This window comes from Acipenser ruthenus, chromosome 6 (genome assembly GCF_902713425.1).
Source record: "Acipenser ruthenus chromosome 6, fAciRut3.2 maternal haplotype, whole genome shotgun sequence".
Lineage (NCBI taxonomy): Eukaryota > Metazoa > Chordata > Actinopteri > Acipenseriformes > Acipenseridae > Acipenser > Acipenser ruthenus.
The window spans coordinates 37403189-37475277 of record NC_081194.1 but is presented as its reverse complement, the minus strand read 5'-3'; the positions used below and the strand labels follow the sequence as shown (position 1 = coordinate 37475277).

General features: G+C 42.1%; 1 protein-coding gene across 1 annotated transcript; it reads right to left on the bottom strand.

Moving 5' to 3' along the window:
* Positions 1-30745: 30745 nt before the first annotated feature.
* Positions 30746-63312, bottom strand: LOC117410792 (stathmin-4). Its single transcript, XM_034017615.1, has 6 exons — positions 63192-63312; positions 61314-61386; positions 38301-38396; positions 37698-37903; positions 32279-32470; positions 30746-31062 (listed from the first exon to the last, which is right to left on the bottom strand). Exons 2-6 carry the CDS (start codon positions 61324-61326, stop codon positions 31003-31005), a joined length of 567 nt encoding a protein of 188 aa, XP_033873506.1. The 5' UTR covers positions 61327-61386; positions 63192-63312; the 3' UTR covers positions 30746-31002.
* Positions 63313-72089: the final 8777 nt, after the last annotated feature.

The window sequence follows — 72089 nt, the reverse complement described above, 5'->3', positions numbered from 1 at the left end:
ATAGCATCAATAGAAGCCAAACGTTCCAATTGTTTAAGTCTTAAAGCCAAGAGCCTACTAGGCCTTTCAGCATGTTCGTAGTAAAGCTGTCTAGTTTCAAGAAGCAGAATTTCTGCTTTAGATCTGGTCAGATTTCTAAAATCTGCTTTCAGGGAAGCGAGCTGTCTTGCTCTGGTTTCTAGAAAGTTAACCTTTTGTAATGTTTCCAATTGTAAAATTTGAGCCACTAATTGAGAAATATGCTTATTACGAGTTTTGTTTAGGTTAGATGCAAATGAAGTGCAACTGCCTCTGATGAAACACTTTGTGACTTCCCATAACGAATGGGGGTTAAGATCAGGGTCGTAGTTTATTTCTAAAAAGGTTTTCAATCCATTGGATATATACTTTAAAAAATCCTCGTTCTGAAGGAGAAAGGAGTTAAAGCGGCATCTTTTGGCAAGGGCTGCTCCAGCAGTAAAATTAAATGAATACAAAACTGGGGCGTGATCTGAAATAAGGATTGGTAATATGTCGGTGGTAATAATATAATGCAAAATACTAGGGGAGATAAATATATAATCAATGCGAGAGTAAGTCTTGTGGGGATGGGAAAAGAAAGAAAAATCTTTTACATTCGCATTTCTAATGCGCCATGCGTCCCATACATTTAAATCCTGTGCAAAGTTCTGGAAAGATTTTGAAACTGCTACACGAGGCTCTGCAGCGCTGTGCGAGGTATCGAGCGTCGGGTTAAAAACCAGATTGAAATCCCCACCTAAGAGAAGTGCAGCATCAGGAAATTCAGATAATTTGAGTCTAACATTTTCTAAAAACTGAGGATCAAATGCATTGGGTGCATGTCACAAAGACGGCCGGAGTGGGTGGCGTCAGACCAGAGCCAGGAAATAAATAAACAGAGAGATGCGGTTTGGTGAAGCTGGGCGCGTGATCGCGCTCAGCATTTAATAAACAGAACAGAAAATAAAAGGTTTGAACAGACAAAACAGGACACGGCACTTGCGCCAAAATAAATAGACAAACAAAAACGGACTAAACACTTAACAAACGGTGCACGGAGAGACAAACAAACACGGTGAGTACAAACACTTCTAGATATTATTTTTACTTTACTACTTTACGTTCTCCTTCTCTCTCACCCGTTCTCCACTCTCGAACACCCAACCCTGACTGAATGAAATGTGCGTCTATATATACTATTGTGCTGGGATTCAATTACTAATTAATTATTCACTTGAATCCCAGCACGTGAATTAATTCTGTGCAACCCCGTGCTCACATATTACATTTAACCAGCACGTGAAGTGATTTGTGCCCTCCTCGTGCCTAAATACAAATCTACACTTTTAAATACACGTGAAACACAGACCCGTTTATATCCCGTGTACCAATGACTATACACCAACATTAACACACAGGGGCGGGGCGCATTGCCACATATACCCCCCCTTGTGCGCAGCACACATGGCCTCAACGGCCACCTCCCCCCTTAAAAATCCAGCAGTCCAGGACAAAGTCTCGGGCTGGGAAGGGAGGCTTCAGTGGGCCCATGGCTGGCCATGCTGTCAGCACCCCTGCCGGTAGTGGCACGGCTGACAGCCTGTTGGTCCACTCCTGCAGCGAAACTGCTGCTGGGGAAAGTGGTCTCCTGACCTCTCCCCCTGTCTTTGTAGCCGGTAGCTCCCTTTGATGGGGCTCCAACCACAGTACTGCCGGCAGCGAAGAAGCTGCAGTGGGAGCAGGTCTCCGGACCTCCCCCACGATCTCCGGCAGCGAAACTGCTGCAGTGGGAGCAGGTCTCCGGACCTCCCCCACGATCTCCGGCAGCGAAACTGCTGCAGTGGGAGCAGGTCTCCGGACCTCCCCCACGATCTCCGGCAGCGAAACTGCTGCAGTGGGAGCAGGTCTCCTGACCTCCCCCACGATCTCCGGCAGCGAAACTGCTGCAGTGGGAGCAGGTCTCCTGACCTCCCCCACGATCTCCGGCAGCGAAACTGCTGCTGGGGTTGGTGGTCTCCAGACCTCCTCCCCCTTCTTCGTGGCCGACAGCTCCCCTTTCTGGGGCTCCGGCCACCGTACTCCCCGTGGTGGAGGTACGGGAAGCAGAGACAGCTCCTGCTGTTCTGCTTCTGGCAGTGGCGGAGGCAGCTCCTGCTCCTCTGCTCCTGGAAGTGGCAGAGGCAGCTCCTGCTCCTCTGCTCCTGGCGGTGGTGGTGGCGAAGGCAGAGGCAGCTCCTGCTGCTCTGCTCCTTTCGGTGTAGGTGGCGGAGGCAGAGACAGCTCCAGCTGCTCTGCTCCTGCCGATGAAGGTGGGAGCAGCGTGTAGTCTCCTGGCGACTGAGGTGGGAGCAGCGTGTAGTCTCCTGGCGACTGAGGTGGGAGCAGAGTGTAGTCTCCCCCTTTTTCAGGGGACTGGTGCTGCTCTGCCTCTCTTGCAGCGGACTGGTGCGGCTCTGCCTCTGAAGGGGAAACCAGCAGGCATTCTTCCTCTGCTGGTTGTGCTGGGGAAACCAGCAGGCATTCTTCCTCTGCTGGTTGTGCTGGGGAAACCAACAGGCATTCTTCCTCTGCTGGTTGTGCTGGGGAAACCAGCAGGCATTCTTCCTCTGCTGGTTGTGCTGGGGAAACCAACAGGCATTCTTCCTCTGCTGGTTGTGCTGGGGAAACCAGCAGGCAGTCTTCCTCTGCTGGTTGTGATGGGGAAACCAGCAGGCATTCTTGCTCTGCTGGTGAAGGTGGGAACAGCTGCCTCTCAGGCTTCGGATTCCCGCGGTCCCCCCGTCTGGGCGCTGGACGCTCGCGGTCCCCCCGTCTGGGCGCTAGTTCCTCCTCTTCATACTGGGTGGGGCATATGGCTAACGTGTGCCCATAAGCCCCACAGCCAGGGCATAACTCTGCTGCGAGGTTCTTTAAAAAAACCTCCCAGCCATCATCCCCGACCTCCTCCCTTTTGGGCTGTGGACGCCCCGACTCCTCCCTTTTGGGCTGTGGACACTCGGGTTCCCCCCACTCAGGCGTAGGACGTTCGGGTTCCTCCCACTCAGGCGTAGGACGCTCAGGCTCCTCCCACTCGGGCTGTGGACGCTCAGGCTCCTCCCACTCGGGCTGTGGACGCTCAGGCTCCTCCCACTCGGGCTGTGGACGCTCAGGCTCCTCCCACTCGGGCTGTGGACGCTCAGGCTCCTCCCACTCGGGCTGTGGACGCTCAGGCTCCTCCCACTCGGGCTGTGGACGCTCAGGCTCCTCCCACTCAGGTACTGGAGAGGGCAGCGACTGCTCCTCTCCCTCTTGCTCACTGGAAGGCATCCCTCCCATGTCTGCAGCTAGGTAACCCAGCACCACCATGGTGAGGTCACGAACGGATGCCGGGTTGTGCTGTTGCTCCCAGTCCTCCCATCGTTTCCCATCTCGCATCTGCAGTGCGTGAATAACCCAGGGGAGGTCACTGGCGAAGTTCCCCTCGGGGTGCACCAGCCAGTCCCATATTTCCCGGGACGGTGGGGAACCCGGTGGCAGTGGGGGTAGAGGGGTGGCTACTGCCCCGTTGTGGCTGTCCTCCTCCCAGCCCGGCATGCAGGATGAGGGCTGCAGCTGTTGTTGCTGCTGCTGCTGCTGCTGCTTCTGCTGCTTCCTGCAGCTCTTTCTTCCCATCCTCGCTTTACTATTTTTTTTTTTTTTTTTTTTTCACAAAACCCCCTCTCCTGGTCTGACGCTTGGAGGCGCTAGTATCCCACGATGACACCACGTGTCACAAAGACGGCCGGAGTGGGTGGCGTCAGACCAGAGCCAGGAAATAAATAAACAGAGAGATGCGGTTTGGTGAAGCTGGGCGCGTGATCGCGCTCAGCATTTAATAAACAGAACAGAAAATAAAAGGCTTGGACAGACAAAACAGGACACGGCACTTGCGCCAAAATAAATAGACAAACAAAAACGGACTAAACGCTTAACAAACGGTGCACGGAGAGACAAACAAACACGGTGAGTACAAACACTTCTAGATATTATTTTTACTTTACTACTTTACGTTCTCCTTCTCTCTCACCCGTTCTCCACTCTCGAACACCCAACCCTGACTGAATGAAATGTGCGTCTATATATACTATTGTGCTGGGATTCAATTACTAATTAATTATTCACTTGAATCCCAGCACGTGAATTAATTCTGTGCAACCCCGTGCTCACATATTACATTTAACCAGCACGTGAAGTGATTTGTGCCCTCCTCGTGCCTAAATACAAATCTACACTTTTAAATACACGTGAAACACAGACCCGTTTATATCCCGTGTACCAATGACTATACACCAACATTAACACACGCAACATACAACACATAACACACAAATGCACACAGGGGCGGGGCACATTGCCACAGTGCATATAAAGACTCAAGACACAATTTAGTCCAATTGAAAATAACAATCACAAAACAAAATCTACCTTCTGCATCACCCCCAGAGACACCCACAGTAATGTTGAGTTTCCTATCTACCAGGATCAAAACTCCCTTTGACTTATTCAGGGCACATGAATGGGCAATCATTTTATAATGTTTGTTTTGGAATCTGTGTACGTCAGCAGCTTTAGCATGGGTCTCCTGAATAAAAGCAATAGCAACACGCTTGCGATGGAGAAAATCAAGGCATTTACATCTCTTAATGGGCGTGTTCAAGCCACGCACATTCCAAGATAAAATATTACAGTTATTCATTGAGGAGGTCTAATATTTGCAATAAAGAACTTTAAGTCCCAAAGAAAAGTCTTTGAAAAAGTATAAACAAAGTACACCATCACAGCCTGTATGAGCGTACCTATAGTTGTTTGTTTGCTCCCCCCTCTGGTGACTGATAGACATTGCAAATTCGAACTCTTACCTAAAACAAGCAAATGTCCAATAATACAGCTCATAGAAGTCCAAACGTACAGTTGTCCAGGGCAGAATTAGCCTATAGTGGCGGCACTATTCCTCAGGCCAGGCATCCATTAAGTACAAATAAGCGACAGACCAGTCATCAAGTAAAGAACCGACTGATTGTAGAACAAGCTTGCAATAAGTCTGCAGTCCCGTCCCATAGGTTAGGCATTCCGCTTCAGCTCCAGAACAAACTGCTGGGCATCCTGGGGGGTGCTGTACACATTAGATTGGCCGTTGTGCACTATTTTAAGCTTCGATGGGTATAAAAGAAAGCTCTGGATGCTCATCTGTTTAAGAGACGATTGGATCGGTGCAAAGGCTTTTCTGTGCTCAGCTGTGAAATTAGAATAATCCGGAAACAGCAACAACTTTGACTGACCTTGCGATATCTGTGTACCAGGCTGCCTATATGCTTTCAAAATAGCTTGCCTGTCATTATACCTAAGGAGTTTAAAAATCAGTGTGCGTGGTTTGTTTCCTTGGGTATTGGCTCCACTATAAATCCGATGAGCCCTCTCGATCTCAATGACACCTTTGGAGGGCAGGGAGGGAAACCAAAGTGGCAAATTGTGTTGAAGAAAAGAGATTGGATCATCGCCCTCCTCTCCTTCAGGAAGACCGACAAGACGTAGATTAGAGCGACGATTGCGATCCTCCATTTCCGCCACATGCGGCTGTAGCAGAGTAATATCAGCCTTTGCATCCTTAATGCTATCTCTATTTTGCCTCTGAGCGGCCTGAAGAATATCTGTACGCTTGCCATGCGTCTGTATCGAAGAGGTCAGCATTGACACTTCCTTTTAAACCTGTTGTAGTCTGGACCGAATTAAATCCATGTCATTGCGTACAGCTTTAACATCAACAGAGAGTTCGGACAGTGCACCTTTTATATCCTTGACGGAATCGGCGAAGTATCCGACGACATGGTGAGCTGTTTTCTCGCTTTTTACCCTTGTTTTTCATCGAAGGGGAGGTTCCATTTCCAAAGACGTTCTTTTATCTGCAGTATTCATGAGCAAAAATACCGGTAGAAAAATGCCCACAGTTAGAAAAATAGTAAAATATTCAATAAATTGGGCTGTTAAGTGTGCGAGTTGAAAACTACGCGGCCATCTTAGATTGAGTCCAACCGGAAGTCCCTCTGATTATAACACTCTTCACTCTGTTTAGGGACTCTCTGTCAATAACCCTTGTTATTGTTATGGAGGGTCTTGAACGTGGTCAAAAAAGAAATACGTGTGTACCACCCAACTTTCACTTTTTTTTCTTTGTCTTTCTTTTCTATATAATAGCCTATAAAGTAGGGTACAACAGATGCCATTTTTAGGGGAGGGCTGTTTTTGGCGGATATCCAGCTAATATAAAAAAAGGGGAGGGTCATAAATCACTATATTATTATTATTATTATTATTTATTTCTTAGCAGACACCCTTATCCAGGGCGACTTACAATCGCAAGCAAATACAAATACATTCAAGTGTTACAATATAAGTCATACAATAAGAGCAAAATACAATAATTCTCAAGTGTGACAAACCACAATTCAATAATACAGCAGATAATAGTGAAAGTTACATCAGGATATGATTAAATAGTGATAGTTACATCAGGATATGATTAAGTACAAAATACTACAGATTAAACACTTGGCAGATTACAATATTCTGAGGTACAGGATTAAATGCAGTAAAATAGGGGGCAGATAAGAGCAAAATAAAGCATATTTAAATGAAGGGTGATAGTGTCCCAGGATACAACAGAGGAGTTCTACAGGTGCTGTTTGAAGAGGTGAGTCTTAAGGAGGAGCCGGAATGTGGTCAGGGACTGGGCAGTCCTGACATCTGTAGGAAGGTCGTTCCACCACTGCGGAGCAAGGGTGGAGAAGGAGCGGGCTCGGGAGGCAGGGGAGCGTAGCGGAGGTAGAGCCAGTCTTCTAGTGCAGGCGGAGCGGAGAGGTCGAGTGGGGGTGTAGGGAGAGATGAGGGTCTGGAGGCAGTCTGATCAAGGCATCTGTAGGCTAGTACAAGAGTCTTGAACTGGATGCGAGCGGTGATCGGGAGCCAGTGGAGCGAGTGGAGTAGTGGAGTAGCGTGGGTGAAGCGAGGTAGAGAGAACACCAGGCGAGCAGCAGAGTTCTGGATGAGCTGGAGCGGACGTGTGGCGGACGCAGGGAGGCCAGCCAGGAGGGAGTTGCAGTAGTCTAGGCGGGAGAGTACCAGGGCCTGGACCAGGAGCTGGGTAGCATAGTTGGTGAGGAAGGGTCGGATTCTTCGGATGTTGCTCAGGAAGAATCTGCAAGTGCGTGCCAGAGTGGAGATGTGCTGGGAATAAGAGAGGCAGGGGTCCAGGGTGACTCCAAGGTTCTTAGCTGAGGAAGAGGGAGAGAGTGTGGTAGATTCCAGAGGAACAGAGATAGAGAGATCAGAGGAGGGGGAGGAGGAGGGAAAGAAAAGGAGGTCAGATTTAGAGAGGTTGAGTTTGAGGTGATGCGAGTGCATCCAGGAGGAAATAGCAGACAGACAGGTAGAGATACGGGAGGAGATGGTGGAGTCAGAGGTGGGGAAGGAGAGGAAAATCTGAGCATCATCAGCATAGAAATGGTATGAGAAACCATAGGATGCGATGAGGGGGCCCAGGGAGCGGGTGTAGAGAGAGAACAGGAGAGGACCCAAGACTGACCCTTGGGGGACTCCAGTTAAGAGAGGGTGAGGTGTGGGGGTTGCTCCACGCCAGGTTACCTGGTATGTGCGGTTGGAGAGGTAGGAGGAGAACCAGGCCAGAGCAGTGCCAGAGATCCCCAGGTCAGCAAGAGATGATAGTAGAATAGAGTGATCAACAGTGTCAAAGGCAGCAGAGAGGTCGAGGAGAATTAGGACAGAGGAGAGAGAGGCAGCTCGGGCACACTTAAGTGAGTTGGTGACAGACAGGAGGGCGGTTTCAGTGGAGTGAGCAGAGCGGAAGCCAGATTGGAGAGGGTCAAGCAGAGAGTGGTTGGACAGGAAAGCAGAGAGCTGGCGGTGTACAGTCCGCTCGAGGGTTTTGGAGAGGAAGGGTAGGAGGGAGACAGGGCGGTAGCTCTGGAGGGAGGTGGGGTCGAGGGTAGGTTTTTTGAGGAGGGGAGTGATAGAGGCTTTTTTGAAGGCAGAGGGGAAGATACCAGAAAGTAGAGAGGTGTTGAGGAGGGAGGAGATGAAGGGGAGTAGAGCAGGAGCAGCAGCTTGAAAGAGGTGAGTGGGGAGGGGGTCCAAGGCACACGTGGTGGGTTTGTGACCCTGGAGCAGGGAGAAGAGGTCAGAGTCTGAGAGGGGCAAGAAGGTGGAGAGGGAGGGCGAGTTAGTAGGGGATGTAGTGGGTGTAGGGGTTGGAGCAGGAGGGGGTGTGGGGGAGGGAGAGGTGTTAAAGAGTTTGCGGATATCTGAGATTTTAGAAGAGAAGAAGGAGGCAAAGTCGTCAGGGGAGATAGAGGAGGAGGGAGGAGGAGGGGGGAGGGTTTAGGAGGGAGGAGAAGGTAGAGAATAGTTTACGTGGGTTGTTAGTGGAGGCTTGGATTACAGATTGGAAATAAGCACATTTAGCAGAGGAGAGAGTAGAGGAGAAGGAGGAGAGGAGAGTGCGGTAAAGGTCTAGGGCAGCAGGGAGTTTGGTTCTCTTCCATTTCTTTTCAGCAGATCGCAGTGTGATTCTTGCCGAGCGGAGCACAGAGGAGAGCCAGGGATGGGGAGGGGAGGGGCGAGCAGGTCGGGAGGTGAGGGGACAGAGGGAGTCGAGGGAGGAGGTGAGTGAGGAGAAGAGGGTGGAGGTAGCAGAGTCTACGGAGAGTTGTGAAAAGGAGTCGATAGGAGGGAGGTGAGAGAGAGCAGTGGAGGCAAGGACAAAGGGGGAGAGAGAGCGGAGGTTACGGCGAGAGGTGACAGTGGGGGTAGGAGGAGCAGGGAGAGGGGGGAGAGACAGAGAAAAAGAGATGAAGTAGTGATGAGAGAGGTCCAGGGGGGTGACAGAGAGGTTGGAGGGGCAGCAGGCCCTGGAGAAGGTGAGGTCCAGTTGACGGCCAGCTTTGTGGGTAGGAGGGGACGGAGAGAGACAGAAGTCGAAGGAGTGAAGGAGAGGGAGGAATCCAGCAGAGTGGCTGGGGTTGGAGAGATGGATGTTGAAGTCACCCAACAGGACAGTCGGGGTAGATAGAGAGGGGACGGAGGAGAGTAGATAGTCGAGTTCATCCAGAAAGTGAGTGAGAGGCCCAGGGGGGCGGTACAGAACAATGAGCAGGAGTTGACAGGGAGAGGTTAGTTGGACTGCATGAAATTCAAAGGTAGTGACAGAGAGGGAGGTGAGATCGGAGGGGACAGAAAAGAGTAAGGAGGGAGAGAGGAGAAGACCCGTCCCACCTCCCCGTCCGGTGAGACGCGGGGTATGGGACAGGACGTAGAGAGAGGACAGGGCAGCAGGAGTAACAGTGTTATCAGGGGACAGCCAGGTTTCAGTGAGAGCAAGGAAATCGAGCGAAAGGTGGGAGGCAAAGGCAGATATGAAATCAGCTTTGTTAGCAGAAGAGTGACAGTTCCAGAGTGCACCAGAGAGTGTGCGGGAGGGGGGGAGAGGCAGAGAAATGAGGTTAGAGGGGTTGGAGGAGCAACAGCGGAGGGAGGGCAGAGGACGAGGACGGGAGGACAGAACAGGGATGTGAGAGACAGTCATAGCAGGACAAGCAAGACAAAAGGCACAGTAGGAGCAGTGGGGTGGAGGATACAGACCTGACTAGTAGATGGCTTCTTCCAGAGCGCTGTTAGGTGTGGATCTATTTGACCAGTGTCTTAGCGCAGGCCTCCCCTTGCTGGACTCCCACAGCTAGACTCCCGGCTCTTTTGTTGAGGCTCTTCGGTTTGCTGGCGCTTCTTGCTGGCGCTAAAATAAGCTGTAGACTCCCACAGCTAGACTCCCGGCTCTTTTGTTGAGGCTCTTCGGTTTGCTGGCGCTTCTTGCTGGCGCTAAAATAAGCTGCTTGAATAAATGTTGTTACACCTGCTTGGCAAAAGAACCAACTAAACTGTGTGGAAACCAATCGAATAGCAAAATCAACTGCTAATCAATTTAGCCACTCACCTGGTACTAATCACACACAAACTCAGCCAATTCAAACACCACCTTACAATGTCACCAAATGTAGTAGTTACAATTACAAAAAGGAACTTATCTATCTGCCTCTCTCCCTGGTTACCTGTAGACTCTAAAACCGAGGGGAAAAGTGGAGGAGCTTAAGGGTTATAAATCACTAGGAGGTGGGGCTTAGGTGTCACACATCAACCAACAGAGGAGGGGCTTGGGGTCATAAATCAATCAAAAGGCGTGGAACGGGCGGGGTTACGGTTGTAAATCAACCAAAGAGGGCAGGGCTTAGAAAAAGTGACATTGGCTATCCTCCCTTTACTACTGAGGACTGGGGATTGTGAATGGGGTTTCCAGTTTTCAAGGGATACACCATTGTCATGTATTTCATGTATATTACCGCATTACAGAGCTGAAATAAAACCCACAGTAGGACAACTCCAAGAGTAATCAGCGCAGCCCATGCACTTTTGCGGTTTCGAAGTTAGGGGCATTAGATTTTGAATGGGGTTTCTAGTTTACACCATTGTCATGTATTTCAGTAGGAACGCGTTACAGAGCTGAAATAAAATACACAGTTGCACAACTCTTATACGGTTTCGAAGTTAGGGAAGGACTCTAGTGATTTGAGGGCATTTAGCATTTGAATGGGGTTTCTAGTTTTCGGGGGAAACACCATTGTAATGTATTTCAGTAGAACCGCATTACAGAGCTGAAATAAAACACAGAGTAAACTCCAAAAGTAATTCAGTGCAGCATAAGGTCTTTTGCAGTTTCGAAGTTAGGAGAGGACTAGTGTTTTGAGGGTATTAGCTTTTGAATGGGGTTTCTAGTTTACACAATTGTCATGTATTTCAGTAAGAACTTGTTAAAGAGCTGAAATAAAATAAACAGTTGGACAACTCCAAAAGGAATCGGTGCAGCCCAAACTCTTTTGCCGTTTCGAAGTTAGTGGAGTACTCTAGTACTCATTTAGCTTGTGAATGGGGTTTTCAGGGAAAACATCATTATCATATATCTCAGTAAGACAACATTACAGAGCTGAAATAAATCACACAATGGGACAAGTCCAAAAGTAATCAGTACAGCCTAAGCTCTTTTGCAGTTTAGGAGTTTCGGGAGGACTCTAGTAATTTCAGAGCATTGAGCTTGTGAATGGGGTTTCCTATTTTCAGGGGATACACCATTGTCATGTATTTCAGTAGAACAGCGTTACAGAGCTGAAATAAAACACACAGTGGGACAACTCCAAAACTAATCAGTGCAGCCTAAGCTCTTTTGCCGTTTCGAAGTTCGTGGAGGACTCTAGTAATTTCAGGGCATTTAGCTTGTGAATGGGGTTTCCAGTTTTTGGGGAAAACATCATTGTCATATATCTCAGTAGAAAAACTTTACAGAGCTGAAATAAAACACACAGTGGGACAACTCCAAAGATAATCAGTGCAGCCTAAGCCCTTTTGCGGTTTCGAAGTTAGGAGAGGACTCTAGTGATTTCAGGGCATTTAGCTTTTCAATGGGGTTTTCAGGGGATACACCATTGTCATGTATCTCAGTAGAAACACGTTACAAAGCTGAAATAAAACACAGTGGGACAACTCCAAAAGTAATCAGTGCAGCACAAGCTTTTTGGTGATTTCAAACTAGGGGAGGAGTCTAGTGATTTCAGGGCTTTAACTCTCAAATGGGTTTTCTAGTTTGGGGGTAAACACCATTGTTATACATTTCTGTAGAGACGCATTACTGAGCTGAAATAAAACACACAGTGGCACAACTCCAAAGATAATCAGTGCAGCACAAGCTTTTTTGCGATTTTCAAAGTTAGGGGAGGACTCTAGTGATTTCAGGGCCTTTAGCTCACAAATGGGATTTCTAGTTTTTGGGGGAAACTAGAAAAGTCTTGAAGCCCAGGTGTTAAATCTGGACAAAGAAAACGCCGAATCAATATAGGTCAGAATAATGGATAAAAATTCAAAGCGCATAATAATAGGAGCATACTATACACCGACAAATTCAGACGCCGAGCAAAATAATCTGTTATACAATGACATTAGAAATGCATGTAGAAAAGGAGAAGCCATAATAATGGGGATTTCAACTTCCCCCATATAAAATAGGACAACCCGGTGGGGAGCACGACGGACATAAGTGAAATGGTGGAAATGACAAATAGTTTACTAGATCAATAAAAAAAAATATTCAGCGACAAAAAGCACTTAACAGCGCGTTTAAAAGGGACCAAAAACAAAGTTACAGAGAACGAGTACTCAGAACTGCAAAGACGTCAAAAAGGAAGTTAGAAAGGCCAAGAGAGAGATAGAAATCAATATTGCTAAGTGGGCTAAAACCAATTCCATAATGTTTTTCCAACATTATAACAGCAAGAGAACATTCAAAGGGAGGTTAAATGTCTAAGAGACACAAATGGCAAAATCATAGATGAAGAAAAAAAAATAGCAAATATATTAAATGATTACTTTTCACAGGTTTTTACAAAGGAGGACACGGACAACATGCCCCACATGTTGTCCTGTTCCTAGCCAGCTTTAAATAACATTAGCATAACAGAGGCAAAAGTGTTCAAGGGACTAGGAGCTCTTAAAATAAAAAAAAATTCCCTGGGCGGGATGAGATCCTCCCAATAGTACTCAAAGAAATGAAAGAAGTTATTTACAAACCGCTAACCAAGATCATGCAACAGTCACTTGACGCAGGGGATCACCGATCCACAAAAAGGGAGACAAAACCGAACCAGGTAACTACAGACATATAAGCCTGACTTCTATTATATGTAAACTATAAAAGAAGATCTAAAATGGAAAATTACCTATATGGTAACAATATCCTGGGAGACAGTCAGCATGGTTTTAGAAAAGGGAGATCGTGTCTAACTAACCTGCTTGAATTTTTTTGAGGATGCAAAATTGACAATGGATAATTGCAAAGCATACGACATGGTTTATTTAGATTTCCAGAAAGCTTTTGACAAAGTCCCGCACAAAAGATTAATTCTCAAACTGAACACAGTAGGGATTCAAGGAAATGCATGCACACGGATTAGAGAGTAGTTAACATGTAGAAAACAGAAAGTACTGATTAGAGGAGAAACCTCAGAATGGAGCGAAGTAACCAATGGTGTACCACAGGGATCAGTATTAGGGGTCCTCTGCTATTCCTAATCTACATTAATGATTTAGATTCTGGTATAGTAAGCAAACTTGTTAAATTTGCAGACGACACAAAAATAGGAGGAGTGGCAAACACTGTTGCAGCAGCAAAGGTCATTCAAAATGATCTAGACAGCATTCAGAACTGGGCAGACACATGGGAAATGAAATTTAATAGAGAAAAGTGTAAAGTATTGCACGCAGGCAATAAAAATGTGCATTATAAATATCATATGGGAGATACTGAAATTGAAGAAGGGATCTATGAAAAAGACCTTGGAGTTTATGTTGACTCAGAAATGTCTTCATCTTGACAATGTGGGGAAGCTATAAAAAAGGCCAAGAAGATGCTCGGATATATTGTGAGAAGTGTTGAATTTAAATCAAGGGAAGTAATGTTAAAACTTTACAATGCATTAGTAAGACCTCACCTAGAATATTGTGTTCAGTTCTGGTCACCTCATTACAAAAAGGATATTGTTGCTCTAGAAAGAGTGCAAAGAAGAGCAACCAGAATTATCCCGGGTTTGAAAGGCATGTCATATGCAGACAGGCTAAAATAATTGAATCTATTCAGTCTTGAACAAAGAAGACTACGCGGCGATCTGATTCAAATATTCAAAATCCTAAAAGGTATAGACCTGAAAAAAGAAACAAGGACCAGGGGTCACAAATGGAGATTAGATAAAGGGGCATTCAGAACAGAAAATAGGAGGCACATTTTTACACAGAGAATTGTGAGGGTCTGGAACCAACTCCCCAGTAGTGTTGTTGAAGCTGACACCCTGGGAGCCTTCAAGAAGCTGCTTGATGAGATTCTGGGATCAATAAGCTACTAACAACCAAACGAGCAAGATGGGCTGAATGGCCTCCTCTCATTTGTAAACTTTCTTTTGTTCTTATGTTCTTATGTTAAATAGGTGGCAGTGGTTGAGACGAGAGGCCGACCCGGACAGCCGGGGGAGTGAGACTCCCTTCCCCAAAAAGAGGACCCCCTGCTCCCCGCAAGAACCACACCGTGGGATAGAAAAGAGATTGCAGAGCCGTACACATAGACAAAAGCTATAAGAAAAGAGAAAAGACAAGAGATGTTAGTAGACAACCTATGCCTATAAGCCGGCGGAGAGGGCGCCCCCCACTCCGGGCAAGCTAAAGAGTGCTTGTGAGCTGTGGCAATGTCTGCAGAGGATGATCTAATATAAATTTCAACAGCTGAAGAGATCCAGCGCCCCATAAACTTAATCAAGTGTTGATTGATTCCTGCAAGGTGTAGTATTCTGTAGTAAAATTACTACATGGTTGAAATGGCTTAATGCTCCGAGTCTATCTATTGTATTCCCCTTGATGTCCTGTAATGCTTTTTTTTTTTTTTTTAAACCGGTAAGTTAGACATAGACTTCTAAGGTCAGGTCATTGTATAGGGGCAGCAGTGTGGAGTAGTGGTTAGGGCTCTGGACTCTTGACCGGAGGGTTGTGGGTTCAATCCCCAGTGGGGGACACTGCTGTTGTACCCTTGAGCAAGGTACTTTACCTAGATTGCTCCAGTAAAAACCCAACTGTATAAATGGGTAATTGTATGTAAAAATAATGTGATATCTGTATAATGTGAAATAATGTATAATGTGATATCTTGTAACAATTGTAAGTTGCCCTGGATAAGGGCGTCTGCTAAGAAATAAATAAATAAATAAAAAAAAGAGTGAAGGATGTCTATTGATATAGGGAGCCAGGAGAGGAGGGGGGGGGGCTCTTGAGGATCTCTGAGTGTCAAGCAAACTGATGGGATGGATAGGAGTGTTGGAGAAGGGACGGAGATGAGGCGGCAGAAATACTGAATTCCGGGGAGATGTAGGCTTTAACGGTAGTGGGGGCTAAGTGAAGAGAATCCCTTGCATGGGCAATGGAAGCTAGAATCCGTTGCTCTAAATCAGAATGGGATGTATTTTGTTTTGAGTGCAGAAAGCTGTAAATGTTTTCCATCCATTGGTAAATGATTTGGTCGCTGGGGCTAAGAGTGTGGCCATGTAGTGATGAGCAGATTGCAGAAGGTTGGAGAGTGTTGTATTTAGTTGAACGGCAGATGTTGGTGTTGCAGAGTTTGATGAGGGCTGAGGTGGCAGCTGGACCTGAACAAATAAATGAAATCGACTGCCGAGTTGTTTCTAAAAACGAAGGAAGAGAGATGAGATGCCAACCATCCTGTGTTAGTTAATACGGGATTGATCAGCGGTTTGCTACCATCATGTCTGTTTGGAATGGAAAAGGTGAACTCATAAATCAGGGATTTGGGTTTCACAACTCCAGTCATTCTCCAAATAGTGGAACTCCTTAATTCATAAACCAAACAGATCATACCATATATTAAAGCTTGTAGTATGTGAGAGGATGAGCGGACATATGACTAAATTGCTGAGGAAGTCAAGCTCTCCGTGTATATATATATATATATATATATATATATATATATATATATTAGATCCAGGTATTGGAGGAAAGCTGGAGCGTTGGAAGCTCTGGAGGAGAGCAGTTGCAGATTTAAACAGTAAACTAAAGCCACTTTTGTATGTTGCAATAGTGAGCAGATCTGAAGAGGGAGCCAAGATTTGCTGTAATGAGGAGATGTTAACAGTAGAGGCAAGATCTGCTGAACGGGCAGAGATCTGAGGGAGTAGACGATGGAATGCTGTCACTAGTGTGCAGTGGCTTGCTGTAGAGAGCAGAGCTGCTGGATGCGGTGGAAATTGGTATTTGAGAGTTAAGGTGTTTTTAGATGATGTCGGCGATGGGGCTGTGTGGCAAAGTGTGTATTTTGTGTGTTATGTGTTGTATGTATGGTGCGTATGTTAATGTTGGTGTATAGATTGGTACACGGGATATAAACGGGTCTGTGTTTCACGTGTATTTAAAAAGTGTAGATTTGTATTTAGGCACGAGAAGGGCACAAATCACTTCACGTGCTGGTTAAATGTAATATGTGAGCACGGGGTTGCACAGAATTAATTCACGTGCTGGGATTCAAGTGAATAATTAATTAGTAATTGAATCCCAGCACAACAGTATAAATAGGCACATTTTTAGTCACTCGTGGTTAGGTGTTCAGAGAGTGGAGAACGGGAGAGAGAGAGGAGAGTTAAAATCAGCGTAATTATAAATATAATAAGTGTATTCTCACCGTGTTTGTTCGTCTCCGTTTCACCTGTGTGTTAGTGTCTAGTCGTTTTGTCTGTCTGTTTATTTTGGCGTCAAGTGCCGTGTCCTGTTTTTGTGCTGTTTTCAACCCTTTTATTTGTTAATAAACGCTGAGTGCAGCCATTGCACTCAGCTCATCATCACCACCGTCTCTGTCTGTGTATTCCTTTCTGGTCTGACGCCACCCACTCTGGCCGTCTTTGTGACAGGCTGCCTTTGGGCAGAGATGAAGAATGCATTGAGGCTGCTGCAAAACCTATTGATTTGATCAGGAGCAGTATAAGAGTGCATTGTCTATTGCGGGGTAGGAGGACGCTTGACTGAAATGTTGATAATCGTAGCACATAGTTTCCGTATGTGACTGATAGCTCAAATTGAATAAAATGGACTTTGAAAGTTATATTAAGTGCCTTGATAAAGTTGGGAGCAAATGAGGAAGTGCAAATCCGGGAACAAGAAGGTTGCAGGAATGGCCTGATGCAGGGAAGCTGGAAATTAATGTGACGGTGGATTCTTAACATCTCAGAAAGCTGATAAGCATTGCTTCATGACAAGGTCCTCAAGGGGAGGGGTTTGGATTTAAAAAAATCAAGTTAATATATTGTAGCAAAACAGGTTGAGGCAGGAGGGAACTGAGAATACCTTGGAATGACAACGAACTGCAGGAATTGATAGAAAGTTTGGCGAGTGCGAGATTCGCAGCAATAGCAAATCAGCTTAAATTAGGTAGCGCTTGTGGTGTTATGCTGCCATCTAGAGGTTGCGATTGGAATTGAAACTATTGGCTTCAGTGAAGCAGGGTAACATATATTTAGTTAATGCGATTAAAATCCTCCTCTATGTATAAAACATTTGCTTTAGAACAGTTCGTGATGATATAAGTAAGTTAACGTAGGTATAGAAGAGAAGCCTGCAGTATTTAGATGTCACAATTCGGTGAGTTGACGCTCTCATGTTGCAAAAGCGCAGCAGCAGGAGCCAGAAGATTGCAGTAGTAAGACACAGGCTCGCCTTGCCTGTTACAGCTGCCTGGTCGCCGTGGTAACTTACCACTCCCAGTAGTCACTTGATGAGGAGTTGCCGTGGTAACCATGGTCTGTGAGGCGCCGGAGGGAAAGAGTGGCAGTACAGAGGTGACGTTGGAACAGTCTTTCTGATGAAAACGCAGAGCAAGTTGAGAATGACGCTGCGCTTTGAACGGTGCAGACTGAGCAGGTAGGAAAATAGCAGATACAATCTTGCCAGCGCTGAGCAAAGAAATGACCTGCAGTGAAAGGAGCGAACAACAAAAAACAAACACAGACAAGGAAGCGGAAATAGTGCTGGGTTAAAATAGAAAAAAAGGGCGAGATAGACAGGAGGGGCAGCCAATAACACATACGTGGAGCAGTGCTGGCCATGCCCTAATAATTGACGAGGCGAGCGCTGCATTGTGTGATTGGCTGGAAATACTAAATGAGGCTGAACTGGGATCAGCTTCCACCAGGAAGAGATCGCGGACGCTGCCGGGCAGGATGCCACGGAGGGAAGGTAAGACTGGCTAAAGAAAAGGATATAGGATAAGAAAAAAGCAGCGCAAAGCGGGAGAGAGCCCTCTACGTCATCCCCCGAATTACGCCTAAAGGCTAACATTTATGTAGGTACAAAACTACAATGTTATAAATAGTTTAAAAGGTACATATGAATGTCCGTGCTAAAGTTTAGTATACTAACACAGTTTAATACTGAAAAAAACATTATTCTCCTTGATATAGTGGTGTTATGAACTTAGGCTAAGGCATTTGTAAAGCATTAGATCTCTTCTTAAAAGGCCTATACATTTAGTTTGCATTTCTTGACCATGGTTTGACTTCAATAAGTGCATCATTTGCAAGCACCCATTTTCCAGTAGCACCCACACCAAGAGCAGACACATAGTGTCCTGAAGTAATACCCTCCTTGGTGTATGATAATGGAAGCTGATTGGTAATTCCGTTGTCCACAGTAATTGTGCTCTTCTGCACAGTAGTAAACTTAGCATTGTATAACTTTGTAACGGTCCTGTCTGGTTTGGTTTCTCAAAGCATAAGTTGGACTGCAATCAGTCTCCCTGCTGATTGAATAAGTTCACGTTTCATGATTGGAGAAGTTTTGCATTGCCTACATTTGCTACCAGGAATCATTGCCCATTTGTCATTTCTATAAATGAGTTCTTCCAAACACATGGAATCTGTACCAGCAGGTACATGTAGAGGATAAACATGCAGCACCTCTCGGTTTGATGAGCAGTAGTTACATGTAGTACATAGAATGTCATGACTTATTGTGACTGAAACCATGCAAGATACTTCAGGACAAATTTCAGACAATTTGGTGAGAAACTCTGCAACATGTTGCTGCTCACCTCTATTGAAAGTTTCTCCAACGAAGTGACAAATATCCACAGTAGTTAGAGACGCAGTGGATGGCAAGTGATCCTATTTGTGAACAAAGCTCCTGATAGCCTCTTGTTGACAGTGTTTTAATGAATCCTTCAGAGGTTGCAAATGAAGAAGGCACTGCAATGTTGCATTTGCATAGCATGAGGTGAAATTGGGTTTGCACAAGCCTCTGAATGGATGTGTAAGTGCAATGTTCGCTTAGAAGACTGAGGCTTTTGCTGCTCCTGAACATTAATGATGGCTCAGTGAATGAAATGCACATGATCTTTTACCTTGTGTCCCTTGTGCGTGTTAGTCTCCTTCAAGCTTTTCAACTTCGGACAATAAAGCCCTCTGAGCCGATGGTAGTCTTCAAGTGCAGTTTGACATGCATAGATGCAGGTGGGGTCAAAATTGATAAGGTGGATACCGCTTAAGGAAGTAACTGTGGAAAGTGCAACGAAACTTTGCCCATAGGAGAAAATGTCATCCCCTGACTTTTGTGAATGGTGATTGCATGAGCACCAATGACTGGGAACTGCTCTCAGACAATGTAAACTCTATTCATGATTTCAAACTTTGAACATAAATGTTGAAAGGTATCACCATTGTTAAATTTGATGGTTATGGTTTTCAGCATACTTGTGTTTTCCAGATAGTAGGAAATTGATGAGACCAGTGGCGATGTCAATTTTCTTGTGAATTTGCTTAATACAAATGCAAATTTAATACATTTACTACCAAGCTAAATACAAATGCAAATATGTGACAAATGCTAAATGGACTTCAAATACTTTCCCATACAACAAATGTTAATTTATTAACATGAATTTGGCAGATGCCTTTTTCCAAGGCGACATACAAGGAAAACAGTTTATATAATAACAACATAAACACAATAATCACGTAGTTCATAATAATTAACAGGTATGTACCAATATAGGAAGCAAGTTACATAAAACAGTGTTTCCCAATCTTGGTCCTGAGGACCCAGTGTTTGCTGATTTGTGTTCCTACTGAGCTTTAAATTACAAATTGAGCCCTCAATTGAATTAATAAAATGTCTAATCAGAGCATTTGAATTATTTGTAGAAATGGCTGGCTGCACAGGCCTCAATTAGCACTAATCTAGGACTACCTTATGTTAACAGCGTTAACATTAGGTAGTGGAAGCGACATCGTGTGAGAAGTACGAGTGGACAAGTACAATGCAGTTAGAAGCAGAAAGGAGGAATTACATTTAAATTTGGAGTTGCTTTAATCAGAAAACATTACAGCTTAAAGTCTTGCAGCTGCGTGTATTTTTCTGATAAGCTGAAACTCGGAGCAGCTGATTCAAATCCCGCGGCGTTCTGGGACACGGGGGAGGAGCGGAGCACGCAGTACAAACATAAACAAAGGCAGACAGGCTTCCCAGCGACAGCGTGTGGAAGCGACATCGTGGGAGAAGTACGAGTGGACAAGTACAACGCAGTTAGAAGCAGAAAGGAGGAATTACATCTTTAAATTTGGAGTTGCTTTAATCAGAAAACATTGCAGCTTAAAGCCTTGCAGCTGCGTGTATTTTTCTGATTAGCTGAAACTCGGAGCAGCTGATTCAAATCCCGCGGCGTTCTGGGACACGGGGGAGGAGCGGACCACGCAGCACAAAAACAAACAAAGGCAGACAGGCTTCCCAGTGACAGCGTGTGGAAGCGACATCGTGGAAGAAGTACGAGTGGACAAGTACAACACAGTTAGAAGCAGTTGAAAGCAGGTTGACAGTTGCAGAAGCTACACTAAACTAAAAAAAAAACAAACAAAAAAAAAACATGGTCTTCAAGCCAGTAATCTGTGACAACTGCATGATGTGGGAAATCCGAGAAAACCCAACAGAGCTCAACCAAGTTTGTGTAAAGTGCCGCACGATCCAGGACTTGCTTCAGCGATTAAGCCTGCTAGAAAAGGAGCTGGAGGAAATGAGACAGCAACAGGAGCTTGAGGAGCTGACACACCCACAATTCATGGAAGTCTGCACCCCTAGCAGACTGAAAGCCACCAGGGAGATGGAAGAGAGTCGAAACAGCTGGGTTCAGATAGGCAGAAGGAGGGGAAAAAAGAAACTTCGTCAAACACAACCACCAGAAATCCAGACAGCCAACAAATTTGAGCCACTTCAACATTTAGATGACCAAAACCAACATCAAGAGAATGAAAGAAACAACACCTAGCACCCTATAAACAGTGCTGGCCAGGCAGCAAAAAGAAGGGAGGTCATTATTGTTGAGGACTCCATACTGAGAAACACAGCAAGTTCAGTTCGCAGTTTGGACCCCCTTACTACAACAGTGTGCTGCCTTCCAGGAGCCTCAGTCAAGCACATCACAGAGAATGTGGACAGGCTCCTAGAACGAACAGGAGACGACCCGATAGTAGTCGTCCACATTGGTACAAACAACATTGGTAGAGACAGGCCAAGATTCCTGCAAAACAAATTCAGAGAGCTAGGAAGGAAATTAAAAGACAAGACCAAAACTGTGGTATTTTCTGGGATACTGCCGGCGCCTTGCAAAGGACCATATGGACAGCTGGAAATACAAAATCAAAATGCATGGCTGAAATCGTGATGCACACAGGAAGGCTTCACCTTTCTTGAACATTGGAGCACTTTCTAAAACAAGGACTATCTATACAGGTGGGACGGACTGCACTTAAACAGAAAGGGAACCAATCTACTCGGAGAAAGGATCCTTCAGGCGGTCCAGAAGCATTTAAACTAGAAAGGAAGGGGGGAGAAAACAAAAAAACAGAAGGGAGACCACATCAAAACAAGGGCAACAACTCAGGTAAGACCACTATTAAATGTATTTATCTTAATGCTAGAAGTCTCAGAAACAAAATGTTAGAACTTGAAGCTACTGCACTAACAAGTAACTATGATGTGATAGGTGTTACAGAAACTTGGTTGTCTGAGAGTGATGGAGACGAATATAATATTAGTGGGTACACGCTATATAGGAAAGACAGGCAGGACAGAAGAGGCGGAGGGGTAGCGCTATACATAAGAAATAGTCTTGAAGCCCAGGTGTTAAATCAGGACAAAGAAAACAATGCAGAATCAATATGGGTCAGAATAATGGACACAAATTCAAAGGGCATAATAATAGGAGCATGCTATAGACCGCCAAATTCAGATGCTGAACAAAATAATCTGTTGTACAATGACATTCGAAATGCGTGTAGAAAAGGAGAAGACATACTAATGGAGGATTTCAACTTCCCCCGTATAAAATGGGAAAACCCGATGGGGGGCACGACGGACGAAATTGAAATGGTGGAAATGACAAATGACTGCTTCCTAACGCAATTTGTCAAGGCACCGACTAGAGGGGAGGCATGCCTTGACTTAGTCTTTTCAAATAATGAAGACAGAATAGCTAAAACGGAGGTCAGAGAGCCATTGGCAAACCACAACATGGTCTCATTTGAAATATTTTTTAAAACCCCAAAAGTAATGACTAAAGCTAAGGTTTACAATTTTAGAAAAGCAAACTACGAAGGTATGAAACAGAGACTAACAGAAGTAGATTGGAGTAAAATAGAGAAAACATCCACAGAAAAAGGATGGCTGTTTTTTAAAAATGTAGTACTATACACAAAACAATTACATCCCAAAAGTAGACAAATCTAAATCTAAAACAAAATGGCCAAAATGGTTTAATAGATCAATTAAAAAAAATATTCAGCGAAAAAAGTCACTTTACGGAGCGTTTAAAAGGGACCAAAAACAAAGCACACAGAAAGAGTACTTGGAACTGCAAACACAAGTAAAAAAGGAAGTTAGAAAGGCCAAGAGAGAGATAGAAATCAATATTGCTAAGGGGGCTAAAACCAATTCCAAAATGTTTTTCCAATATTATAACAGCAAGAGAACATTCAAAGAGGAGGTTAAATGTCTAAGACACAAATGGCAAAATCATAGATGAAGAAAAAAAATAGCAAATATATTAAGTGATTACTTTTCACAGGTTTTTACAAAGGAGGACACGGACAACATGCCCCACATGTCGACCTGTTCCTATCCAATTTTAAATAACTTTAGCATAACAGAGGCAGAAGTGTTAAAGGGACTAGTAGCTCTTAAAATAAACAAATCCCCTGGGCCAGATGAGATCCTCCCAATAGTACTCAAAGAAATTAAAGAAGTTATTTACAAACCGCTAACCAAGATCATGCATCAGTCTCTTGACACAGGGGTTGTACCGACAGACTGGAAAATAGCAAACATAATACCGATCCACAAAAAGGGAGGCAAAACCGAACTAGGTAACTACAGACAAATGGGCCTGACTTCTATTATATGTTAACTTATGGAAACTATAATAAGATCCAAAATGGAAAATTACCAATATTGTAACAATATCCTGGGAGACAGTCAGCATGGTTTTAGGAAAGGGAGATCATGTCTAACTAACCTGCTTGACTTTTTTGAGGATGCAACATTGAAAATGGATAACTGCAAAGCATACGACATGGTTTATTTAGATTTCCAGAAAGCTTTTGACAAAGTCCCGCATAAAAGATTAATTCTCAAACTGAACGCAGTAGGGATTCAAGGAAATGCATGCAAATGGATTAGGGAGTGGTTAACAGGTAGAAAACAGAAAGTACTGATGAGAGGAGAAACCTCAAAATGGAGTGAGGTAATCAGTGGTGTACCACAGGGATCAGTATTAGGTCCTCTGCTATTCCTAATCTACATTAATGATTTAGATTCTGGTATAGTAAGCAAACTCGTTAAATTTGCAGACGACACAAAAATAGGAGGAGTGGCAAACGCTGTTGAAGCAGCAAAGGACATTCAAAATGATCTAGACAGCATTCAGAACTGGGCAGACACATGGCAAATTAAATTTAATAGAGAAAAGTGTAAAGTATTGCATGCAGGCAATAAAAATGTGCATTATAAATATCATATGGGAGATACTGAAATTGAAGAAGGGATCTATGAAAAAGACCTAGGAGTTTATGTTGACTCAGAAATGTCTTCATCTAGACAATGTGGGGAAGCTATAAAAAAGGCAAACAAGATGCTCGGATATATTGTGAGAAGTGTTGAATTTAAATCAAGGGAAGTAATGTTAAAACTCTACAATGCATTAGTAAGACCTCACCTAGAATATTGTGTTCAGTTCTGGTCACCTCGTTACAAAAAGGATATTGCTGCTCTAGAAAGAGTGCAAAGAAGATCAACCAGAATTATCCCAGGTTTAAAAGGCATGTCGTATGCAGACAGGCTAAAAGAATTGAATCTATTCAGTCTTGAACAAAGAAGACTACGCGACGATCTGATTCAAGCATTCAAAATCCTAAAAGGTATAGACAATGTCAACCCGGGGGACTTCTTTGACTTGAAAAAAGAAAAAAAGGACCAGGGGTCATAAATGGAGATTAGATAAAGGGGCATTCAGAACAGAAAATAGGAGGCACTTTTTTACACAGAGAATTGTGAGGGTCTGGAACCAACTCCCCAGTAATGTTGTTGAAGCTGACATCCTGGGATCCTTCAAGAAGCTGCTTGATGAGATTCTGGGATCAATAAGCTACTAACAACCAAACGAGCAAGATGGGCCGAATGACCTCCTCTCGTTTGTAAACGTTCTTATGTTCTTATTCTTATGTTCTAGTGCTGCGGAGACAGAGAGAGTGCAGCGGAAACAGAGTGCTGCTGAGACATGCATATTATTATTATTATATATTTTTTTAGCACACACTTATCCAGGCCAACTTACAATTGTGACATACAATTACCCATTTATACAGTCGGTATGCAAGTGACGGATCACTAGTGTCTCGTTGTATAAGGCCACGGAAAATTCACAATTTCACGAGTTTCAAATAAATTGTGTTTTTGACTGCCTACCATGAAAAACATATATTTTAGGCAACTGTGCGCTATGCAAATTAGTTGCATAATGCACAGGATCATGGGTAACTGTTAACTGGAATAAAAGGGGTAATTAATCATTGAGATGGGGAGCTGTTATAAATGTGGGGAAGGACTGGGGTGGTTTATGCTTGTGCAAACATAGGGGATACGGTGGTGGTGGTTTGGGGGGGGTGGGGTGTGGTGGGAGGGCCTGAGGTCACCGTGAGAGGGGAGGCTTCTCTGTAGTGACCCCCTCTGCTTATACAGTGTTTAGGAGATACCCTTTGGGCTCTGTGTTAATAAAGTGCTTGAGCTTGCAATGAGTGTGTCTGTTTGTTCTTCTTTCTATTGCCAAATCATCGTAGTGTGATTGCTTTCAGGGAGTCCTTTTAAGAGCTGTCCATTAACCCTGTTTCGTTACAATATAAATGTCAATCAGCCAAATCAATTAATATGACATGTAGTTTTCTAGCTTGCTATTTATTAATTTATAATATAAACATTAATTCATTTCTACATTTATTTCTTTCAAAATATTTATTTCTAAATGTATTTATTCCTCTATGCATTTGTTTAAATCATTCATTTATTTCTACCAAATAAATTATTCCTTTATTTATTTTTAATTAAACGAGGAACTACAATTTATCAGAGATCAGAGATTTAGACAAGGAAGCTACATGCCACTCTTGTGTACAATTCCATTCTATGGTATCTACCAAACAAACAGGAAACTCGAAATTTTCAAACAGGAAATCGAATATTTCTAGAACCGAGCAGAACCTTCAGTTTTTCAGCGAAAGCTGGTCAGGCTTGTCTGTTTGTTTATTTAGCAGCTTAAAAAATGAACGCATTTCAACAACTGTGCAGTGGTGCAGCGGGCTAAGGTTGTGTGCTCTCAAGAACGTCATGTTGCAAGTTCAAACCATGGTATTTTTTTCTTGCAATATGTGCTGTTTTAAACATAAATAAGTTGTTTAATATAAATGGTGTGGATATCAAACTGCTTGCATACCCTGGTTTGTTTTGACATTGACCAACATGTGTAATCACATGATTGGTAGATGTCCAGTTATTTAGCTTTTCTGTTTGAAAAGTCACTACACACCCTTAAAAAGTAGTCGGAAGAAGAACAACAACAATTTTACCTTAGTTTGACGACTTATATCTCATTGTGTATAAGAGGTATGTACATTTTTTTTTCACATTACATGTAAGAAAGTTTCAGACTTTTGATACTGGTACAGATGGCAATTCTAAGTGATTTAGTTGTGCCGCTGCAACATGGTGAAAACAGCTAAACTCTTTGAGCTGTATAGAGACTCGGTAGTTTCAAACAAGTTTTTCTAACTTGTACAAGGAACTACCGTGCCTCTCAATGTAATTTCTCCTTACTGCTTCTAACTGCTCTGTACTTGTCCACTTGTACTTCTCCCACACTTTCTCTTTTTCTTTTCTGTGTAATAGCCTATAATATTACATACGACTTATATGAACTAGGGTACATGTTGAAACAAACGCCATTTTTAGGGTTGGTCTGTTTTTTGACAGATATACAGTTAATGTCAGCAAAAACACATGTGGTACTTTTTGACAGCTGTTAAAAAAAGAGGCGGGACAAAGGGGTCATAAATCAATCAAAGGTGTGGGGAAAGGGGCGGGGCTTGATAGTCATAAATCAATAAAAGGGACGGGGCCTAAAAAGTGACAGACACTGTAGTGCTGACATGTGAGTTCACCTTTTCCATTCCAAGCAGACTGATAGCAGCTGATCGATCCTGTATTAACACATAGGATGGTCGGCATCTCATCTCTCTAGACATCAGAATGTGGTACACTTTGCTGCACCACTAGAACAATCAAATAATGAAGTTCCAGCAGCTCATCTTTATTTGTTTGGATATCAGTTTCCCATAATTTCATCATCAAAGCTTGCATCTACAATAATGCAGTCAGACTTCATATAATTGCTAAATCCAACCCTCTCCAACCTTCTCCTATCAGCAAGAACCTATATGTTAGCAGCCCTCTTTCCATCCACCCGGTCCTCTTATGCAACAGGTTGGGCAACCTTCTCTACTTTCTGTGCTCAGAACAGGATATCCCCCACACCCTTTAACGAAAACTGGATCATAGCTTTCATTGTTCACGCTCAGGACACACTGCATTTATCTCCAACCTCTATAAAAACGTACATTTCAGGAACTCAATTCCACTTCTGCAGCATGTTCATCCCCTCGCCGACCATTCTCTCCATCCCAGCAGTGTGCCTGACACTCCGAGGAATCACGACTTCCTATAACCACCGATATCCTCAATCCCCTGATATCAATTCTCAGGATATTTCAATCTGTTCGACATCGTGATGGAAGCCTAACTGCCGCCTTTGGATTTTTGAGAAGTTCAAAATTCACAGTCCCCTCATCATCTAGTTTTCCAGCCATAGGCATCTGCTCCTGCGACCTCTCTCTAGTTCCAGATCTCCAATACATCCTGTTCCTGAGAGCATCCAAAACACTCCAACTCCGCCAAGGTCAATTCATCCAATGTTGTTGAAGCTGACACCCTGGGATCCTTCAAGAAGCTGGTTGATGAGATTCTGGGATCAATAAGCTACTAACAACCAAACGAGGAAGATGGGCCAAATGGCATCCTCTCGTTTGTAAACGTTCTTATGTTCTTATGTTCTTAAATGTCGAAGATAGATTCCCCTCTCTGCCCTTTCTCCTCTCTAACAAAGTTCATATCTATTAAAAGACCTTTTAGTTCCTTAGACCCCCTCTTCAGTAATTGCTCCAAAAGCATCATTACCAGACACTGGTTCTCTTCCCACCGCTCCGCCCTCATCACCAGAGTTGGTCTTTCTCCCCTATTCTACACCACACACTCCTTCAGGATTGGCGCAGCCTCTTCAGCAGCCAGAGCCTGCATCAGCCATCACCTGATCAAGCCCATGGGGCATTGGTTCTCTTCAGCAATCAATTCCTACAATCACTGCCATTCGATATTACTGCAGCTCACCAGTCTATAGCTAGTATGCCTGGAGTAGGGGCACCCTCTCCACCAGGACTACCAGAGGTTTTCCCCTAATAGAAGGTTTTTTTTCCTCTCCGTCGAGTGGATGGCCGACACATGCTCGCTCCACTAACCATCTATATTTAGTTATTTTGTTTGTCATTGTTTGTCTTTGTTGTCATTGTTTGTCTCTTCTTGCTTTTATGTTATACATTTGCACGCGGTCTTTGTTTGTCTTCACAGGTTCGGGTTCAGCGGAGAGCCAGTGGTCCATCTTTTGGGGGGATAGTGAGTCTCACTTCCCTGACCTGGAGATCCAGTGACTATGTAGGTTCTTTGTGTGGTCAGAGGGGACCACTGGCCACACTATTCTTTCGCAGCTCATGCGCTATATATCTTGCCTCAAGAAAGAAGGCTCTGTCTTACTTCCTCCTTTATCCTCCCTGGACGTGACCCTCTTAATCTTAGTGCTTGAGTCCCATAACTAACAATTATTTGTGTTCTTTCAGATTATTTTCTTTTTTACGTCAATGCTTCGTATGAGCCGTTCCGTCCTCTGAGGGTCGACCCCAGTCGCAAGGCCGAGCCTATAATGACTCTTCGAGAAGTCAGAGGACTCTGTGTTTTCAGGGGCCCGGAGGCCATTAGGGCTAGCCTTGACTCCATAGGGAAGGCTCTCTCTGTTGGAGTCCGGCCCGTCCTTTTCTCTCTCTCTTTCCCCTGCTCTAGAGGCCGAGCCTCGAATCCCAAGTTGCAAAACACTCCCTTCCTCTCGTAGCCCTGGTTCCCACCCCGTAAATTTAAAGTAATTATTTCCCAGAATTAATGCATTATGCTTTAAAGTTACACAGTATGTTTGGCTTTGGGAATAGTATATGCTGCATTTCAACTGAAACTAGTTTCCATTGTTTTAGTTTGCAATTATTATATTCAACATTGCAACATATATAAAAGAGTGACATTTTTCAGTTTTATTGAAATTTGGTGAATCTGATTTTATAATTTTTTTCTCCTGCTTCACTACATTTCCATAACTACACTATGTGCTCTAAGAGCACAGACGTCATGTATCCCTTATTAATCCATGCTGAGCACAGAGAAAATTAGATTTGTGTTTGAAGAGAGTGAAAGAAAGTGACCAGTCTGTCAAGAACACAAGTGCAACTATATGTGTATTAGTCGATGTGCTGCTGACATACTAAAAGCTTTCTGTATGGAGGACTTTTTGGCTCAAAAAGACCCATGGAGAAAATTGAAATCAATGATCCTAGATACATGGTTTGCAAACATATGAATTGATTATCTTAGAATTGCTTTTTACATGTTCCTTAAAAAAATTTAAGGATTTTAATCATATAAGAACATAAGAAATTTTACAAACGAGAGGAGGCCATTCAGACCATCTTGCTTGTTTGGTTGTTAGTAGCTTATTGATCCCAGAATCTCATCAAGCAGCTCTTGAAGGATCCCAGGGTGTCAGCTTCAACAACATTACTGGGGAGTTGGTTCCAGACCCTCACAATTCTCTGTGTAAAAAAGTGCCTCCTATTTTCGGTTCTGAATGCCCCTTTATCTAGTCTCCATTTGTGACCCCTGGTCCTTGTTTCCTCTTTCAGGTCAAAAAAGACCCTTTAGGATCCTAAAATACCTTTTAGGATTTTGAATGCTTGAATCAGATCACTGCGTTGTCTTCTTTGTTCAAGACTGAATAGATTCAGTTCTTTTAGCCTGTCTGCATACGACATGCCTTTTAACCCTTTGCAGTCCATTTATTAATTGCGCATCAGGCACGTCAGGTCTAATTAATTTTCACACGCGCAGTTAATTTTAGATGCACTGTTTAAAATGTATTTTTTTCCACAGTCAAATGGGTTTAAATGGCCCTGCATATCAACAAAGCAGTCACTAGGCATCTCCAACCCTGCCCCACCCTTTCGTTCGCTATCGCTTTCACCTATGTAAGAAATAAATAATAATAAAAATAATAGTCGTACATACCGATCAATCATCTCCTGATCACTCGTTTTATCACCAAACTCCTCAATAATGAGATCCAAGTCATTATTTTATTACTATAACATCTGAAAAAAGCTCTGCAAATGTCCATGATAGTCTCTGTGTGCTGACGCACTCAGCCAGCTTGTTTACTATGACCGCCCCGTTATCTGATACCAGGGCCATGTATGACTAATCATGAGATATGCCTTTTTTTTTCCGACTTGTCTCGGCTCCTGTCGCTCCCACTCGGCAATTGAATTGTTTTCTTGGCTTTTTCCGGAGAAAAAACGACTAGAAACCTGTTTTTTGCATTGCTATAATGATGTCGGACCCAGTCCAACAAAGGACCTGAGAGGAATAATTGCAATGTCAGACCCGGTCCGACAATGGACCGCAAAGGGTTAAACCCGTTACTCTTCTTTGCACTCTTTCTAGAGCAGCAATATCCTTTTTGTAATTAGGTGACCAGAACTGAACATAATATTCTAGGTGAGATCTTACTGAGCACCTTGTTGGCCTTTTTTATAGTTTCCCCACATTGTCTAGATAAAGACATTTCTGAGTCAACATAATAAACTCCTAGGTCTTTTTCATAGTTCCCTTCTTCAAATTCCGTATCTCCCATATGATATTTATAATGCACATTTTTATAGCCTGCGTGCAATACTTTACACTTTTCTATATTAAATGTTATTTGCCATGTGTCTGCCCAGTTCTGAATGCTGTCTAGATAATTTTGAATGACCTTAGTGATACATTGTTTCAAGGGAGAGGTTAATCATTAGAAGAAGTAAGTTAAGCTTAGACTGCCCTAAAAATGCAATTCATACTTTCATGCAGTTAAAAGTTCAATTGAGAAGCACTGTTGTCAATGTTCCCTGGAAGATCAGGAAAAAAAGTCTGCAAATAAGCAATACCTTGCAGCTCAGTATACATAAATCCTTCTGTTGCCGATTTTAAATATTTGAAGTGACTATGAAGCATAGGAAATTTTGGTCAGGATCATTCCAAATAAAAGCATTAACCATGACACCAGAAAAGTACTCAAAAACCTTTTTAAAACAAGTGACTTGTTTTAATAACTGGACCGGACCAATCAGTCTTTTAAATCCTCTTTACAATCCTAGCCTTGAAACCGTTTGGCCAACATGAGTTGGTACACCTTGTTTTGCGACACAGATGAACACCGACTGCATTTTTCTCATATGGATTTAAAGCTTTCCTTTTTTCAAATCTTCATCACATAAAAAATCTGGGATTCTCTTTTTTATTCTTAACAAGTAAAATGAGTCCCATGTTTTTTTCCATCTATCGAGAAGCTTCCTCTTTCAGCTCCTTGTTTTTTCTCACTTCTTCTGCATGCTTGTCCTGAAATAAAAGAAAATAAAACTTTTCTTTATTCAGATCTGACTTTATTAGAAACTTTGATATTCTCTTTGTAGCCCAATTACAACATTTGATCACCAGATTATGCAAAACACAAAGTAAGAATACTCTAAATAACACTGGTATTGACTTCAGACCCAGAGCATAAAGCTAAATCAACAACACCCAATCCTGATGGCTACTTTTTGAAGCTTTTCCGTCTAACTGGTAAGACTCAGCTTATCAGAGTTGGTAGGGCTAAACAAGTGCTGTATAAATGAAATAAAATAAGGGGTCTGTAATGCCTTTACGTCAGGAGCATTAGTCCACATCACAAAACTACAACATAATCCTCTGTCTTTGCTTGAGAGAGACAGTGGACTGAAAACATGCAAAGGGTGTTCAGATAAGGATTGAGGTGCGATTACAGAGCAGTGGAGGGAAGCTCCTGCTTAGTTAAGTTATTTGCGATGAATTTTGTTCTGGGGGCAGATCTGCCCCGAAAGCAGAATAACACATCTCCAATCTGATTGGTTTACTATGAAAAGGCGGCAGAGTTTTGTTGTAATGACATTTCTCCAATTGATTGGTTTTCATTTGGAGGCAGGGTTATTATTTTACTTTTGACTGTTGAAAGAAGCCACTGATTTGGAGGGAGTTGTTCATTTATATTATATTAACTTACAAACTTTTCGATTTAGAAAGATTTATAAAAATTAAAAAAAAAACGTAATAGAAAATGAGGGGTATTCCGTTGCTCATTTGCTTAAACTTGCAAAGTTTTACTTGCTATTTTAACAAAACATGCATGCATACTTTTACAGTATTAATTAAGTAATCTTATTTTTAAGCTTTATTTTTTAACATCTGTTTTCAGAGCTTTAACTTTATTTAATAAAGCATTTATTTAAGCTTCCCTCATATTAATTAAGCAACATTTTCCAACATGCAGTCGCAATTGTATTAATAAGAAGGTATCGTTTTTAATGTTTTATATAATTTAGGCTAGTAATAGAGTATGTTGGGTTTTTCTACAGAATATTCTTATTTTGAGTATTATTCAGAGAGCAATGTTCTTTCCATAGTAAACCAATCAGATTGGAGACGTGTTATTCTGCCTGTAGGGCAGATCTGCCCCAGAACAAAATCCATCACAAATAACTGAACTGAGTGAAGCTCCCTTGTCTTTTATGAGCACTGCATTCCAAAAAATGTGTACCTTCTCCTGCAGGCGTCCCAACATGGCTGCCAGCAGGGCCTCTCGGTTCTCCTTGTTGGTCTCCATTTTCTGTTCCAGCTTCTCCTTGGCCATTTTGCTGAAGTTGTTGCTCTCCTCAATGGCCTTCTGGATCACCTCTCGCTCATGTTCTCTCTTCTCTGCCAAGTGCTTCAGCAGCTCTGCCTCTTGGAACTATGTAATGCATGAAAACATAAAAAATATACCATATTTTTTCAAATCCAAGTTGGACTTTTCCGACCGGGCAACCTGGATTCTGGGTTTTTCACTTAGGGGACCAACTTAATTCTTCTGACATGCTTGAACAAGCACTACTGCCCAGTAATGTGTTTACTCATGATCCATAATAGAAGTAGTGTTCTATTTTGATCTCTTTGGATCATTAAAAAGGCAAACTATGAAGGAATGAAACAGAGACTAACAGAAGTAGATTGGAGTAAAATAGAGAAAATATCCACAGAGGATGGCTATTTTTCAAAAATGTAGTACTAGAGGCACAAAACAAATACATCCCAAAAGTTGACAAATCAAAATCAAAAACAAAATGGCCAAAATGGTTTAATAGATTAATTAAAAAATATATTCAGAGAAAAAAGGCACTTTACAAAGCGTTTAAAATGGACCAAGAACAAAGTACACACAAAAAAGTCAAAAAGGCCAAGAGAGAGATAGAAATCCACATTGCCAAGGGTGCTAAAACTAATTCCAAAAAGTGTTTCCAATATTATAACAGCAAAAGGACATTCAAGGAGAAGTAAAATGTCTAAGAGATACAAATGGCAATATCATAGATGAAGAGATAAAAATAACAAATATATGAAAAGATTACTTTTCACAAGTTTTTACAAAGGAGGATACGGACAACATGCCACACATGTCGACCTGTTGCTATCCAGTTTTAAATAACTTTAGCATAACAGAGGTAGACATGTTAAAGGGACTAGGATCTCTTAAAATAAACTATTCCCAGGCCAGATGAGATCCTCCCAATAGTACAAAATAATCTGTTATACAATGACATTAGAAATGCGTGTAGAAAAGGAGAAGCCATACTAATGGGGGATTTCAACTTCCCCCATATAAAATGGGAGAACCTGGTGGGGAGCACGATCGACGAAATTGAAATGGTGGAAATGACAAATGACTGCTTCCTAACTCAATTTGTCAAGGCACCGACTAGAGGGGAGGCATGCCTTGATTTAGTCTTTTCAAATAACGAAGACAGAATAACTAAAACAGAGGTCAGAGAGGCATTGGCAAACTCAGACCACAACATGCTGTCATTTGAAGTGTTTTTTAAAACCCCCAAAGTAAACACTGAATTGGCTATTATTGGGGGACATACATTGTGTTAAGCATATCAGAATGTACAGCATAATGGCATCTGTATTAGCAAGGGTACAAAAAAGGTGCTGGACGTGAAAGGTTAAGAAAACCCAAATTCACTTCTCAGGAACTTGCAGGATTAAAATAAGTAATTGCCAATCAGATTAGCTCTTCAGAAATACAATGGGTTATGTGGTGCTCTGAAAAAATTCTGACAAAAGACAGCTGATTGGGTTAATGCAGTTGGTAGCTGTGACAGGATAGCCCTCTGGCCAAAGATGTTACCAGCAGGAATTAGAGAGTCGGAGACAGAAGCTGCAGTGAAGCGATTCTGCACACATTCATCACACAATAAACAGAACAAAACAGGACAAAAAAAAAAAAAGAGCACAAGGGCCAAAATAAAGACTCAAAGAAAACAAGCAAACACAGTTTCACACAGTTACACTCATCTAACTCCCTTCTCCCCCACACAAAGGATTTCTTCTTTCATACAGGTGGTCATTCTCCGAATTGAAGAATTGCCACACCTGTGATTGTTGGTAGTGAAAGAATTAACCCCATCCCTGCCAACCTTACATTCCCACACACACTATTTACACATGAAGCACTCTGGTCCACTATGAAAGGCGCTATAAAGATATTATTATTATAAGGTGAACGTCGGACTGTAAAAAAAAAAAGAAATCTGTGGATTCTTCTCACTCTTCTAGGAGGACCATCTTCGAACAAGATATATCCCTCCTCCTGATAAACAGCTCACAGAAGCACACGAACCATGCTATTTTCTCCACTTAAGAGCAGAGGCTTTCAAACTGTGGGGGCGCGACAAGGTTATTGGGAGGCACCAATACCTGACTGGAAAATACTTTAATGACTTCCTGGCGATTGTAAAAGCTCCACGGTAAATGGCAGACTCCATGGGCCTCCAGGATGATTGACTCAATCAACTACCCAGGCAGGGATCATGTTAAATCTGACTAATCCCCTTCCACAGAACTCTGTCGTTTCAGACCTATCGTAGCTCAGTGACTCTATCACCCAGCCCTTCTTCATTTGAAAGTGCAGCAGCAGCGAGTTTTAATATCAAATACATTTTTCACAAAAAAAATTAAATAAAAAAAAATTTGATTTAGATACACCTGCAGTTTATAAATAGGAGGGTACAGTCATCAGAAGGTCATCGGTTAAAAATCCCACCTCTGCCACCGACTGACTCACTGTGTGAACCTGAGCAAGTCACTTAACCATCTTGTGCTCCATTCTATGGATGAGATGTTAAATCAATGTCCTATTATAAGTGACTCTACATATAATGCACAAGTTCACAGCCTACCTCTGTAAAGTGCATTGTGATGGTGGTCAGCTATGAAAGGTGCTATATAAAAAAATATGAGAGAAGATAAATAGAGGCTCTTAGCTTTTAGTTTAATTTACGGGTTTTGCTGCATGCAGAATGTAGAAAACAGACAGACGATTTAATTAAATTAATCTTTTATAAAGTTAAAATAAAGTTATAATAAAAAATTAAGCTGGATAAACATTACAATTACTATTCATAATTGCATTAACATTAATAAAGACTAGTGACTTATTAAAATGTTGCACCCTTGTTCTCATTCTTGATTCTGTTTTTAAATGTGAAACACCATAAATTAAACAGATTTTATTACTATTATTATTCTAGTATTAACAATAATACAGTATAATATTATTTCATAAACATAAACAAATTGAAATGTCAATGATCATAGCTTTGGTTAAAAGCACTAAGGACGTTACTACTAGTAAAACCAGACCGTGATATAAACAAAAAAGTATACTGTAATAACAATACTGTAATAATAATAGTACAATCAGTTTTACAGGGTTTGGCTGTAAAAATTAAATGGGTTTTAAATTCTCCTTACTTTTTCATTTAAATGTCGAACAAGAACAAGAATAAATGACTATGTATTGATGTTAATACAAATCCGAATTGTGTGTAAAAGTGTATCCATCATAAAAATATATATTATAACTTTATTAAATATTAGTCACGTATTTAAATGTTGCAATTTTGCCGCTGTATCCTGGGAGAACCTACAGCACGCTCAATGCTACAATATTGTAACAACCCGGCAATTTCCATCATTGCTGGATTTATTGACTGTCCCGTTTGTTTGTCTTTTATGTTTATGTATTACATAATATTTTGCTGTGTCACACCACTAGCTGGCAGGGGTGGGGAGTGTTGGGTGCCAGTCTGTCATGCCATTCAGACCCCCATGCCATTCAGACCCCAATCTCCCGCCAGCATTTTAGGGGTGCAAATGCAGGTCCAGGATTGGTGAAGGCTGCTGCTGCTGCTGCTGCAAAAAAAGGCACAGCAAAAAAAGTTTGGGAACCCCTGAGAGCAAAGAGTAGGCTACAAACCTGATTTTATATGTTTTCCAACTAGTAAGTAGCCTATCCTGTTCAGACGATTTAACAATGCAATTTAATGTATGTGTACAAATAACAAAATACTTAAATGACCTAATTACCAGATAATTAAAGACAAATTTTTTTAAATTATTATTATTACTACTATTGGCTTAAATGCTAATCCTTTGCGGTCCATTGTCGGACTGGGTCCGACATTGCAATTATTCCTCTTAGGTCCTTTGTCGGACTGGGTCCGACATCATTATAGCAACGCAAAAAACGGGTTTCTAGTCGTTTTTTCTCCGGAAAAAGCCGAGAAAACCATTCAATTGCCGAGTGGGAGCGACAGGAGCCGAGACAAGTCGAAAAAATTTTTTTAAAAAAAAGGCGTATCTCATGAATAGTCATACATGGCCCTGGTATCAGATAACGGGGCGGTCATAGTAAACAAGCTGGCTGAGTGCGTCAGCGCACAGAGACTATCATGGACAATTGCAGAGCTTTTTTCAGATGTTATAGTAATAAAATAATGACTTGGATCTCATTATTGAGGAGTTTGGTGATAAAACGAGTGATCAGGAGATGATTGATCGGTATGTACGACTATTAGTTTTATTATTATTTATTTCTTACATAGGTGAAAGCGATAGCGAACGAAAGGGTGGGGCGGGGCTGGAGATGCCTAGTGAGTGCTTTGTTGATATGCAGGGCCATTTAAACCCGTTTGACTGTGGAAAAAATTACATTTTAAACAGCGCGTCTAAAATTAACTGCGTGTGTGAAAATTAATTAGACCTGATGTGCCTGACGCGCAATTAATAAATGGACTGCAAAGGGTTGAACACTATTATTGGCACGATAAAGGAGGCATTAAGTTTTAGGCATATGGGCCATGGAGTGTAAAGGACAGTGTGACGACGTAAAGCGATCTTATGCTAAAATTCGACCTCCCAACCACCAGGGGGCTATGAACCAACCTCGAGGCTTTCAATAGAGAGGGCATGACGCGGAAGTTCCGGCTTTTGGGCAGTAGTCCCAAAAGAGCGGTCGCCATCTTTGTTGGGGGCAGCAATAGGAGAATGTGCTGGAAAACTCCAGAATCAGCAGGCAATTTAAATATCAATCACTGATTGGTATTCCACTGATTGGGGGGTGTTCCAAGTCATAAAAGGGCTCTGGTTGCAACACTTGGGGTTGGTCCATGGGAATGCGTAGGACTCGCACAAAAAAAGGGAAATATCCACAATACCAGCAGAGGTGGAATCTTTTCTTTACAGAACCGGAAAACCTGGCATGAGGAAAGGATCCGGAAGCCAGACGAGGGCCTAAAGAAGGAGATATTCGGAAGACCTCTGGCTGTTTAATTTAGTTAACATTTCCCTTATATTGCATGTTTGTGTAAATTTGAGTTTTGTTTTATTATCATTTTTGGTTTAAATAATAAACCTGGAACTATCTCCACGGAGGAGTAAATTGTGACTCTGCTAGTCTTTCTAGACGGCCATCCTGTAACAGACAGATAAAAGAATGATGTTAGTGTATTACACCTCACTTTTTTCGCTTTATTCTTTGACTGTGCTTAGGCAGATAATTGTATTGTTTTGTACTAAACATACATTGTAAAGTGTAACCAAGAATTGCATTCTACAATGGCCCTTCTTTTTCTTACCTTTCTTCTCTCCTCCGCCGCTTCCAATTTCTTCTGGATCTCTTCCAGGGAGGGGTCTCGTCTCTGGGGGAGTGAGGCATTAAACTCAGGGATCCCATCAAAAGAGGGGGGCTTCAGAATCACTTCAAAGGCCTGTCCAGAGGCACGCTTGTTCAACTCAATAACCTCCACATCTTTGATCACACACCAGCTTAGGTCTACCGCATCTGAAGTGAGAGTGAGTTAGAGGTATGAGAAGTTGCTCTGCCAAGAAAAAAACTTATGCATTTTAAAGTACAGATACATAGATAGGAAAGTTAACATGGTACAATTATAGAAGCACTTTTAACTGTATACCCATTTGACCATATATATATATATATATATATATATATATATATATATATATATATATATATATATATATTTAGTTCTGAGCTCCAGCTTACTGGGACTGAAATACAATGAAATACTATGATTTCCAAGAAAGCAAGATGCTTTCTCTGCACAAATTCTGGCAAATAAATAGCCCAATATATACATTTAGCAATCCTGCTTCATATATTATTATTACTTAAATAACTACATTAAAACAGCAAAGACTATATGTTGTTTTTCTTTTACCTTGGACTTTGTAAGTAGGCTTATCCCGTGGCTCAGCAAGTAGACAGGAGCAGAAAAGAGAAACGAGGGGGAGCTCCTTCATCTTCTCTTTGTAAACTGCACATAAAAACAAGCCATTGTGTTTATTTAAACAATTACTGTACTTCATACATTAATTTATTCCTGCCTGTGGCAATGTGCCCCGCCCCTGTGTGCAATTGTGTGTTATGTGTTGTATGTTGCGTGCTTGTGTTAATGTTGGTGTATAGATTGGTACATGGGATATAAACGGGTCTGTGTTTCACGTGGTATTTAAAAAGTGTAGATTTGTATTTAGGCACGAGGAGAGCACAAATCACTTCACGTGCTGGTTAAATGTAATATGCGAGCACGGGGTTGCACAGAATTAATTCACGTGCTGGGATTCAAGTGAATAATTAATTAGTAATTGAATCCCAGCACAACAGTATATATAGACACATTTTCATTCACTCGAGGTTCGGTGTTCGTGAGTGGAGAACGGGTGAGAGAGAAGGAGAAATAAAAGTTAGGTTAAATATCAATTGCTATTACGTGCTGGTAGGACCAGCACGATACTTGTTTATTTAAAACTCACCGTGTTTGTTTGTGTGTCTGTCTGTCTGTTTACTGTATAGTCCGTTTTGTTTGTCTCTTTATTTTTGGCGTGAAGTGCCGTGTCCCGTGTTTTGTGTTAAAACCTTTTATTTTCTGTTCTGTTTATTAAATGCTGAGCGCGATCACGCGCCCAGCTTCACCAAACCGCATTTCTCTGTTTATTTATTTCCTGGCTCTGGTCTGACGCCACCCACTCCGGCCGTCTTTGTGACACGTGGTGTCCTGCGTGGGATCTACAGCGCCTCCAGGACTCAGGCCAGAGCAGGAACCGCATTTTTGGATTTAAAAAAAAAAAAAAAAAAAAAAAAATGGCAGAAGACGCCATCAAAGTGCTGGACTGGATGCTGGAAAATGCTGGGCTGGAGGCCCAGTCTATACCAGTAGTCGTCCGGTTCCTGCAGTTTATGGATAAGGAGCGATGGGAGGCATGTGCGAGGGAACAGACCCTAAGCACCTGGGAGGAAGGTGTGGGGTTGGTCCTCAGCTACCTGGAGGCAATTATAAGTGGAACAGCAGCCCAGGTAGCAGGTCCACCAGCAGAGGAAGAATGCCTGCTGTCCCCGTCTCCACCAGCAGAGGAAGAATGCCTGCTGGTTTTGCGTCCACAGCCCGAGCGGGAGGAGCCAGAGCGTCCACAGCCCAAGTGGGAGGAGCCTGAGTGTCCACAGCCCGAGCGGGAGGAGCCAGAGCGTCCACAGCCCAAGTGGGAGGAGCCTGTGTGTCCACAGCCCAAGCGGGAGGAGCCTGAGTGTCCACAGCCCAAGTGGGAGGAGCCCGAACGTCCTACGCCTGAGTGGGAGGAGCCCGAATGTCCTACGCCTGAGTGGGAGGAGCCCAAACGTCCTACGCCTGAGTGGGGGGAGCCCGAACGTCCACAGCCCAAGAGGGGGGAGTCGGTGCGTCCACAGCCCAAGAGGGGGGAGTCGGTGCATCCACAGCCCAAAAGGGAGGAGTCGGTGCGTCCACAGCCCAAAAGGGAGGAGTCGGTGCGTCCACAGCCCGAAGAGAGGGAAGTCGGGGCTTCCACAGCCCCAGGACCCAAGCTACCAGCAGAGGGAGAATGCCTGCTGGTTCCACCTCCACCAGCAGAGGGAGAATGCCTGCTGGTTTCCCCGTCAAAGGCGGAGCCGCACCAGTTCCCTGCAAGAGAGGCAGAGCAGCACCAGTCCCCTGGAAAAGGGGGAGACTACACGCTGCTCCCACCTCCATCGGCAGGAAACTACATGCTGCTCCCACCTTCACCGGCAGGAGCAGAGCAGCCGGAGCTGCCTCTGCCTCCGCCACCTCCACCGGAAGGAGCAGAGCAGCAGGAGCTGCCTCTGCCTTCGCCACCACCACCGTCAGGAGCAGAGGAGCAGGAGCTGCCTCTGCCACTTCCAGGAGCAGAGGAGCAGGAGCTGCCTCTGCCTCCACCACCTCCAGGAGCAGAGGAGCAGGAGCTGCCTCTGCCTCCACCACAGGGAGTAGGGTGGCCGGAGCCCCAGAAAGGGGAGCTGTCGGCCACGAAGAAGGGGGAGGAGGTCTGGAGACCACCAACCCCAGCAGCAGTTTCGCTGCCGGAGATCGTGGGGGAGGTCCGGAGACCTGCTCCCACTGCAGCAGTTTCGCTGCCGGAGATCGTGGGGGAGGTCCGGAGACCTGCTCCCACTGCAGCAGTTTCGCTGCCGGAGATCGTGGGGGAGGTCCGGAGACCTGCTCCCACTGCAGCAGTTTCGCTGCCGGAGTTCGTGGGGGAGGTCCGGAGACCTGCTCCCACTGCAGCTTCTTCGCTGCCGGCAGTACTGTGGTCAGAGCCCCACCAAGGGGAGCTACCGGCTACGAAGGGAGGGGGAGAGGTCAGGAGACCAGCATCCCCCGCAGCAAGTTCGCTGCAAGCGTGGACTAGCAGGCTGTCAGCCGTGCCACTACCGGCAGGTGTGCTGACAGCATGGCCAGCCAGGGGCCCACTGAAGCCTCCCTTCCCAGCCCGAGACTTTGTCCTGGACTGCTGGATTTTTAAGGGGGGAGGTGGCCGTTGAGGCCATGTGTGCTGCGCACAAGGGGGGCTATATGTGGCAATGTGCCCCGCCCCTGTGTGCAGTTGTGTGTTATGTGTTGTATGTTGCGTGCGTGTGTTAATGTTGGTGTATAGATTGGTACACGGGATATAAATGGGTCTGTGTTTCACGTGGTATTTAAAAAGTGTAGATTTGTATTTAGGCACGAGGAGAGCACAAATCACTTCACGTGCTGGTTAAATGTAATATGCAAGCACGGGGTTGCACAGAATTAATTCATGTGCTGGGATTCAAGTGAATAATTAATTAGTAATTGAATCCCAGCACAACAGTATATATAGACACATTTTCATTCACTCGAGGTTCGGTGTTCGTGAGTGGAGAACGGGTGAGAGAGAAGGAGAAATAAAAGTTAGGTTAAATATCAATTGCTATTACGTGCTGGTAGGACCAGCACGATACTTGTTTATTTAAAACTCACCGTGTTTGTTTGTATGTCTGTCCGTCTGTTTACTGTATAGTCCGTTTTGTTTGTCTCTTTATTTTTGGCGTGAAGTGCCGTGTCCCGTGTTTTGTGTTAAAACCTTTTATTTTCTGGTCTGTTTATTAAATGCTGAGCGTGATCACGCGCCCAGCTTCACCAAACCACATCTCTCTGTTTATTTATTTCCTGGCTCTGGTCTGACGCCACCCACTCCGGCCGTCTTTGTGACACTGCCCCTGTCATATTTCTTCTGCCCAGTTTTAGAATGCTACTAACTGTTTCAATGTGATGGCTGGAATCGTGTAATAAATAAATATACATAATAAAAAGAATGTCAGTGTGATGAATGGTCAGGTTTTGCTACAAGAAAAATATATCAGAAATGTGGGGAACCTGATATTTTTTGCTTGAACACAAGACAAATTTGTCAAGGCACCGACTAGAGGGGAGGCATGCCTTGATTTAGTCTTTTCAAATAATGAAGACAGAATAACTAAAACAGAGGTCAGAGAGCCAGTGGGAAAACTCAGACCACAACATGGTCTCATTTGAAGTATTTTTTAAAACCCCAAAAGTAATGACTAAAACGAAGGTTTACAATTTTAGAAAAGCAAACTATGAAGGTATGAAACAGAGACTGACAGAAGTAGATTGGAGTAAAATAGAGAAAACATCCACAGAAAAAGGATGGCTGTTTTTTAAAAATGTTGTACTAGATGCGCAAAACAATTACATCCCAAAAGTAGACAGATCTAAATATAAAACAAAATGGCCAAAATGGTTTAATAGATCAATTAAAAAATATATTCAGCGAAAAAAGACACTTTACAGAGCGTTTAAAAGGGACCAAAAACAAAGTACACAGAGTACTTGGAACTGCAAACACAAGTCAAAAAGGAAGTTATAAAGGCCAAGAGAGGGATAGAAATCAATATTGCTAAGGCGGCTAAAACCAATTCCAAAATGTTTTTCCAATCTTATAACAGCAAGAGAACATTCAAAGAGGAGGTTAAATGTAAGAGACACAAATGGCAAAATCATAGATGAAGAAAAAAAATTAGCAAATATATTAAATGATTACTTTTCACAGGTTTTTACAAAGGAGGACACGGACAGCATGCCCCACATGTCGACCTGTTCCTATCAAGTTTTAAATAACTTTAGCATAACAGAGGCAGAAGTGTTAAAGGGACTAGGAGTTCTTAAAATAAACAAATCCCCTGGGCCGGATGAGATCCTCCCAATAGTACTCAAAGAAATGAAAGAAGTTATTTACAAACCGCTAACCAAGATCATGCAACAGTCTCTTGACACAAGGGTTGTACCGACAGACTGGAAAATAGCAAGTGTAATACCGATCCACAAAAAGGGAGACAAAACTGAACCAAGTAACTGCAGACCAATAAGCCTTACTTCTATTATATGTAAACTTATGGAAACTATAATAAGATCCAAAATGGAAAATTACCAATATGGTAACAATATCCTGGGAGACAGTCAGCATGGTTTTAGGAAAGGGAGATCATGTCTAACTAACCTGCTTGACTTTTTTGAGGATGCAACATTGAAAATGGATAATTGCAAAGCATACGACATGGTTTATTTAGATTTCCAGAAAGCTTTTGACAAAGTCCTGCATAAAAGATTAATTCTCAAACTGAACACAGTAGGGATTCAAGGAAATGCATGCACATGGATTGGGGAGTGGTTAACATGTAGAAAACAGAAAGTACTGATTAGAGGAGAAACCTCAAAATGGAGCGAGGTAACCAGTGGTGTACCACAGGGATCAGTATTAGGTCCTCTGCTATTCCTGATCTACATTAATGATTTAGATTCTGGTAGATTCAAAAGAATTGATCTTTTCAGTCTTGAACAAAGAAGACTACGCAGTGGTCTGATTCAAGCATTCAAAATCCTAAAAGGTATAGACAATGTCGACCCAGGGGACTTTTTTGACCTGAAAAGAGAAATAAGGACCAGGGGTCACAAATGGAGATTAGATAAAGGGGCATTCAGAACAGAAAATAGGAGGCACTTTTTTACACAGAGAATTGTGAGGGTCTGGAACCAACTCCCCAGTAATGTTGTTGAAGCTGACATCCTGGGATCCTTCAAGAAGCTGCTTGATGAGATTCTGGGATCAATAAGCTGCTAACAACCAAACGAGCAAGATGGGCTGAATGGCCTCCTGGTTTGTAAACTTTCTTATGTACTTATGTTCTAGTAGCTTTCTCACAAACACACACACGCCCACATCCAAGCACACAGCCTCAAATGAGATGATGCAGACAATCTTAGATTATATCTAGGGCTTCTGGTTTTCAGTTTTAACCGATAAAACCCAATAAAACACACCCAATACAAAAAAAATTAAATCGGTGGATAGCTAATAAATAAATTAAGTATATGGCAAGTTTACTTTTGAAGAAATTATTTATACAACATTATGATGTAGATTACTTATATTTACTTCCTCAAGTTTCACTAAAAGTTATTTTACACGCAAAGTGTGCAAACTAAATAATTAACAGTACAATTCTATCTTACAGCCGGGCCTCAGTCTCGTTGCTTCTGGTCATTGACTCGCCTACAGCTTGCTTCCTCGTCCTGGGTCTGTTTTCAGGCAGAGTCCTGTCTTGATTCCGGCAGAGTCCCGGAGTTGCAGATTTGCTTAGCAAAGGGACAGCACCTTGTTTAGTATTTGGTGTGGAGTGCAAAATGTTCAGTTTTGCTTAGATATTTATAGTCTCTTTCTCACTCTGCTAACTAGCCACTTTCATGAGATCATTTGTGTATCTTGCCTTTTTTTAAATGTTAGCTTGCGTGGTTCAGGGGGTGTGGAGCTGGAGGCTTCTGATTTCCTGTTAATTAGTATCTATTTTCTATTTAAGCCCTGATCACTTGCACCTTTGCTGTCTAGTGTTTAGTTTTGTAGCAAACGCTCAGACGCCATTGTTTCGTGCTCCTGCTAATATCTAAACTTTGTTGCCTCGCTCACTGCAGGTCATTTCTCTGCACATCGCTGCCAAGATATTATCAATCAATTGACCCTCTGTTCATTGATTTCTCTCGCTCCTAGGATCACTCGTCACTGGTTCTCAACCCACCTCTTCACCCTCCAGAGCAGGCCTCCCTCCTCGACTCTACCCCCCCGCCCAGGACCCTCAGTTCATTGATTCCTCGCGCTCCTATTATCACTCGTCACTGGTTCTCAACACACCTCTCCACCCTCCAGAGCAGGCCTCCCTCCTCTAATCTGCCCCCCCTCAGACCCTCTGTTCATTGATTTCTCTCGCTCCTAGGATCACTCATCACTGGTTCTCAACCCACCTCTCCACCCTCGCCTCCAGAGCGGGTCTCCCTCCTCCCCCCCGTCATTCTGTAGGCACAGCCCCCTCTGCCGCGAGGGCCAACATCAATCACAGCCAGATCATGATCATGTGGGGAGCTGGCCCTCTTCTGCGGTGGATTCTTTCACTCATTCATCCTCCTCTCAAATGGAGATTAGATAAAGGGGCATTCAGAACAGAAAATAGGAGGCACTTTTTTACACAGAGAATTGTGAGGGTCTGGAACCAACTCCCCAGTAATGTTGTTGAAGCTGAAACCCTGGGATCCTTCAAGAAGCTGCTTGATGAGATTCTGGGATCAAGCTACTAACAACCAAACAAGCAAGATGGGCTGAATGGCCTCCTCTCGTTTGTAAACTTTCTTATGTTCTTATATAGTTGCTGCTCATTTTTAAAATTGCTAGTATGCCCGGAGTGGGGGCTTCCTGTCCGCCGGGGCCACCAGAGGTTTTCCCTTAATCAGCCTCAAGGAGTTTTTTCCTCTCCACTGAGCGGCAGGTATACACATAGTCACATCCTACTAAAAAATTACTAATCATCCATCTGTTTGTCCCGTTTGTCCTTCTGGTCTTTTGTTTATGTTATGCGTTGGCATGTGCTGTCTTTTGTTTGTCTCACGGTGTGGGAGATTTCATGAGGTGCCGGGGTCCGCGGTTCCGACCGAGGGGGAGGAATTCCTTCTGGAGCCCCTGCTGCACAACCCCCATCTAGGTGCGCAGGCGTTGGAATCCCCCGCGGTGCGGAGCCTGTTGATCTCGGCCAAGGTGACCAGAGTCTGGGATCTCCTGGATCACCAACGCTCGGCGTGGCTGACTCCCGAGTCGCTGGTCGCCAGGGCGACTCAGGGGACCCTCAGAACGGCCCGCCGAGCGATCCGGGAGTGCAAAGCAGCTTTGCACCCAGACTCTGTCAGGTATCTCGAGGGGGTCCTCAGGACCGGGGAGCCATCGTCCCTCCCTACCCCCAGCTCGCCGGTCCTGCTGATCAAACCAAAGGATCGGGCTCCCCCTCAGCCTCCCCTCGAGAATCACCTGAGCAGGACCTCGCAGTTCTCCTCGACCCCCCTTCGTTCCGTGTCGAGGAGGACCCTGTACGCGATGGCGCTCCACACCCTCCACTTCCTCGCCCTCGTCTCCCGCCGAGACACCGCTTGGCGGGAGCCCCTCCAACCCCCGGAGGGCGAGAGTCCCCAGTGGGAGGCTTTGTACTCCCCGCTGGTCCCCAGAGGCGCTGGGGACCTGGGATGGAGGGTGCTACACAGAGCGCTCGCGTCAGGAGAGGTCCTGCGTCACTTCACCGACTCGGACCCCGCATGCCCTTTCTGAGGTGAGTCCGAGTCGGTGTTCCACATTTATTTACTTTGCGCCAGGCTGCAGCCGTTCTTTTTGTTCTTGAAGAACCTCCTGCTGCAGTTCTGGCTGCATTTTTCCCCCACCCTTTTTATTTTCGGGCACCCTGTTCGTGGCTCCACCAGGAAGAGGGACCTCCTGGTGAATCTGCTCCTGGCTCTTGGGAAACTTACCATCTACAAGACCAGGAAGCGTAAGATCACCGGGGAGGGTCTCTTTGACTGTGGGGCCATGTTCAGGGCCCTCCTTCGTTCCCAGGTGGCGTTGGAACACGCCGACGCGGAGTCCACTGGCGACATGACGGCTTTTGTCGACCAGTGGGCTCTGGGTGGCGTGCTCTGTACCACCCCCCCCTTTGTTTTGAACGTTTAATTTACAGTTTTTTGTTGGCACCCCCTTTTGATTAGGGGGCGCCAAACTGTATTTTTTCACCGGCTGCCATTAGGCAGCTGGTACGCCGGCTGCCAATAGGCAGCTGGCGCAGTCTTTTTCACTGGCCATTAAATAGGCTGTACCCTTGAGCAAGGTACTTTACCTAGATTGCTCCAGTAAAAACCCAACTGTATAAATGGGTAATTGTATGTAAAAATAATGTGTAAAAAAAAATAATGTAATTGTATGTAAAAATAATGTGATATCTTGTAACAATTGTAAGTCGCCCTGGATAAGGGTGTCTGCTAAGAAATAAATAATAATATTTAACATTCACTCAGTAATCCCATTTGTACACCAACAGACCTCCATGCTGCAGCGTTTTTATTAATATCTCGGTAACTATTAATTGTTGTATTATACAACGCCGGGAAATCTGAAATTAAAGCTAACAGCTTTTCCTCCATTTTATTTTTATATTTCTTCCTCGCAAAGGAACCTCCGACTTTTCCCTGATTGGCTGTTGGTATGTCACGACGCGGTGCGGCAAAAGTTGAAAATATTTTATCTCTCGCGCGCCGCTCTGCTGCTTTGCGTAAACCGCCTTCATTGAAAACCATTGCTAGTGCCGCACAGCGTCTGGTGTGAACGCCCCTTAAGACATTTACTTTCTGACTTTTCTGATTTCTGTTCATTATTTTGTGTACTTAATAAAATACTACTATTGATTAAACATTCCTTGTGCCTGCGTGTGAATGTGTGTTCATAGTAAATCCTTGATCTTTGTAACACGTCAATTAAATATTGTTAGTAAGAGAACTAATCAACCCAGATAAACATTAAATGATCAATTATTGAATTTTTCCTACAACTTTCATAAACTAAATGTCTGTTAAATGCCAAGCCAGGACAGCGCAGTATTTTTGTAAATAAAGTAAACGGTGCCAGTGCACCATCAATATGAACGTTGTTATGTATACAGTGCATAAAAACAGTTGCTGGACAAACAGCCTTTCTTGTACGGACTTTGAAAATATTAAATGGATGTGTTTGAATGGACTGTTTAAATGTAAAAATGAACTGTGCTGAAAATGCACTGAGTAAGCTAACAGGCTACACTTTAAGGGACTGTCTAAAAATTGCAGAGCCTATTTAAAAACAAACTGCTACTGGGCAATATATTTAAGAGACGGTCTAAAAACGTCCAAGTTTGTTTAAAAATGTACTGTGTAAAAATAAAGAGAGGCCTTGGATTGAAGGACTGCGTATGCAACCCTACTGGTTTAGTTTGACAGTCCAGGCCAAACCGAAGAGCCTAAAAATAGATAAGGTTCAGTGTTGGAAATAAGAGACTGTGTGCTGAACAGTTTACTATACCTAGTCTGTCTGGATTCCCACGTGGCGCTCTTTCCCTGGCCACCTGGAATGGTAGGACTGTTTTTACACTGAACCTAGTGGATTACAAGAACCTAACTGGAGTACTTACCTGGTGAAGATCTTTCAAAGAAAGATCAGGGCAACTGAACGTGTAGTTAGCACCCAGAGTGGCAGGTTTTGTTTTCTTTTGTTTTGTTTTTGATTACATCATACCACAGTATTATAATTTAATAAAACCACCTGATTTCAACTTCATCTTCTGTTGTTCAGAGTATCTCTTACACCTCCAGTTGGCTACCACATACAAATACTGAACATCTGGTTCACATATGGTGGTAACAGTGGGATCCCAAACTGAAGTCATTAAAGCTAAAGTGCCCACAGCTTTACAGAACACAGAGAGAATAACTCAGCATAATGGCGGACAACAACGTCTTGGTTCGTGCACTAGTGACCGTGGCTGCAGCGCAACAAGAGCTCACTAGAGTGCAACAAGAAATCAGCATTCAACACTGCTAATGGAGGCTGGCCATCATGAGGAGATTGGAGCAAGGGGGCGCTATAAGATCATTTCAAAGCTCAATCCGTTCAACTCAAGTGCTGAATAAAATGTCCTGGGTGGACAACATCGAGGCCTTCCTATTGACCTTTGAAAGTACCGCAAGCTGGGAAATGGCCCCGAGAAATGGGCTGGAATACTTGCACCCTTTCTGATTGGAGACTCTCAGAAGGCCTACTTTGACCTACCTCTAGGGGACGCGGAAGATTACGACAAACTAAAAGTGGAGATTCTGGCCCGAGCAGGAGTGACTATTGCTGTACGAGCCCGAAAATATCATGCTTGGGCATTCAACCCACCGATTGGCTCCAAGGTCTCAGATGTTCAACCTTATTCATCTAGCCCAATGTTGGTCCACTGTCGATAATGGATACTGCAGTTAGTCGTTGGTCATCATGGACCACTACATGCGGGCCATGACCCCTTCACTATTGACGACTTTGTGTCGTTGGTGGAACGTCAGCTCGCTGCAGAGGAGTTGGCTCGAGCCCCACCGATCACTAGCCCAAAGGACAGCACCAACAAAAAACCACACCTAGAAAGGGTAAGAAACTGTTGCCAAAGAAAGGGGTTGAAGAGTGGGTAGACGGGACAGTTCCCAGATGAAAAGAGAATTGGCCAGGGAAACTTGAAAGCAAGGGGGGAACCCTTTGATTACTCCCAATACCAATGTCACAAATGTTCAAAAAGGGGGCACATTGCAAAAAATTGCCCTGATCTCTCTGAACCTATGCAGTATGACCTAGGAAATATTGTCTTTTGTGGGAGTATAATGGTAGCTGGAGTATCCAAGGGCAGATATCCATATATGGCTACAGTACAGGTAAATGGGATAAAGACAGAAACTCTCATCGATTCGGGTAGCACCATTACTCTGGTAACGCCAGATTATTGCGATACCACTCAATTAGACTATAGTCTGAGGGCCGTAATTACCTGCATCCAGGGGACCAAAAATATTATCCCACCTCTCTGGTAAAACTGGCCTATAAGGGAGTAGACAACAAGATGAGGGTTGGAGTGGTCCCCAGGTTGCCCCACCAGGTAATTCTAGGTCGAGATTATCCCAGGCTCTCGAACCTGGTGCAAATTGATGGGGAATTGGACAACCCAGAGTATAAACGTAAAGCCCTGTTGGGGCTACCAGGGAGCCTAATCACATTATTCCCATTTTCCGATTTAATGAGCTGTTTGACCCAGTTAAGGTTAGGAAATCCATGAAAACTCATCGGCAGAGACGATTAGAGAAAAAAAGGGGGCGGCCCATTGAAACTGCATTATCAGGGGTACCAGGAAAAAGGGTTCAGAAAGGGATTGGCACACAGTGTTCCAAGACTGATATTTTAAATGAAACAGGGGAGACTCCCACAATTATCGAGATAGATGCTGATAGTCAAGAGTGGCATAATGATTTCTTCATGTTGGTGAAAGCTTTGCTAGAGAGCAGGAGCAGGATGATACATTGATTGATGTACGACCGAATGTGGTGTCGGTCAATGGTGTCCCTGTAGAGGGAGCAGTGGTTAACCCTCTGGAGCATTTTATAGGAAAGAATGACTTGTTGTATAGAGGAACAGTGATCAGTGGTAACCCTGTTGAACAGTTGTTGGTAACCCCACTCTTTAGAAACCAGGTGTTAAAAGTAGCTCACAGCCATTTGTTCAGTGCCCATATAAGAATGGATAAAACCTTGGATCTCATCCTTCAGCGATTTATTGGCCAGGCATTAAAGAGCCGTAGATCATTATTGTCTGTCTTGAAAATTTTGAAAACTACCTAAAAGATTTTTTAGATCAAGATCTAGGGAAGGGCAAGGTACTAGTGAGAAACATTATTCAGAAAAGACAATCCCAATTAATTAAATCTCCAGAAAACCGAAAAAAGGCTTACGCCATTGAAGTTGTGTCGGCTTCTCATATCACAGTATTACCTTTTAATAGACCCTGTGGAGTTTGTTATAATAACCTTATAAATATCCCAATTATTACTGGCCAAATAAAACTACATCAATCTAATAATCTTCGTCTGGCATTACTTAATCTTATATCACTGTCCAATAAAGCACCTTTAATTCATGATTTTATTGTAGATCAAAAGCTTAATATGTTGGCTCTCACCGAAACCTGGCTTGGGTAGATGATAATGTCTCATCGATTGAGGCTTCCCCTCCAGACTATTCTTTTATCCAGAAGGCTCGTACCAGTGGGAGAGGAGGTGGACTTGCTACAAGTTATAACTCTGATCTTAATACAAGGAACTATGGACAATTATTCATCGTTTGAATTATTATCATTAATTTTACATAATGACAATACATCTGTGTACATTGGTATTGTATATCGTGTACCAAAGCCACATGTTTCATTTGTATCTGAATTTGGTAATTTTCTATCTTTACTATCTTCCAACTATGATAGAATTCTTCTGTTGGGTGATTTTAACATTCATGTATATCAAATCAGACAAGTACTCAAAACATTTTTTGAATTTACTTGACTCTTTAGACTATGTCCAGCATATTACAGGTCCTATTATGGTCCCTTCATATAAGATAATGCACATGTATTTTATTCTCGCAGCCTAAATGCTATGAACTTTAAAATTACCGATCTTACCATTTCAGATAATTTTGCTGTTGTTTTTTAGGTTAATGTGCCAGTACTTATAAATAAAGTGATACACGCTTTTACAGCTCGGGAACTTAACCCTTCAACTACTTTAAAGTTTTCAAAGGCACTTGGCTCTTTATTACCTTTGCACTCTGAAACTATGGATGAGCTTGTTGATAATTATAATATCTTTCTATCTAGTACCCTTGATGCTATTGCTCCAGCTAGGGTTCGAAATGTTTCGCTAAAAAAAATACTCGCCATGGTTTAATGACACCACTCAAACTTAAACAGCATGGTTGAAAATTAGAACATAAATGGAGAGGTACTAAAATACATGTGCATTATCTTATATGAAGGGACCATCAAGTAAAGTATAGAGAGGCTTTGGTAGTAGCCAGATCAATATACTACTCAAATGTAACTGAAACTAACAAAGATAATCCTAGATATCTTTTTTCTATTTTGAATAAACTACTAAATCCTCAGTGTAATCCTTCTGCTGCCACAGTCTTGCAATGACTTCATTGACTATTTCCATAGTAAAATTATAACCATCAGAAATCAAATTGATGAAAGACTTAACCCCAGTAACCTACCAGACCTATTCTGGGTACTTGTGATTTCTTCTCTCCAGTGACCTTAACACTAGAAGCCCCGTGGCAGTCATTTTGGCGGTTTTTGGTTTTAAAATGTAATTTTCTCCAGTCATGTAAGACATATGGGACTGTGCGTTCGTGTACCTTTCTGTCCGTATAAATTAAATATTCTTACAAAGCATGCAGAAATAAAGGCTACATCCGGCACCCCTGCCTCTCTTATTCCCAGCACATCTCCACTCTGGCACGCACTTGCAGATTCTTCCTGAGCAACATCCGAAGAATCCGACCCTTCCTCACCAACTATGCTACCCAGCTCCTGGTCCAGGCCCTGGTACTCTCCCGCCTAGACTACTGCAACTCCCTCCTGGCTGGCCTCCCTGCGTCTGCCACCCGTCCGCTCCAGCTCATCCAGAACTCTGCTGCTCGCCTGGTGTTCTCTCTACCTCGCTTCGCCCACGCTACTCCACTACTCCGCTCGCTCCACTGGCTCCCGATCACCGCTCGCATCCAGTTCAAGACTCTTGTACTAGCCTACAGATGCCTTGATCAGACTGCACCCAGCTACCTCCAGACCCTCATCTCTCCCTACACCCCCACTCGACCTCTCCGCTCCGCCTGCACTAGAAGACTGGCTCTACCTCCGCTACGCTCCCCTGCCTCCCGAGCCCGCTCCTTCTCCACCCTTGCTCCGCAGTGGTGGAACGACCTTCCTACAGATGTCAGGACTGCCCAGTCCCTGACCACATTCCGGCGCCTCCTTAAGACTCACCTCTTCAAACAGCACCTGTAGAACTCCTCTGTTGTATCCTGGGACACTATCACCCTTCATTTAAATATGCTTTATTTTGCTCTTATCTGCCCCCTATTTTACTGCATTTAATCCTGTACCTCAGAATATTGTAATCTCCCAAGTGTTTAATCTGTAGTATTTTGTACTTAATCATATCCTGATGTAACTATCACTACTTAATCATATCCTGATGTAACTTTCACTATTATCTGCTGTATTATTGAATTGTGGTTTGTCACACTTGAGAATTATTGTATTTCTTGTTCTTATTGTATGACTTATATTGTAACACTTGAATGTATTTGTATTTGCTTGCGATTGTAAGTCGCCCTGGATAAGGGCGTCTGCTAAGAAATAAATAATAATAATAATAGTATTACATTATATCTAAAAGCCCCAGGAGCAGTCACGTTGACGGCCACACAGAAAACAATTGTATTGTGATTATACAGAACGGTATTCTACTTTATTTTTATTTACTAGTCCACAATGTGTTTAGTTGTAAAGATTAGTCTCTACTCTCTGCCTGAATTAATGACTTTTGAAAGGCTGGTGTCTGCTTGCAAGCAGCACTGCTTTGGTCAGTCAATTAGCACCAGGACTAGTGAAAATAAATACCAGAGACCATGGAGTTTTACAACGCAACAAAATATGGAGTTGATGTTTTGGATCAGATGGCACGGAAGTATTCCATGAAAGCTGGCTCCCGACGGTTGTCTGTTCAGGTGTTTTACAATGTATTGGACCTAGCAGTCATCAACTCCTGGGTACTTTACAAAGAATGCATGGAGAATAATTTACCAAGGAGACAATATATTTTACAGTTAGCACAGGTACTTCGCAAGAAGCATTTGGAACAGAGGGAGATTGCAAAGCGTGTACCCACAGCTGAAACTGGCAACCCCGCTGAGAGCCGCAAGAGACGCCAATGCCAGGTTGGCAAGTGCAATGAAAACAAAACTTCGGTCAGCCCTATACAGAAAGGCGGCGTGGAGAAGCGCATTATCTGTATTGATTGTGAACAGCCTTAGACTCAATGTAAAGGAACACCCTTTTCTCAAACAAGAAAAATAAAATTAGACTTTTTTTATAACTTCTTGTGCTGTGCGCTTCTGTAAAATGTTTTCTTCTAAGTTTATTTATCTATGTTGTTCAGTTAGTTTTGCTCATCTCATTTGTTGTTCAGTTAGTTTTGCTCATCGGCTCTTAAGGTAGCTTTCATAAAGCTAATGATCAAGAAACATGCTGTTGAAAAGTTAAAAATGTATTGCTATCGTTTCAGTTTTATAAATATGTATGTTGTAAACTGATGTCTGTTCAGATGTTTATTTATTTACATATTTATTTACATTTTCTTGTTTTGATTTATAAAATAAATGTTCATGTGTCTGTGTGTATGTGTGTGTATATATATATATATATATATATATATATATATATATATATATATATATATATATATATATATATATATATATATAATGCTTCGGTTGTTCAGATTTATGGTTGTTCAGTTTATGTGACGTACTTGATAAAAATGTATGAGTATATCTCTGGTCCTTGTTGATAGGTTAAATGATTGTCATGCATATTAAACCTACTACCTGTATTCTTGATCCTATTCCAACTAAATTATTGAAAGAAATATTTTTGTTCTCTTAATACCTATATTAATTTTATTAATGGTTCACTTTCTTCTGGGCTAGTTCCATCGGCTCTAAGGTAGCTGTCATAAAGCCAATGATCAAAAAACATAACTTGGATACAACAATTCTACATAATTATAGGCCTATTTCAAACCTTCTTTTTCTTGCAAAGATATTAGAAAGGGTAGTTACAAATCAACTGCATCATCTTTTGACACAAAACAACATCTATGAAAAATTTCAGTCTGGTTTTTGACATGCACATAGTACTGAGACAGCTCTTGTTAGAGTATTAAATTATCTATTAATTGGCACTGACTGGTTATTTATCAGTTTTAATTGTATTAGATCTAAGTGCTGCTTTTAATCAATCACCTACAGAATTTTCTTTTTTTCTGGTTCAAGTCTTATCTTTTGGATAGGTGTCAATTTGTTTTAATTGGGAATGAAAAATCTGCATTGTCTGAATTAGTTTGTGGTGTTCCACAGGGCTCTGTTTTAGGTACTTGATTATTTGCCATTTATATGCTTCCTCTGGGTGATATTATAAGCAAACATGGAGTACATTTCCATTTTTATGCAGATGACACCCAGCTGTATTTGTCTCTAAAACTTGGTGATGCCTCTTTTGGGACCAATATAGTATATTGTATTACTTACATTAAGGGCTGGATGTCTCAAAATGTCTTAATGTTGAATGCCGAAAAAACTGAGGTTTTGTTAGTGGGTTCATCAAACCAGCTAGATAAGCCTGAATCATTTGGCCTGGATTTCAGCAGACTACCTTCTAAACCTGTACTAGAAATGAGAAATTTAGGCGTGAACTTCGACCCTACTCTTTTATTTGAGAAACAGATTACAAAATTGTCTTTTTATCATTTGAGAAATATTGCAAAACTTAGACCTATAATCTCTACATCTGATGCTGAAAGACTAGTACACGCCTTTGTATCCTCCAGAATTGATTATTGTAATGCGTTATTTTCTGGCATCCCAAAATGTCTATTGTTTCGTTTGCAACTGATTCAAAATGCTGCTGCTAGAATCTTGACTAAAACCAGAAAAAGGGAACATATCACCCCAGTGTTGGCTTCTTTGCATTGGCTTCCTGTACATTTTAGAGTTGATTTTAAAATACTGTTATTAACTTATATGGCACTAAATAATTTGGCACCAACCTATTTAGGACAACTGCTTACCCCGTACTGTATATCCCCAATTGTAACCTTAGATCCCTGAATTTGGGATTGCTGATAATCCCTAAAATAAATTGTAAAATGGGGAGGAAGGGCTTTTTGTTATAGAGCCCCCAAACTTTGGAATGAGCTACCAGCACATGTGAGGGAAGCTGAGACTATCTAAACATATTTGTTTGAGATGGCATTTTTATAATATGTATATGTATGTATGTATACATCTGTTTTAGTTTGTATTGTTGTATGTGTTTGTATTTTATCTGCATTATGTATATATATATATATATATATATATATATATATATATATATATATATATATATATATATATATATATATTTGACTATTTTAGTCCTGTAAAGTGCTTTGAGACACACCTGTATGAAGGGCGCTATATAAATAAACTTTGATTTGATTATTGAAGTACCATTTCAACGCTTTGCCATGGACTTAGTGGGTCCATTATCTAAATCAGGGGATATGAATATGTATTGGTTATCTTAGACTATGCTACACGATATCCAGAGGCCATTCCATTGCGGAATATTGCCTCTAAAACCATAGTCAAGGAGTTGGTTAAATTTTTTTCCAGGGACGGGAATCCCAATGGAAATCTTCACCGATCAGGGAACTCCTTTTGTTGACTGTCTGATGAAAGACTTGTTCACCACCCTTCACATCAAACATATTCGACTCTCCGTCTTACCATCCTCAAACAGATGGGTTAGTCAAAAGGTTCAACAAAACCTTAAACGCTATGTTTAGGAAAGTGATAGGGGCCGATGGGAAGGTGGATTGGGACTTACCCTTACCTTATTTAATGTTTGCAGTGCGGGAAGTTCCACAGGCTTCTACTGGGTTTTCCCCCTTTGAACTCCTGTATGGCCAACAACCCCGTGGAATTCACGATATTGCCAAGGAAACTTGGGAGAACCAGCCTTCCAAGGGAAGAGTATATCATCCAAATGCAGGACAGAATAAACCAAGTTATCCCTGTAGTTCGAAAACATTTGAAAAAGGCTCAAGGCCAACAGGCACAGTCAACAAAACTGCACGACACAGTCTTTTAACCCTGGTGACTGAGTCATGGTTTTGGTACCCACTCCAACAAGTAAGCAGCTCACACAGTGGCAGGGACCCTACGAAATAATTAGTGCCATGGGTCCTGTGAATTATAAGGTTCACCAACCGGGTAGACGTAAAGAAGAACAGATATACCACATTAACTTGTTAAAATCCTCGGTAGACCATGAGCCTTTAGAACCACAAATAAGCAAGACTGAAGCATTAAAAAAGGCCAATTCCCCAATGTAAAAAACAGGTCAGGGCATTCCTTGTTTAAGCTAGTTATTAACACTGCTTCATCCCTGAGTTTGACGCTAGCAGCACCACTCTCTGATCTAACAAAGAAATCCGCCCCCAATAAAGTGGTCGGAGATAGCTGATGAAGCATTTACTAGAATTATAGAAATGTTGTGCAATGATCCGATACTGAAGGTACCAGATTTTAAAAGGGCTGTCCTTTTTCAAATGTTTGAAGGCGAAGAACATCCGGTAATGTACCTCAGCCCCTCAACCACAAGTTATTACCTCAAGAATCCAGATATACAGTGGTGGAGAAGGAGTGTTTGGCGGTAAAGTGGGCCATGGAAACTCTCAAATACTAACTACTGGGCTGAGAGTTCACCCTGGTAATAGATCATTTCCCACTAAAGTGGATGAAAGAGAATAAAGAAAAGAACACAAAAGTAACTAGGTGGTTCTTGTTCTACAGCAGTATAAATAAACCATAGAACACTGTAGTGGATCTAAAAATGCTAATGCAGATGGGCTGTTGAGAGTACATTGCTGGGGCAAAAAGGCCGCCTGACCTGGTAGGTTTGAGCTGAGGGAAAGGATGTCTGATGAACAGTCAGGTTTTGGTACAATAAAAATATATCAGAAACATGGGGAAACTGATATCTTTCGCTTGAACACAAGACAGTTAGAAAGGCCGAGAGAGATAGAAATCAACAAGGGGGCAAAACCAATTCCAAAATGTTTTTTCCAAGAGAACATTCAAAAGAGGAGGTTAAATGTCTAAGAGACACAAATGGCAAAATCATAAGATGAAGAAAAATATATATATATATATATATATATATATATATATATATATATATATATATATATATATATATATATAAATGATTACTTTTCACAGGTTTTTACAAAGGAGGACACAAACAACATGCCCCACATGTCGACCTGTTCCTATCCAGTTTTAAATAATGTTAGCATAACAGAGGCAGAAGTGTTAAAGGGACTAGGAGCTCTTAAAATAAACAAATCCCCTGGGCCGGGTGAGATCCTCCCAATAGTACTCAAAGAAATGAAATAAGTTATTTACAAACCACTAACCAAGATCATGCAACAGTCTCTTGACACAGGGGTTGTACTGACAGACTGGAAAATTGCAAACATAATAACGATCCACAAAAAGGGAGACAAAACCGAACCAGGTAACTACAGACCAATAAGCCTGACTTCTATTATATGTAAACTTATGGAAACTATAATAAGATCTAAAATGGAAAATTATGGTAACAGTATCCTGGGAGACAGTCAACATGGTTTTAGGAAAGGGAGATCGTGTCTAACTAACCTGCTTAGTTTTTTTGAGGATGCAACATCGACAATGGATAATTGCAAAGCATACGACATGGTTTATTTAGATTTCCAGAAAGCTTTTGACAGCAGCAAAGGTCATTCAAAATGATCTAGACAGCATTCAGAATTGGGCAGACTCATGGCAAACATTTAATAGAGGAAAGTGTAAAGTATTGCACGCAGGCAAATTATTATTATTGTCGTCATGATTTATTGTTTTAATATGACAGCGAAATGCCGCAGGTTTTGTTATTGTTTTGTTTATGTATTTAGGATGGCATAGCCGATTTTGTTTAGTAGCGTGGATGGGTAACCCCATCCACAGTAATTTAATAAACTCATGCAGATTGTAAAAGCCTATAAAAGCCTGCAGCTCACTGCACTCTGGGTGGGTGTGTTAGGAGCGGAGAGAGCAAGAGGAATGAGAGAGAAAGAAATGAACCAAAACGAAACTTAAAAAAATAACAATCTAGGAACACTGAAGGCAATTGCTCAGCCAGACCTGGGTTTTGTTTATATTTTGTGTTCGTGATTTTGTTTCTGTTTAAACCTTTTGCTCACCTCTGTGAGCAAGTGTTTTTGTTTGAATATTTATTTTATTTCGCCTCCGGAGGGTCCGCTGCTGCCGGCGCCGCCTCCCGAGGGTCCACTGCTGCTGCCGTCGCCTCCCGAGGACCCGCCGCTGCTGTCGTCGTCTGGGGTCATCGCCAGCTCTGTTTCTTCTAGGGTTGCTGCCTGTCCTGCTTCGCCTGGGTTCGCCGAGGGTTCTGCTCCGCCTGGGGTCGCTACCAGTCGTGCCATGCAGCAGGAAATACTGTGGCTGGAGCCCCGGTAGAGGGAGCTGTTAGCCACAAAGAAGTGCGGGGTGGAGGACATTCCACCATGGCCACCCCCCAGAAACACCTTGCTTCCAACTCTTCCGGGACTTTGAGACTGAGGGGGGAGTTGGCCGTTGGGGCCAAGTGTGCGTTGCACAAGGTGGGGGGGGGATATGTAACAGGGCGAGCAGCCCTGTACAGGGTTTGTTTATTTTAGAGCAGGGTTTCCCCCTCCGCCCCTGTGTTATATTGTATTTGATTATTATTGTTATTGCCATTATGATTTAGTGTTTTAATATGACGACGAAACGCCGCAGGTTTTGTTATTGTTTTGTTTATGTATTTAGGATGGCGTAGCCGATTTTGTTTAGTAGCGTGGATGGGTAGCCCCATCCACAGTAATTTAATAAGCTCGTGCAGATTGTGGCCGAGGGGTAATAGACTAATTACTAGCCAGTTAAACCACGCTATAAAAGCCTGCAGCTCGCTGCACTCTGGGTGGGTATGTAAGAAGCGGAGCAAGCGAGAGGAACGAAAGAGAGAGAAAGAAACGAAACTAAACAAAACTTAAAAAAATAACAATCTAGGAACAGTGAAGGCAATTGCTCAGCCTGACCTGGGTTTTGTTTATATTTTGTGTTCGTGATTTTGTTTCCGTTTAAACCTTTTATTTTTGCTCTGTGAGCAAGTGTTTTTGTTTGAATAACTATTTTATTTTTGTATTTAAATAAAACGGTTGCCAGTCGCGTCTTTATTATTTGAAAACTGCAGAGCCTGGTGTTAGTATTTTCAGTTCCTGCTTCTGCCGTGACGTCACCGCCCAGTCACCCTGTCACAAAGGCCAACAAGATGCTCGGATATATTGTGAGAGAGGAGCGGTCCATATATTGTGATACTGAAATTGAAGAAGGGAACTATGAAAAAGACCTGGGAATTTATGTTGAATTTAAATCAAGGGAAGTAATGTTAAAACTTTACAATGCATTAGTAAGACCTCACCTAGAATATTGTGTTCAGTTCTGGTCACCTCGTTACAAAAACGATATTGCTGCTCTAGAAAGAGTGCAAAGAAGAGCAACCAGAATTATCCCGGGTTTAAAAGGCATGTTGTATGCAGACAGGCTAAAAGAATTGAATCTATTCTGTCTTGAACAAAGAATTCATTCAAAATCCTAAAAAGTATAGACAATGTCGACCCAGGGGACTTTTTTGACCTGAAAAGAGAAACAAGGACCAGGGGTCACAAATGGAGATTAGATAAAGGGGCATTCAGAACAGAAAATAGGAGGCACTTTTTTACACAGAGAATTGTGAGGGTCTGGAACCAACTCCCCAGTAATGTTGTTGAAGCCGACACCCTCGGATCTTTCAAGAAGCTGCTTGATGAGATTCTGGGATCAATAAGCTACTAACATCCAAACGAGCAAGATGGGCCGAATGGCCTCCTATCGTTTGTAAACGTTCTTATGTTCTTATGTAAAGCCCTTCATTTAAGGAACGTTATCCACTGCACCATGTCACTGGAACATTTCACATGTGTTTTGGGTTCTTCATTTAAACACTGAATCATGACATGTTATATATTTATGAGTTTCAGAGGCTTTACCACATGGTGTGAAAATGTTCAATGTAATGTTAGTTTCAGATCAGCTGCATTAACACTGTCTGACTGAGTGGGTGTGGTTAAGCAAGCAGCTTGGATGTTGATCATGTATTACCACCCAGTCTATCATCACAATTCTGCAATAAGGACCTAAATTATGGGGCTCGAAACTTGCAATTAGTGAATCAGAAAGACCTGTACTGACCTAGTCCTAAAAGTCTTTCTGACTGGCTATTATACATGAGCCTCCTAGTCCTTATTAAAGAATTGTGAGCATAAAATGGGTTGTAAAATACCATTGTTCACCTGTGCCTAAATTCAATATACTGGAAAGTTATCATATTATGTAATGAAATTTCTGCAATGTGTTGCACAATTAATTTCATGATGTTTCATTGCGATTCAGTTCAAAACAAATATCTAAATAATGCATGCTCATCACATGTTGGAACATGGTTGTCATTCACTTTTTACAATTGACAGTTTTAATTTTCTCTTACCACATGATTCTTGAGAAATCATGAGACACTCTAAGCCATAAAAATCTATTCTATTGCATAAATAAGACCAGTTAAAATGTCACAGTGTTACATCACTTCTGTAGAAAGAGGAAGCACAGGCATTTGGCCAAACTACATACATCCAGGTTCAGATCCAGTGAGAGACAGTTATTTACAGATACAGCAGAAATTATATAATTCTTAAATCTCAGTGAAGCAACAGAACTCTGAATCACATAACGATTGCAAGCATAATACAAAGAAAAGCAAAGCAAAACATACAAATTGAATGCTTTAATTATGTATACTTTCATATTTTAAAATGAATTGACAGAGGTTGTGTTTATGTGTTCTAGGTAGATGGGCATTGGTTGGTTATGTGGTTAATGTAAAGTGTCACAGTGGGTCACAAAGATAGTCAGTGGCAGACCTGCGCTGAATTTAGTCAGAAACCCACTAGGCTACTCTGCCTTGAAAATAATAACTCTACATACCTGCAAGAGTCATTATGCTTCACACGTTTTCAATGTCAGTTGGAAAAAAATCTGTAAGGTATCCTCTTTGAATCTACAGAAGAGAAAATAAATATTAGGCTATGGTACTGGTATAAATTGTATGGATGATGAAAAATACCACACGGGAAATTTGATGTAATACTAGATTTACAGGATTATCAAGATCACTAATAACATGATCACTAGACTAAGCCACCATGGAAAGAATTAATGCATTTTTCCAAAATTTCTTATGTCCTAACTAGTCTGAAAATATGGGGTTCTTCATCAAATATAAGATTATCAGCAACTAGGTATTGATCTACAATAACATGAAGCTGTTGATGTGCTGTTCTGGGTATACTCTCTTCCTCAGTACAGTATGTGGGTAAACTGTGGGAACTCAACATTCTTCATCGGCTAACACCCCAACAAAGTGTAGGCGGAGCCATGGTCTCTTAAAAGCTTTGTAGAATTCATACAATCGCTTCACCGCTTCCCAACCCTTGTGAGAGAGAACATCTAAGCTGCATTGTATAAATCCAAACCCTGGCTGTGCTTTAAGTAAGGATTAATTAAATGTGCATCTCTGTTGCTGGCACAGTAATGGAACTGGCTTTTGCCTCATAGTGGACTGCAGTGTAGAAGGTTATAATCTCTAGCATTTTGTGTAACAAGGTACAAACAAGGGGCTGTAAAAATAGATCTCTTACTTTTGACATGTCCCAGTGTTTAATCACTGATCTTATTTTTTAAGGCTGATATTCACAGACATAATAATGGAAGATTTTGAGAATGGAAATTGAGTCTAATTCAGGATGACATCATTCACATTGAAATCGCTTGCTGTTAGGTTACATCACATGACTTATCACTGCAGCACTAAAATAAAAAATAGAAGATAATATTACAAGAATTGTTTTGAAATGAGCAGAGTGGACTTGACTTACTCCAAGATTAAAATCTGTGTGGGACTCAAAAAACAGACAAAATCAGTCTCCTCGGGTCACGCAGCTATTCGTTGTTGGGCATGGGAGCTGAACCCAGCATCTCTTTACTTCTGTTCATCTATCAGTACCAACTTTATTGATAGCAAAGAAGGTGCCAGAAGCGTTTAAAATGTTTATGCCCTCTTATCAAAGACATTATTTAATACTTTTGTGAGTTAGTGCTTCCTGCTTTTATTAATAATGAATACTTTTTTGCCTTTTTCTTTCCTGGCCAATTAAATTAATAGGATAGCGTACATGTATTTGTGCAATATGCAATATGCATTGTACAAAGCAAAAAACATAAACAGATAATATACAACAAATAAAGCTACGTTTAATAAAACAAAAATACAATTTCTTAAATATTGATTAGCTTCAAAGTTACTAAACATTAAAATATTCAATATTAATAATTCCAATTGGTGGTATTATTGTTAAAGCAAAAACAGATTGGTATGCGGTAAACAACAAATATATGTCAAATGTACAATTGTTAAAATGTGGCTTCCAGGAATGCATGTAGTGTTTTCAAGATCTATGAATCCACAGTATCTACCTATACATGTATATTGTGTATAGTCTAATAAATGTATGAAAATGTGCAGTATATTGCTGATGCATACATTTATTGATATGGTATGTATGTATAAGTAATATGGTGCATTTATTAATGCATGATTAACATTTTTATGTTAAAATGAATCAGCTCCAATGCATTTCATTTTTTATTTATTTTTATATTACATTTTACAGTGAAATGTAATGATTACACCACCAAGGCTACACAGAAGAAATAACCAGCTGCAACATTGACTTTTATGACTCAAATAAAATAGCACAAAAGTAAGCGTTATCTTTTATATTTTTCCTTTCTGATCAGACTTACCCCCCACCCGTGTGTGTCTACAGTAGTGGTGTTCACAGCCTCTCTTGGTCTCTGTGACTGCTCGAATAGACAGCTCCCAGCCTCAGCCTAAACCCAACACCAGCATCAAACCATGACATCACCTCCCAGCTCTCTCATTGGATGCTGGATATCCTCTCCAGATTGACCATAATCATTAGGATTCTAAAAAAAAAAAAAAAAAAAAAAAAAACACTTGGCAATTTAAGAGGGTTAGATCTAGCACATCCTAGATGATATTACTGGGGTGGGGGTGGGAATGGGGATGTTGTAAATGGGGTATATTCATTTGATCTGAACAGTGATGGGTCTAGATACTGTTGGTAATAAAGTAGCCAAAGCTAATTGATTTTGTTAAAAGCAATAGTAGAGCAACTTGTAAATAAAAAAGTAACAGAAGAGCAAATTGTAAATAAAAAAAATGTAAAATAATCATTAACTCATAGTTACACAATTTTGATGCGTGTTCAAGTGAACTGAAGAACATAAGCATATTTGGGACAAAACACTTTAATTTCACTCCCACCTTCCTGAAATTGGTCTCAATATGTATTGATAACTACAATGTCAATATACTGGACCCAGAATATCTAAAAAATATATATATTTTTTTATATTACTTTTTTGTATCTTTATGTAGTCAGTTGATTATTTTATAAGAGTTGTGTCCAGCTATCCAGCAACAATAGTGGGAAAACAGAAGGATCCCAATATATTTACATATTGCAATGCATAGTTCCAGAACAAAGCAGCAGCAGAAAGACAGTATCAAAATTACAAAAGAGCAGTGAAAAGTTAAACACTAGCAGACCACTACCACCACTGAGTTTTTTTTCTTACAATGCATTTATTTCTTATTTATACAAATTCTTGGAAATTATTTTAGCTATGAACAATGTTAAGTTTAGATGGAATACCTAGGTGTTGATTGCTGCATTATGCTGATAAACTAATGTCAATTGAATGATCTGGAAAGCAATTTACTGCAGCACGAGGACAGATGTAAAGCTACACTTTTTTACACAATTAAAGTTTAAGATAATACACTGTATAAAACAAAGGACATGAAACACGAAGAAAAGGCACATAAGAAACAGTGCCGGTCTGACTGTAGGCTGTACCAATTAACCTTAGCTTTGAGTTCATTAAACCCAGTTAATTTGAAAAAAAAAACAATAGTACAATAATTAATAAATACACACATGCAACCAATACATTGTCATTTTAAAAATAACACAATTTGGTGCAGATCTACAGCAGATCTTTTGTTTAAAGAAAAAAGGGTTTTAGTATATTTGCTACTAGCTAAACCCAGGTTTTCTATTCTGCTCACATAACCATACTGATGTCATCCAGCTGTCTCACTACCAGCACAATACTGCCGAATCATGAGCTGAATAACACCCACTCACTATAAACAGGAGCAGGAGAGAAAATGGAGAGGTGGTTGTGACAATAATGTCTTAAATTGTCTCCCTCCCCCCAAGTCTTTCTACACACACACTGTGAAAATAAATTCGACAAAGACAAGTAGATAGTGATTCTGTAATTAAAATGACCTAAACAGACCAGAAAAGACACAATGTTACTGGAAAAGCATTAACATCAAGGATAGCTCTCATTTGCTCTTCCCACACCATGATGTCATTTCCATCCAAACAGAAAGCTGTTTTCAGTATTTACGATTGCTGAGAGGCAAGTCTGTAGCATGGGACCTACAAAGAGCAATGCAGGTTCACAAGACAAGCAGTTTATACTGTACAGCAATCAATATGGCTCGTTCATTTTACAAGCATACTGTACAAGAGATAATAATCCATACAGATAGCAGTATATTTATCTGTGAAAAAAAGTATACATGTTACTGGTTAGCAAAAAAAAAAAACCCAATGAAGATCTCCTTTATTTCTGTCCTCCTTTAGGTAATAATAAGAATTTAAAAAACGCTGTACTTCTGAACATAAAAGCTATATTACAACTACATTGAAATTAAGACATACAGTACCCTACCTTGCTGTTCTGACTGTTCATTGTAAAATATAAATTCATAAACGCACATTTTAAATATCAAATGGGTGGTTTTGAACAATAGGTAATCTAGGAGACAGACCAAGATGCTTTTGTTTATCGATGTCCTCATCCATACAAATACATAAAGGCCAACAGAAGGCTTAGACATGCACTAAAAGTGTTGCTCTCTAAATAATCCAAAGAACTGATTCACTTTAATCTAATTCATATAAAATTTTTGATTTAGACAGAATAACTAAAACAGAGGTCAGAGAGCCATTGGCAAACTCAGACCACAACATGGTCTCATTTGAAGTGATTTTTAAAACCCAAAAAGTAATGACTACAATTTTAGAAAAGCAAACTATGAAGGTATGAAACAGAGACTAACAGAAGTAGATTGGAGTAAAATACAGAAAACATTCAAAGAAAACAATTACATCCCAAAAGTAGACAAATCGAAATCTAATACAAAATGGCCAAAATGGTTTAATAGATCAATTAAAAAAATATTCAGCGAAAAAAGGCAATTTACAGAGCGTTTGAAAGGGACCGAAAACAAAGTACACAGAAAGAGTACTTGGAACTGCAAACGCAAGTCAAAAAGGAAGTTAGAAAGGCCAAGAGACAGATAGAAATCAACATTGCTAAGGGGGCTAAAACCAATTCCAAAATGTTTTTTCTAATATTATAACAGCAAGAGAACATTCAAAGAGGAGGTTAAATGTCTAAGACACAAATGGCAAAATCATAGACGAAGAAAAAAAAATAGCAAATATATTAAATAACTACTTTCCACAGGTTTTTACAAATGAAGATACAGAAAACATGCCCCACATGTTGACCTGTTCCTATCCAGTTTTAAATAACTTTAGCATAACAGAGGCAAAAATGTTAAAGGGACTAGGACCTCTAAACATAAACAAATCCCCTGGGCCAGATGAGATCCTCCCAATAGTACTCAAAGAAATGAAAGAAGTTATTTACAAACCGCTAACCAAGATCATGCAACAGTCTCTTGACACAGGGGTTGTACCGACAGACTGGAAAATTGCAAATGTAATACCGATCCAAAAAAAGGGAGACAAAACCGAACCAGGTAACTACAGACCAATAAGCCTGACTTCTATTATATGTAAACTTATGGAAACTATAATAAGATCCAAAATGGAAAATTACCTATATGGTAACAATATCCTGGGAGACAGTCAGCATGGTTTTAGGAATGGGAGATCGTGTCTAACTAACCTGCTTGATTTTTTTGAGGATGCAACATCGACAATAGATAATTGCAAAGCATACGACATGGTTTATTTAGATTTCCAAAAAGCTTTTGACAAAGTCCCGCATAAAATATTAATTCTCAAACTGAACACAGTAGGGATTCAAGGAAATGCATGCACATGGATTAGTGAGTGGTTAACATGTAGAAAACAGAAAGTACTGATTAGAGGAGAAACCTCAAAATGGAGCGAGGTAACCTGTGGTGTACCACAGGGATCAGTATTAGGTCCTCTGCTATTCCTAATCTACATTAATGATTTAGATTCTGGTATAGTGATCAAACTTCTTAAATTTGCAGATGACACAAAAATAGGAGGAGTGGCAAACACTGTTGAAGCAGCAAAGGTCATTCAAAATGATCTAGACAGCATTCAGAACTGGGCAGACAAATGGTAAATTAGATTTAATACAGAAAAGTGTAAAGTATTGCACGCAGGCAATAAAAATGTGCATTATAAATATCATATGGGAGATACTGAAATTGAAGAAGGGATCTATGAAAAAGACCTTGGAGTTTATGTTGACTCAGAAATGTCTTCATCTTGACAATGTGGGGAAGCTATAAAAAAGGCCAAGAAGATGCTCGGATATATTGTGAGAAGTGTTGAATTTAAATCAAGGGAAGTAATGTTAAAACTTTACAATGCATTAGTAAGACCTCACCTAGAATATTGTGTTCAGTTCTGGTCACCTCGTTATGAAAGGATATTACTGCTCTAGAAAGAGTGCAAAGAAGAGCAACCAGCATTATCCTGGGTTTAAAAGGCATGTCGTATGCAGACAGGCTAAAAGAATTGAATCTGTTCAGTCTTGAACAAAGAAGACTACGCAGCGATCTGATTCAAGCATTCAAAATCCTAAAAGGTATAGACAATGTCGACCCAGGGGTCTTTTTTGACCTGAAAAAAGAAACAAGGACCAGGGGTCACAAATGGAGATTAGATAAGGGGCATTCAGAACAGAAAATAGGACGCACTTTTTTACACAGAGAATTGTGAGGGTTGGAACCAACTCCCCAGTAATATTGTTGAAGCTGACACCCTGGGATCCTTCAAGAAGCTACTTGATGAGATTATGGGATCAATAAGCTACTTACAACCAAACAAGCAAGATGGTCTGAATGGCTTCCTCCCGTTTGCAAACTTTCTTATGTTCTTATATGTGCTTAAACAATTTTTCTGAAGTAGCTTTTTCTTTATATCAATTTCCCCTACACAATGTCTCCAAAACCATTACTTTTGTTTAAATAGACACATTACTTTGGATCCAGCAGTGTGAAGTAATGGTTAGGGCGCTGGACTCTTGACCAGAGGGTTGTGGGTTCAATCCCAGGTGAGGGACACTGCTGTTGTACCCTTGAGCAAGGTATTTTACCTAGATTCAGTATAAACAACTGGATAAAATGTTAGCCTTTAGGCGTAATTCGGGGGATGCCGTAGAGGGCGCTCTCCCGCTTTGCGCTCCTTTTTTCTTCTTATCCTATTTCCTTTTCTTTAGCCTGTCTTACCTTCCCTCCGTGGCATCCTGCCCGGTAGCGTCCGCGATCTCTTCCGGGTGGAAGCTGATCCCAGTTCAGCCTCATTTAGTATTTCCAGCCAATCGCACAATGCAGCGCTCACCACGTCAATTATTAGGGCATGGCCAGCACTGCTCCACGTATGTGTTATTGGCTGCCCCTCCTGTCTATCTCGCTCTCTTTTTCTACTTTAACCCAGCACTATTTCCGCTTCCTTGTCTGTGTTTGTTTTTTGTTCGTTTCTCTGCTCTGCGCTCGCAAGATAGTATCAGCTATTTTCCTACCTGCTCAGTCTGCGCCGTTCAAAACGCAGCGTCATTCTCAACTTGGTCTGCGTTTTCATCAGAAAGACTGTTTCAATGTCACCACTGCACTGCAACTGTTTTACACCGGCGCCTCACAGACCATGGTTATCACGGCAATGCCTCAGCGAGTGACTACTGGGAGTGGTAAGTTGCTACGGCGACCAGGCAGCTTTAACAGGCAATGAGAGCCTGTGCCACACGACTGCAATTTTCTGGCTCCTGCTGCAGCGCTTTTGCAACATGAGAGCTTCAACTCGCCGAATTGTGACATCTAAATACTGCAGGCTCCTCTTCTAGACCTACATTAACTTACTTATATCATCACTAACTGTTCTAAAGCAAATGCTTAATACATAGACAAGGATTGTAATCGCAATAACCAAATATATGCTACCCTGCTTCACTGAAGCCAATAGTTTCAATTCCAATCAAAACCTCTAGATGGCAGCATAACACCACAAGCTCTACATAATTTAAGATGATTTGCTATCGCTGCGAATCTGGCACTCTCCAAACCTTCTATCAATTCCTGCAGTTCGTTGTCTTTTTGAGGGATTCTCAGTACCCTCCTGCCTCAACCTCTTTTTCTACATATATTAACTTGAATTTTTTCAAATCCAAACTCCTCCCCTTGAGAACCTTGTCATGAAGCCATGCTTATCAGCTTTCTGAGATGTTAAGAATCCACCGTCACATTAATTTACAGCTTCCCTGCATCAGGCCATTCCTGCAACCTTCTTGTTCCTGGATTTGCACTTCCTTATTTGCCCCCAACTTCATCAAGGCACTTAATATAACTTTCAAAGTCCATTTCATTCAATTTGAGCTACCAGTCACATTCGGAAACTATGTGCTACGATTATCAACATTTCAGTCAAGCGTCCTCGTATCCCGCAATGGACAATACACTCTTAGACTGCTCCTGATCAAATCAATAGGTTTTGTAGCAGCCTCCGAGCAACGCATTCCTATCGTCTCAGGTTCTGCAGCGGCCTCAGATCTATGCATTCTTCATTTCTGCCCAAAGGCAGCCCCATCGCCGACATCATCTAAAAACGCCTTAACTCTCAAATACCAATTTTCACCGCATTCAGCAGCTCTCTGCTCTCTACAGCAGGCCACTGCAGACTGCTGACAGCATTCCATCGTTTACTCCCTCAGATCTCTGCCTGTTCAGCAGATCTTGCCTCTACTGTTAATATCTCCTCATTACAGCAAATCTCGGCTCCCTCTTCAGATCTGCTTCTATTGCAGCATACAAAAGTGGCTTTAGTTTACTGTTCAAATCTGCAACTGCTCTCCTCCAGAGCTTCCAACACTCCAGCTTTCCTCCAATACCTGGATCTAAGATATATATATATATATATACACGGAGAGCTTGACTTCCTCAGCAATTTAGTCATATGTCCGCTCATCCTCTCAGATACTACAAGCTTTAATATATTGTACGAGACTGGAAATCTGTTTGATTTATGAATTAAGGAGTTCCACTATTTGGAGAATGATTGGAGTTGTGAAACCCAAATCTCTGATTTATGAGTTCACCTTTTCCATTCCAAACAGACAAGATGGTAGCAAACCGCTGATCAATCCCGTATTAACTAACACAGGATGGTTGGCATCTCAGCTCTCTGCCTTCGTTTTAAAAACATCTCAGCAGTCGATTTCATATATTTGTTCAGGTCCAGCTGCCACCTCAGCCCTCATCAAACTCTGCAACACCAACATCTGCCGTTCAACTAAATACAACACTCTCCAACCTTCTGCAATCTGCTCATCACTACATGGCCACACTCTTAGTCCCAGCGACCAAATCTTCATTTACCTCTGGATAGAAAACATTTACAACTTTCTGCACTCAAAATACATCCCATTCTGATTTAATGAGCAACGGATTCTAGCCTCCATCGCCCATGCAAGGGATTCTCTTCACTTAGCCCCCTCTACCGTTAAAGCCTACATCTCCGGAATTCAGTATTTCTGCCGCCTCATCTCCATCCCTTCTTCAACACTCCTATCTATCCCATCAGTTTGCTTGACACTCAGAGAGATCCTCAAGAGCCCCCCCCCCTGCTGCTCCCTCCTGGCTCCCTATATCAATAGACATCCTTCACTCTTTAATATCTACCCTCAGAAAAAGCTGCTCTGTCTATGCAATGACCTTACCTTGGAAGTACTATGTCTAACTGCTCTTGTGAAGCACTTCCTCTGCAGGATTCCTGAAGGAACAGAGTGCACCCTGTGAACTTACCGTGACAACACCTGTGATTTACCGTTTTTAAAAAAAAAAAAAAAAAAAAGCAAGAGTACCAAGACATCAAGGGGAATACAATGGATAGACTCTGAGCGTTAAGCCATTTCAACCATGAGGTCTTGTGAACCATTCCACGCACCCAGATACTGGACTTTGGCCAGCTGTAGTAATTTTACTACAGAACACTACACCTTGCAGTTAAAATAAAAAATAAAAAAAAATAAAAAAAAAATCAGGACTTCATCAGGACTTCAAAACAGACAGTTACATCAAGATCCAGAAGTTCTGCAACCTGGTCCCAGGAGCAGACCCCAACCCTCGTCTCGTACTACCTTTCAGCAAAACAATATTCAACTGAATAACTCTCTCTCCGGCCTCCTTCAATCACCACGTGGATTCATGGAGAACGCTCTCGCCCCATCTACCCGTTCCTCCTACTCGACTGCCTGGTCTTCATTTACTCACTTTTGCGAGTAAAAAATAAATAAATTAATAATTAAAAAACAAAACAAAACAAAAAAAAACCGGATCTCATACCTCTTTCAACCTACAGCACCTCCTCGGCTTCATCACTCACCTCAGGCTGTCTCTACGTTTAGCCCCCTCCTCTATTTAGATGCTACCTAGCGGGCATTCAGTATCAATTTCGCCTCCAATCTTTCTCCTCTCGTCCGTTCTAACTCCATCAAGTTAATCAATCTCTACTGACCTTCTCCTTTGTCTCATCACTGCTCTCCCGCAAGGATGCTTCAACCTATTCAACGACATCGTCATGGAAACCCTGTGCCTGACCGTCGCCTTTGGATTTCTCCGCTGTGCAGAATTCTCAACTCCATCAATTTCCAGCTTCCCAGCTCTAGGCCTCAAGTGCTCAGATCTCTCTCAAATCCCCGGAAACCACTTTATCCTCTTCATCAGATCTTCAAAAACGGTCCAATTAAGCCGAGGATTCAGTATCTTCTGTCAGATCCCCTCTTCGACAGCTCCAGATCTATACTTACGAGTCACTGGTTCTCATCCCGTTTATGCACCCTCTCGTCACGGATCGGACTTTCTTCTACTATTTTTCCCCCCATTCATTCTGGATCGGAGCAGCTGCCTCCGCGGCCAGCGCAGGTATCAACACTTTGATTAAGTCTATGGGGCGCTGGATCTCTTCAGCTGTGAACTTTATATTAGATCATCCTCTGCAGACATCGCCACAGCTCACCAAGCACTTGTTAGCTTACCCGGAGTGGGGGGCGCCCTCTCCGCCAGGCCCACCAGAGGTTTCCTCCCTGCAGGGGGGTTTTTCCTCTCCACAGTGCCGACGGCTTATAGGCATAGGTTGTCTACTAACATCTCTTGTCTTTTCTCTTTTCTTCTAGCTTTTGTTTATGTGTGCGGCTCTGCGATCTCTTTTCTATCACACGGTGTGGTTCTTGCGGGGAGCCGGGGGTCCTCTTTTGGGGGGAAGTGAGTCTCACTCCCCCGGCTGTCCGGGTCGGCCTCTCGTCTCAACCACTGCCGCC

Excerpts from the sequence above, each read along its gene's own strand:
- LOC117410792 (XM_034017615.1), bottom strand. Across the intron at positions 37,904-38,300 it reads GCCTACTTACAAAGTCCAAG|ATGCGGTAGACCTAAGCTGG; the intron begins GTAAAAGAAAAA and ends CTCTCACTTCAG. Across the intron at positions 31,063-32,278 it reads TGGGACGCCTGCAGGAGAAG|GACAAGCATGCAGAAGAAGT; the intron begins GTACACATTTTT and ends CTTTTATTTCAG.